This window comes from Gallinula chloropus (assembly GCF_964237585.1).
Source record: "Gallinula chloropus genome assembly, chromosome: 17".
NCBI lineage: Eukaryota > Metazoa > Chordata > Aves > Gruiformes > Rallidae > Gallinula > Gallinula chloropus.
Genome location: NC_140102.1, coordinates 15157225 through 15228137, shown reverse-complemented (window position 1 = coordinate 15228137; position 70913 = coordinate 15157225). Strand labels below are relative to the sequence as shown.

At 50.6% G+C, this 70913-nt stretch overlaps 1 protein-coding gene across 1 annotated transcript; it reads left to right on the top strand.

Moving 5' to 3' along the window:
* Positions 1-14220: 14220 nt before the first annotated feature.
* On the top strand, positions 14221-60262 carry RTN4R (reticulon 4 receptor; the record flags this gene model as incomplete). Its single annotated transcript, XM_084272245.1, is given in 3 exon segments — positions 14221-14292; positions 14294-14408; positions 58833-60262. Coding segments are annotated over 3 exon segments (1617 nt in total).
* Between the last annotated feature and the right edge of the window lie 10651 nt (positions 60263-70913).

The following is a 70913-nucleotide window of genomic DNA, read 5'->3' as shown; positions in this document are numbered from 1 at the left end:
AACACCACCTCCTGATGAGCCATCTGCCAGCCTTGCAGGTAGGTGTGGTGGGTCAGCCCCAAGCGGTGGCTGAGCACCACATGCTGCTCGCTCACACCTGGAGGAGAAGCAGGCAGAACCTCCATGGGTTGGGATAAGGGCAGTTTACTGACAAAATCACTGTTGAAGGGGACCAATGACAGCCAGCAGCACATCACCCGGTGATAACACAGAGTACTGTAGGACACAAGGACCAACCTGACACCCAGCTTCACTCAGGCTGCCCTGGAGGCACGCAGGAGTACCCCTCCCCATCCAGCCCCTTTTATGGTGGTGAGGAAAACAACCCTGGCTAACCCAGCTCATCTGTGCTGACTGCTTGGGGAGGTTAACTCTGGCCTGGCCAGAACCAGGACAGTAGGGCAGTGTGTGCTGAGGGATGAGGGACTGTGCTTTGACAGGTGGGACCATGTTCCTGCCCATTCCTCTGCCCAAGCTTTGCCGTGCAGACTGTGGTGGACCTACAGCCCAGTGCTGCCAGTGCAGCCCACCTGCTGGTCCAGTGCTAACTGCAGCCTGAGACGTCTCTGTGGGGACATCCAGAACATTGAGGAGCATTGTCTGTGGGACAGACACGTGTGAGGACACTGTGCTTCAGGTCCTCTGCTCAACCTGGTCTCCTCCAGACAGTGTGAGGCTCCTTATGATTTCTGTCCCACTCTCCTCTGCACGGACAGCAGTTCGTGTGGTGTGGCAGTCAGTGAGTTCATGCCCATGAAGGTGGTTTGAAGGCACAGTCTGTGTGCTGCAGTCAGCAGCTGAAGGCTTGAGATTGCCCTTGGCACCATGAAGTTCTGCTCCCCAAAGCCCCACCGTGTCTCTGTCTCCTGCTCATTTTGTGACCCTCATCAGGCTTGAGCAAAGACAGGGGTAAGTCTTTTTCCTGGAGGTAATTCTGCCTGTCTCCTGGTCAAAGCCTGCAATGTCCTTGCTGTGGTAGGAGCTGCTCGGTGGCCTGATCCTGCCAGGCTCAGTAGTAAGGGGAAGGAGGCTTCAGGACCTATGTGAGAGTCAGGGGTACTGCACAGAAGGATTAGGGTACCAGCACCCAGGTATGAAAGGCTGTGGGGTGTGTAGGTGCCACGACAGGGAGGGAGGTTCTGAGAGGCACCTGGGGGGCAGAGCTGAGGGCCTGGTCCCATCAGCCCAGGAGTGCATCCAAAAGCACCTCCCTGGGAAGGGGTGTGCAGAGCCTGGTGTACCCACATGTCAGGCAGGTGTCCACCTGCAGAGGAGCAGCTGGCTTACAGGGGAGCCCCTTTGGGAGGCAGAGGGGAGGGAAGCAGCCCCCCCCAGGCAGAGATGCTGTGGCATCGGGCTGGAGAGGTGCCTGGCTAAGGTGATCCTGGGGATCCAGAAAGTGTTTTTCTGTCTGTTTTCTCTCATGTGCAAATGCAGACTCCAGCTGAGCAGTTGCTGGCTGTGTGCCAGAGGAGTTTAGAGTTCCACTGGTTTAAAATATTTATTAATGTGAAGATGTAGTTAGCACTTAAGCTGAGGCAATACAGTAGAAGTCTTTTTGTTGGAATGGAAGTTAGTGATGCTGAAAAGCCATTAAGCTGTAAATATAAACTATATTAAGTGCTCAGTAGCAACCTTAAATATCCCTTTGTTGGTTGCTTTGCTTCTGCAAGGCTGAGTGTCTGTGGAGGGGATTACTCACTGCCAGAGCTCCACAGCGTGCCCTGCTCTGCCCAACAGCTTAAAGAGGAGCGCCAATGGCTTTGCAGGGGAGATTTCTTGAGCAGCATGGCTCAGTGCTTGCCATTCAGTGTCTGATTATTCCTCAGGACGCTCACAGGGCCGGCAACAAGGCAGGATGGCAGAGCAGCTCTGCTCCCCCTGCAATCCTCTGGTCACCTGCAAGGGCTGGGCTCACAAACCGCAGGCTGGTGCCTCATGGCTCTCAGGTCTGGTGGATCCCAGGCTGTATTCCCACCTTGAGCTGGAGGCACCAGCACTAGGACAGGGTGAAATCCAGGCAGAAGGGAGGAGGTGCCATGCTGCCTGGGTGAGGTGCTGCCTTCCACTCACAGCCTTCCACATCCAGCCCCTGCTAAGGAGCTCCTTCCCATCGAAACGGGCTCTGTGCCCAGTACAGGATCAGCCCTGATCCCCTTGTCCTTGCAGATCAGTCAGAAGAGATGGGCTTTTCTCACAAAGTGCTGCCAGAGCTCAAAGTGGGTCTCTTGTAATCACTCTGCCTCAGCCTCCCTCCCTCTCCCCTCTCATGCTTCTTGCTCATGGGGAGATCAAGAGGGGGAGGAATGGGGTGCTGCTGACTGTCCTCAGTGGTCTGTGGGTTGTGAAGGTGCTCCCTAAGCACCAGCTCAGCACAGCGCAAAGCAGAGCAGTTTAAGTCCTTCTGGTGCTACACCACAAACCCTCCTAGCTTGGCTGGTGCCAGTCCAGCTCTGCTGCCCAGAGTTTAACAAACCTTCTAATTTCTGCCTGAGCAAGGGCTGGGATCTTCCTTGGACCTCAGTGTCTTGACATGCTGAATCCCAGTAGCTCATTTTGGGTCAAAAGGTCTGTCTGGGCAGCCTGCCCTGGACCCTCACAGCCCTCCACCAACACTGGCAGGCACAGGTAGCCTGGACTTGTAGTGTGGCCAGTAGGTCTGGGGAAGTGATTGTGCCCCTGTGCTGGGCACTGGTGAGGCTGCAGCTCGAGTGCAGGGTCCAGTTCTGGGCTCCTCACCATCAGAAGGACATTGGGGTCCTGGAGCGAGTCCAGAGAAGGGCAACCAGGCTGGGGAAGGGGCTGGAGGGCAAATCCTCTGAGGAGCAGCTGAGGGAGCTGGGGGTGTTGAGCCTGGAGAAGAGGAGGCTGAGGGGAGACCTTCTCCCCACCTCCCCTGCCCTGCCAGGAGGGTGCAGAGAGGTGGGTGGTCTCTTCAGCCTGGGGACAGGAGATGGGACAAGGGGCAATGGGCTCAAGCTGCCCCAGGGCAGGGTCAGAGCAGATGGGAGGGGAAAGTTCTTCCCTGGCAGAGTTGTGGGGCTGTGGCACAGGCTGCCCAGGGAGGGGCTGAGTCCCCACCCCTGGGTGTCTTTAAAAAAGGGGAGATGAGGTGCTCAGGGATCTGGTTCAGCTTAGGATGGGAATGGTTGGACTTGATGAACTTAAAGGTCTTTTCCAACCTTGTGATTCTGTGACCCTGCTGCATCTTCTGCTTGGCCATGTCCTTCTGTGCCCCCAGCCCAACAGTGACACTTGGTTTAGTAAACCTCCTTTACCCAAGAGAGCTCATATTTTGATCTTTAAAACCAACCTGAATAAAGATTGCAAAAATAAGAACCCCCTCACTCTGGCTGCTGAGAGCATGGAGCTCTATGGGTTTCTTAGGCAATTAAATTTTATATAATAGAGTAACTAGATTGTAGAAATTTAAAGAGCAGCTGGGATATGCAGGCACATTCTAAAATTTCTAATCTCATATTTCAGCCCTAGACCATTAATCTGTCATATCTTCTGCTTCTATTTCTTTTCTCTCTGCACTGCTTCAGAGCTGGGATGTGGCTGGTAAATGCAGCTCTTCCATGTCTGCTGCTGGTCCCTGTTCTGTCTGGGGCTCTAGCCCTATGCTGTGGGTATGAGAAGCTTCTCATCTCCAGTTCCTGTGCTCATGCCTGAGGAACCACGTTTTGGGGGGGGTTTTTTAGGAGAATGGAGCATAGCTTCTCAACGTGGGTTGTCACTTTGCCTCTGCCTTGCTGGGAAGCAGTTCTGCTTCAGAGCTGGGACAGCTGCTTGGGGATGGGAGCACCATCAGCTGAGACAGCACAGATTTCCTGGGGAGAGGGGAAGCAGCTTCATGACCCCATCACACATGGAGCTGGTGCACTGGTGGGGTGGGGGGGGGGCATGGGCTGATGGGCAATAGGAGGGGTAAGCAGGTGAGCTGAAGAACCCACATTACAGAAAGCTCTGGAAAAACCTGTTTGCTCACATCCTGCCATCTCTGCTGCCCTGCTGCTGGGTGGCTGCCTGTCACTGCTGAGCTTGCAGCCCTGGCTCCAAGCTGAATACCCTCCCATGCCTTTCAGGGTGGCCACTTCTCCTGACAGCTGCTGGGACATGGCAGCAACTGCTCAGTGCATGGCCTGCATCCCCTGCTTTGCACTGATCCCTGCATAGGAGCTGTCACCTGCCAGCAGCATCTAATCTGGGATGATGCTGCAGAGCCCCATCACCCCCAGGCTCCTGCCCAGCCAGCACAGCCCTGACTTCTTTATTCTTCCCATCCCCAGCAGCTCTTGCCTGCCAGCCCTGGCTGCTGGCTTGTCCCCAGGGCTTGCTGGAGCATCTAATCCCCTTTCAATGAGTAGCTAATTCTGGTGTGTTGGCCCCTTCCCTGCTCCTCTCATCCCTGTGCTTACCCCTAAGCTGCTTTCCCAGGTCAGGTGGACAGCAGCGATATTTCAGCTCTGCTCTTTCTGAGCCCAGGGATGCTCTGTGCAGAGCATCATCACAGAGCCTGTGAGTATAAGCTGATGCCAGGAACCAGAACTGATGCTTGGTCTTGATTATTTGAAGCCTGAGAAGAAGCCAGTGGGATCTGACCCTCAAGCTGGGGAGAATCAAGAGGAACATCTGGATGTTTTCTGCTTTCCCCAGTGTGGTGGTAGTGGCTGTGGCAGTCTCACCTTCATGGGAGCCCTTTCCTGCCCTGAGTTACTAATCCCTTGTTGTCAGGCTGTCATAAACACTGCAGCTGTATGAACCCTGCTGCTCTGAGGGCTCACCAAGCTGCATGACTAGTGAGGAGACAGCTTTGGCAGGCTGATACCCTGGACAGCTTGCATTTGTGCTGCTGCAGGTTTTCTCCCCACCTTTTGGGTCAGGGAGTTAAAGGGGAGGGTGTTGGTTTTTTTTTCCCTTTACCCATCACAAGAGCATCCCTTCAGCTCTCCAAACAGAGCCTTGTGATCTCACGTGGGGTTGCCAGATCTCTTGGAACCAGTGGCTGCTGTGGGTTTGTGCATCACTTGCAGGAAATACCTGGGCTCTCTGTGCAGCAGCAGCCTTTAATTCTAACAAAGCAAAGGGCTGAAGTGGTGGTTTTAACAGTGGAGCCTGTTTGCCAGAAGATGGTGAAACAAACATGAATTTCAGGTCATATTTATTGCTAAACTTCAGCCCTGGTTTCTCCTGTGCCTGGGATAGCTTGGAGAGCAATCTCACCCAGATTTGGGTCTAGGACTCTGGCTGCTTGTAAAATGCTGATGGTATTTAAACAAGGAGCCCCTGTTGATGACTAAGGCACTTGGAACCCTGCTCAGCTTCATCCAAAATAGGTTATGGGTTGAAATGATCACGGGGAACTTTCCCGTGGCTGGGAAGAGCCTTGTGGGGTAGCTCTGGGTTCAGGGATCTTCACAACGCTTTGTCTCCTTTTTATTTTGGTTGGTTTGTTTCTCTGCTGTGGAAGGAGAAAGGTGTCAGCTGCAGCCCTGTCCCTGAGGTTCTTCTAGGAGCTCAGGGGACACCCCTGGGGAACAGCAGGTCCAGGAAGCCGTGTCACACACCCAGAGACCACTGAGGGCTCGGGGTCTTTCCAGCCCTCTGCAATGCAGCTTCCTTCATCCTCAGCTGAACCTGCATCCACCTCTGGGAGCTCATTTGAAATCCAGCTAGAGGGAAAAGGGCAAAGAAAATTGACCTGTTTTTGTTTGCCTGCTGCACAATCCAGGCTCCTTGGCTGCTTTAAGATCCTGGCCTAGATTAGTAAAGCATAGATTATTTTCACCTAGAATTGTTTGGGAATAAAGACAGGTCCGGGGTGTTAATTTGCTCTTTGTTGTTGCTGAAAGAACCTGGAAGCCCTGTTGCTCTGTGAGGAAGGCAGGTGGGTTTGTGTTGTTTTGTTTTAGAAACAAAGTAGGAGGGATCTACTTTACAGAGCAAAATGAGCAAGAATGGAAGAAAAGATGTGAATGCTATCTCTGGAGAGCTTTAAAAGTCTGAGCACCTCGGAGATGCTTTAGAAATGCAGAGTTGACCCTGCTCACTTTGTTTAAAAAAAATAAACAATAAATAAAATCCCCTTCCCCTCCTGCCCAGTCTGTGGCATTCTCTGTGAGGACTTCTGACAGACTCTGAAATGCACTGGCTGCTGAATAAATTATAAACACACTTCCTCTGGTAGAGAGCTTGTTTCAGGCTGCACATCCAAAAGCAAATGAAATACTCTTTGGTGTAATTTCAAATGGGGCTCTTTGCTCCATTTTGAAGATTGTGTATTCAAATTATTTATCTTTTTCTCAGGCTACTCAGGATGGGGCTGTTTCTGGCTGAGAGCTGGGATTTGGAGCGGGCTGGAGGGATGTGCAGGTGTGAGATGGTGTGTGCTGCTCCATCCCTGCTACCAGTGCAGAGCAGGGGAGTGCTCCCTCCTGGCCCAGGCTGCCTGTGTTTGGAGAGGGCTCAGAAGGCAAATGTTTAAATCACACTGCTTTTTAAAGCAAGGAGAGCCCAGGTCCCAGGTTTGGGCTGTGGGAGGGCTGCCCTGTGCTCCCCTTGCAAGGCAGAGATGGGGCACAGAGGTGCTGCTGGTCTCCTCGGAGCAGGGATTTTGCCAGAGGGAGCCAGACCTGTTAAACAAGTCAGCTGCTCTGTTTTGAGAGCTGCCTGGAAATGGCTCAGCAAAGAATTTGGGTAGGTCTTGCCAGAGTGGTCCATAAGAACCTCACTGGGCTGACATGCCTTTAGCAGCCCAGCACCGCCTTGGTGGCACTGTCACCTGGATAGGACACGTGGAAACAGGGGTGACACTATCCCTGTTGCTGGCTCAGGGTCTCAGGCCTCCCAGGGCTGTAGGGAGAGGTGATGCTCTAGTTCTGTGGGTTTGCTGGTACCAAGTGTCTGTGCTGTGACATCAGCTGAGCTGCAGCACCAGCACGCCTGAGCTGCACGTGGAGCCGCCTGAGAGCCCAGGAGTGTGAAATACATGGAGAAAAGTGGGCCCAGGGTTGCTCAAACCGCTCTAATTCTCCACAGGTGACAGGAGAGGCAATAGCCAAACGTTTATACATTAAGTTACGTAAGGATATAATAGCACTTTATGTTGCAGAGCAATCCAAGCTGCACTTCATCACCCCTTCTGCTGGCTCCCTGCCTGCAAACTGGACGCATGGTGTGTCAGTGCCAGCCTGTGTCTGTCCCCACTGTGAGTTATCAGCTTGATTTCAGAAGCAGCTCTAAGTATATATGAACCTTAAAGGGGAACAGAATCCACCCCCACCCTCACCCCCCCCCCGACCCTCCCCGCCCCGTGCTTTCTCCAGGAGTGACGTCCAGTCAGAAATATTACAGATTGATCAGTATTTTATCTGGGAAGGAGGCTGGCTCCTTAACATCATTAAGTGGTGACCTTTAAAACTCATATTCTCCTGCCAGGCAGATGGGGCACTGGATGGAGCAGAGACGGATGGCGGCGGTGGGGAATGAAATCAATTGTTTGAGGAGATCAGTGCCTGTGTGTTTTCGGTGCCGTGGAGCTCCTTGGGACACTGTTCACTGTCTCTTTCTGCACATTCCTTTTTTTTTTTACAGCAGAATAAATCCTGTTTGGTGCCCAAGATGAATTTTCAGAGTCATATGTCATGTTTTACAAGGGGCTGACAGCACAAATTGGGGAGAATAATGGTACCCAGCCCTAACTCACCTCAATGGCTTTATTAGATTTCTCATCCAGAAGCAGATAAGCAGGCTGGGTTGTTGGGGTTGTTTTCTGTTGGGAAGCTGCTCTGCCCAGTTTCAGGTTTAAATTTTGGTGTGTGCTGATGCTCTGCCTGGATTTGGCTGTGAGACATTCTGGGTGGCAGCACCAGAGCCAGGGCTGAGGCTGCTCACTGGGGGCATTCAGTGATCTAGACCCAGTTTCTAGATCTGGGTCCTGTCCTCTTTACCCTTGGTGCTGCCTGCCCACAGCTTGGGAAGGAGAAGGTGTCAGTCCCATGAGGACCTGGGCACCCCTGCCTAGAGCCCTCTGAGTGTATGGCAACCGATGGCAGCGTGGTGGGGGGAGTCTCCCCTTTCATGCCTTGAATGTGGTTTTGTGTGTGTTAAGATCATGCCAGAAAGCTGGACCATGGCTGGCAAGTGTTGTCCCATGTCAATGTCTTCATGCTTTTTTGCCATCATCTTCCCAGTCCTGCATCCTCCACAGCTCCAGGGTCATGACAGGTCCAGCTGCCATGCCTGGCAGTGCAGTCTTTCCAGACACAAGATGTTTACTACCTGAGCACTTGCAGGTGTTCTGAGACTCCAGCTGTTAGCAGATAGATGGGTTCTTACTTCTGCCTAAGGTGGCTTTGCCACAGCCTCAGAGCCCTCTCACAGCCAAGATCTGCAACTCTGCCAGGGTGGCAGCTTCAGACCCATTGCAGCACAGCCCCCCAGGGGTGTCTCTTCCCCTCTGCTCCCCCCAGTGCAACCTCCTGGGGTGGGGGAAATCAGTCTTCTGTTCTGTGTGCCTGCAGGGCTCTGTTTGCTGCGTTCCAACAGAGCCAGGCTCATGCAGGCTAAACTGGGCTCTGTAAAGTGGGTCCAGCCCTCACACTGCTGGCCACAACTTCACATAGTGCCTGGCAGAGAGGAGCTGCATGGCAAGGAGGAGTGGCAGATCCTAGGGACAAGAGAGGCTCAGAGACCAGGTTTGGTCTCCCCTCTGAGGACAGAAATCAGGGGTTTGCCCAAGGCCTGATCAAATACAGCAGTTGGCATGGCTTCTCCATGTCCCTGCTCTGGGACACGTTTGCTTCTTGTCCCAGGGACACAGTCCCCCAGGAAAGTGAGGACAGAGTACCCATGTGAGGATCTGCCTGACTTTGGGATGTCTTTGCAGAGCTCAGACAGCCCTTAAAGCAGAAGGTTACCCTAATTTATAGTCCCTGGATTTATGGGAGGTATATATCAAGGGAGAGTGTAACAGCTTTCATGTGGCCCATCAGCAAAAGGGGGACTGTCCTGAAGAGGCTGGGAGCAGGGACAGCAGTGGGATCAGTCCCCAGTGCAGCTGCTTTAACTCTTTCACTTCAGGAAGAGGCAGTCCTGCAGCTGCCTTTCAGTGGTGTTGCAGCCTGCTCCAAGCACTGCTTGCAAGCAGACATCCAGTCTGTGCTGGGAAGAAGACAGAGGTGGTATCCAAAGCCCCTTGGCTTCTGGCAGCATATGGGGAACTCAAGAAGAGATCTCCCAAAGCTCATCCAATGTGGCATGTGGGGCCAGACATCTCACTGATTCCCACCAGACTCCCTGCCCTGCCTGGGGGCTTTTCCTGCAGATGCCCTTTCTCAGTGCTCATGGCCTCCACCATGGACATGTTTTCCCTTCCTGTCCCTCCCTGCTTACATGCTTGGAGCTGGTAGTGCTGTTGCTGGCTCTCTCTGCCACTTGCCCCAGCACTGGGGACCTGCCCCAAGGGGTCCCTTCAGTCAGCATCATTTCCTGGTGCTCCTACCTGTGAGAATGGCTTCACTGTCCCTTGGTTTATCTGACCTCAGCAGAAAGCTGAAAGGGCAGGGAAGCTCCTGTTTTGCTTCCCACAGCTCTTCCAAGCAGCCAGCGAGCCCTTAGGAGGGTGGGGATAGAGCTGTGAGGTCCCAGCTCTGCAGCACAAGCCCACTCCTCCTCTCTGTCCCCAATGTCCCCACCCAGACCTACCCCAGGCTGTGAAGGTGCCTTAGGCAGGAGAGGGCTGAGCTGCTGGTGGGTGGAATTGCCCTGGCTCTGCTTTACCTATCGGGAATGCAGGGTGAGGGGTGTCAGCCCCATCTTGCACACGCTGGGGTTCATGGCTGGAAGTTTATCTGGGAGCTGGGGATCCCAGCAGCCTCTGGCTGCAGCAGCAGCAGCATCCCAAGAGGAGCTGCTGGGCAAGCCCTGAGCAGCACAGGGATGAGAAAGGCTCCTCTGTTTTCAGCACCTGGCAGTGCTGGCGCTGGGAGGGCTGTGTGGATGGAGTTGGGCTGCAGCAGGCTGCATTCCCTGCAGAGGGACCAGCAGGGTCCCTTCCTGACTCCTTTTCTGGGCTGCAGGCAGAGCCCCAGCAGCTGCTGTGGCACTGGCAGGTGTGGGGAAGGGGAGAGGAGAGCATGAGTGGGTGTAAGCAGGGTGCCAGACGTTGGGTGCTGCATCCATCAGCACCACCAGCTCCATCCAGGATAGAGAGCACATCCCAAAAAGCATAAGTGGCTGGAGCATCTCAGCAACCTGAGCCTCCACTCTCACTCTGCAGGCTCTGGAAATCAAGAGGGATTGCTTGGGCATTCTTCATGGGCAGGCTGAGCCCGTTGCAGTTCAGCTGACCCCACCAGCTGGGGTTGCATTTCCAGACCTGCTTTGCTGAGGGCGTAGGAGGGGCGGTGGCTGCAAGGCTGCTATTCCTGGGGCCCTCCTGTCCTCCCTCCTCCTCTGCAGTCCTTGTGTGGAAATGGCTGTTGCCCACTCTAGAAGCTGTCGTTGCTGCTAGAAGATGTTCTGCCTCTTTAGCAGTTCAAGAGCTTCAGCAGTTATAGAAAGGCCTCTTTAAAAATTCATGCTGTTCTGTATCACGTTAAATATTTATCCTGAAGGAACAATGCGTCCCCCCCCCCTCCCCCATTCTGCTATGATACCTACTTTGCATATGAGCTGATTAATAATTAAGCATCTACATTTTATTTTGACTAACAGAAGATGTGCTCTAGCCAATTGGATGCTGCTGTGTTCTGCTGAGCTGTGAATTCACCTTCCCTCTCCAGACTGAGCTTTCTTCTCAGCGCTCTCCTGCACTGGGAATCCAGGCTGTCCATGGCCAGTCCTGGACACGTCTCTAATGCTGCAGGGCCCATGCTCACCTGGCCCTTGAGAAGACCATAGGATGTCCCCTTCCATTTACACCCAGCAGGAAGCTCCTGCCCCTTTCAGCCCCAGGTGTTTTTTCTCCCTGCCTTGTCTATTTGCTGTCTTCAGGTGAAGACAATTCACTTGTTCTGATGGAGAGGTGTCCCCTAGGCTGGGGCAGGAACAAGTTGGTGCTGATCTGGCTGGCCCATGGCAGCAGTGAATGCCTGGGTGACAACTTCTGCCACTGCTGAAGCAGGAAACAGGGAAAGAAAACATGTGTCCTGGGCCAAAGGCAACTGTGTCCCAGCTGGTTCCAGGCACAGAGCTGCTCTGTGGCAAACACTGGGCATGAGGTCTCAGAGGACAGTTTGCTCCAACACACCTCTGAGCTCCTGTGGGTCCCTCTGGGGAAGCCACTGCTGAAACTGAGACACAGAACCCCCAGTCTGGATGGGGAGACTTGTGTCCTTGAACTGGACAAGCAACTGGACCTCAGCAAACCTGTGCAGATGCTGAGTAGGCATCTCCTGACAGGTATGGGACCCTTCTCCTGTAAGGCCAGCTCCAGTAGGCAAGGGATAACTGCAGAAGACCTCTGGGCAGCCTGGGACCCATCCTGCTGCAGGGTAGTTGCTGCTGTCACTGCTAAGCTCAGGAACAGAGGCTGAGGAGAGAGCTGACGTGAGGGCAAACTGAACCCTAGGATTATAAGGAATAAAACCTGCTAAGGAAACTGGATTACTATTCAGGAGAGATGCTGAAAAAACCCCAGCATTTATATTCTGTGGGAGATTTCAGTGTTATCCCCCTCTTCTCCCCACACCAGGTTTCCTAAGGAAGAAGAAAAGTAATTTTTTAAGTTGTCCCATGGAAATACCCTCCTGTCTGCTCTGCAAACATGGGAGCATCATCCTGTCTGTACTCCCCAAGCAGAGGGATATTTATTCCTTTGCACCGAGAACAATGAAGTTTCCAGGATCCATTTTGGAATGGGTCTTGGAATGCTGAGGAAACAAGGAAATTAAAGCAAATTGTGGTGAGGGTGTTTGGGGAGCCCTGTCAAAATAGCTGTGATTCCTCATTGGGGCCCCTTTCAGGAGGGCTGCCTTTTTCTCAATGCTCCATTAAAAGCCTCTCATCTGGCTCTACCCTTTAGACTGGAATCACAGAATGAAGATGCTGTGCAAGACTGAGATTTACTGAAGCAGCTGGTGCAGATTCCCATGAAATCTTTGTCTCAGACTGACTTTCAACAGCCTGGGTTGTAAGTGCTGTCATAAAGAGCAAAGCTTGCCCTGGAGGGGGGTTGTAAACAGAGGGTGCCAGTGGGTAATAGCAGAGCAGAGAGTGGGGTGCTGAGGCTGTGCGTGGGGTGCAGGGGACACACACAGCAATTGGTGTTTCTTATTTAACAGCTTCATTAGTGAGCTGGAGGCAGGGCCAGGCAGCCTGGTGATGAAAGGCACAGATGGTGCTGAAGCAGGAGGTGTTGAGAGGCGCCCAGAGCGGCGTGCGTGCGATGCAGGGTGCCTGGGGGGGGGGGGGGGTGGGTGGGTGGGCTGGAAGAGGGGGAGGCACAGTGGGGTGACACTCAGCTCATGAGCAAACAGCCCCAGGACAAGGTGGCCAAATGGCAAAACTGGCAGCGAAGCAGCAGTGAAGGCCAAGGCAGGAGTGTGCTCAGGGGGCTGGGTGGTGGGTGGTGCCATGTGATGTGCCTGCTGAGTTTCAGGAGGGGAAGGGACCGTCAATGTAACATTCCTACCTTGAGGGGACCTGCTTTGATGGTGCCAGGTAGAGCATACAGGGCTGTAAGATCATCTTTGGGGATGCAGAGCTGGGAGATCTAATGAGAGTTGCAAGGTTAAGTGCAGCCTGGGCCTGCTGCTCTGTGGGCACTGGCTCCAACATCCCTCTCCTTGGCCCATGGAGGGTTTGTTTCCTGTGGGGCTTTGTCACAAGAGAGATGGTGCACAGGGCCACTGGTGAGGTACCCCAGGCACAGCGTGGGAGAACAGGACACACCTGCACAGGCAGGTCCAGAGCCTTGCCTGCTTCTGTGCATCAGCAAGAGCTTGGCAGCAGGGACGTGAGATGTGCACTGTGGGCTGGTACAGGTCTTTGGCACTGCTACACCTGCAAGACTGGGTGTGGGAATGCAGCTGGCATTTTGGACAGTCTGACTTTGAAGGGAGCAGTGGATGGGAGAGCTGCTGCTTCCCTCCACTCTTTGTAGTCGTGGCTGATCACTGTGACTCATTCCTGATTTGAATTCTCTGGCTGTAACATGGAGCCACTGGATCCTGCTTTGCTATCCTCTGCTAGGGTGAAGAGCCTTGGAGGACCCTGTACTCTTCTTCCTGAAAGTGCTTAGGTGCTGTTATCAGGTCACCTCGTTCAGCTTCTCTTCAGAGGACAGGCAGCTCATGTGTCTTCAATCTCACACCACTTTTTCTGGATGCTGGTCTTGTTTTAGGGCCTTTGCAACTGCTCCTCCTCTTCAGCAGGGGGTGTTCCCCCTGGCTTCCCTCTCTGAACTCACTTGGAATGGGTTTGCACTGGAGCAGTGCTGTAATCCTGCCTTCCTTGCTGGTGTTCAGTCCCAGCACCTGTGACTTGAGCTGGGACACTTGCTGGGTGCTGCATTTTTGATGAGCAGTTACTGGTTTTGGACATCCCCTGGCAGATCTGCAGACCTGGGGAGCAGGAAGAGTTGGATCTGGTGCATCTGGACACAGACAATTAAGTTTTGTTTTACTTTATTCGTCTCTGTGGGTGGCCTTGTGCCAGCAGGTCTCCCCTCCTCTCCTCTGCTTGGACAGCAGTGGCCTCTGTCCCTCCTTCCTCTGCATCTACCTGCTGCTCAATGCCAGTGCATGGTGCATGGGAGGAGAAGCTTTTGACCTTGTTTCCTCCCAGCCTGGAAGGAGGTGATGACTGCAGCCTCCACTCTATCACCAGAGATTTCAAGGTGTAGCTAATGCCTGGGCACAGGTGTTAAATGGATGTGGTTAAAAGGGTCAAAATAGAGGTGGACTGGCTTTGCTCCTACATGTCCTTTCCCTCCAAAGGGAGGGAAATACCTTTCTCCAGAAGGGGAAAGAAATACAGGCTCAGCTGGAGAAAGAAGACATGCCAGGGCTTTAGACCCCCCCAAGAGAGCTGAAGGCTGTGGCCATACCAGGGAATTACTCTACAGCCCAAGCCAGTAAGTCAACGACCCCTCACACTGGCACTGCACATCCTGGACAGGTCTGCTGGGCTGCATCTGGTCTCAGCAGCCCAGCATCATCCCTGCTTGTTTCTCCTGCTGGCAGCTGAGGCCAGGATCAGGAGGATAACATATCAATGCCAAGGTTCAGTGGCACCAAGCCTTGGACTAGAACTGACTTGGGAACTGTCCCCAACGTGCAGGGACCAAGGGGGTGCCCCAGTGCCTGCTCAGCCACCAGCTGCCCCCTGCCAAGGTAGTCCTCACCCCTCTGTTACTCTCTCAGAGCCCTTTGCTCTGATGTGTGGCTTGCAGGATGAGATCAGTGGGTTGGCAGGTCCCTCTGATTTGTATCAGCCTTGGGAGCTCTCTGGTAGGTGCAGGAGAAATTCCCAGTAGCCTTCTGGATGTGGTTATCCTGGGATGTTGAGCTAGAACCATCAGCACCCTTCAGGGCAGCAACAGTTTTAATTGCTGGTTTTAAGTAGAAGGTGCCTAAATTCCAGGGAGATGGTGTGTGTGCACAAGAGGCATACGTGATGGGGGGTGAAGGCAGATGTAGTTGTGCACAGAAGTTTCTCCCTCTTCTTTCCCTGCCCTGCAAATCTGCCTAGAGGAAATCCCTCCAGTCCTGCAGACTCTTCCTCTGCTCACACTGAGCTCCATTTTGCACCCTTTCACTGCAAAAATCAAAGTGGAAAATGAGCATTTTTGGAGCATTCAGGGTGAGGTGGGGATCATATAAGCAGGATGGTGTTGCACAGGGTGGGGGGGCCTTGATAATAGAGGTCAGCACCTCTTCTTTGGCTCAGAGCCCTTTCCAGAGATGGCAGACACCCTTCAGTGGGTAGATAGATGGCTTTCCCATGGGATCCCAGGAAAGGCAGGACCCCTGCCTGTGACATGATCCTTCCTCTGCTGCCCGTGGCCTTGCTGGCCCCTGTTTGCAGAGGCACAACAGTGTGAAAGTGATGGCTTTGCTGGTGTTGGAACAGAGACACAACTTAGGTGCTTGGGCAACAGTGTTAGATTTTAGACAGAACAGGCTCAGATCCTGAGGAATCTCCATTGCAGGAGGGACAGCACCTACACACCCATGGCCAGCCCACGGGTCCTGCTGTCCTGTGCTGAGCTGCTTGGTGTCTGTCTCCTTCCCAAGGCATGTGGTGCCCTGAGCTTCACTTGCCCTGTGGTCCATGACTCTACATGATGGCCTTATGCTGAGCTCTCCCCATTGTCCCCCATCATCAAGGACAGTGGGAGTGGGTGGAGGCACCAGCAATGTCATGGCAGAGAAAGCAGGAACGAGCCTGAGCTCAGCTGGAGGGACCTCAGGTAGGTGCATCTTCCTCAGCCAGGAGCTTGTTCCTACTCCAGCTGACACACCAGGAGTTATGTTTGGGTCTACATGATACTTTTTGTTCTTCTTCTTTCCAGTGCTTGGCCAGACTTTCTGCAGGAGTTTCCCCCTCCACAGTGTCTGCAACACCCATTTCAGGCATTTCCATGGGTTTCAGGCAAAGCCAAGCCAGGGCTCTGCTAGCAGCAAAGCTCTGCTAGGCAACACACAGGAAGGCTAATAAATCCTTGCTCTCCTAGTCTCTGTGCCAAGCTTGTCACCTGGGAAAGTCCCTTCTTTAAATAGCAGGCTGAGTGTTTTTAGGTTGCAGAGTGGTTTTGTAAAGAATTGCATCAAGGACTCTTAGTGCTCAACCTTTCCCATCTTGCTGCAGTGACAGAGCATCAGGCTCAGGCTGTGAAGTGGCTGGAAATGCCACCGACCCCACACAGCCTCGTGTCCTCAGCAGAGTCTGGAGATAAAGCTGCCCCCCCAAGGCACCTGTCCTGCCACCCATCCACGTGTTGCTTGTTATGGGGCTGCTGGAGACCTGGGCCAGCCTTTGCACAGAGGGTGTTAGACCACAGTCACCCCACTGCCTGAGCTGTGCTTGTGCTGCTCCTGCCCTGGGAAGACCTGGTGTGATGGTGCTAGCAGGGGCACGCTGCAGTTTTAGGTCTGGAGTCTGTAAGTTCTCCTGGCTGAAGTCAGCTGAGCCACCAGAAATGTAGACAGCATGAGGTGGAGGAGGCAGAAAACATCCTATGTCTGTGCAGGAGCAGACCTGAGGGACTCCAAACTGGAGGTGAAGGTCATTCCAGTCCAGTGCTGGACATTGGATGGGGTAGGCTTCCTTCCCAGCAGGCTGGAGGGAGGGGCTTGCACAGACCTGAGGGTCCACGCCCACCCTGGCTACACCAACTCCAGCTTGGATGCCCACGAGTTGGCTGCCTGGTGGACTGGCCCATGCAGGAGATGGCACTGAATGAAGGGGGCTCTTCAGTTTGGTGGTCAAAGGTTAGACAAGGGTTGGAGTCAGGAGCTACAGCTAAAGCTCATACAGTTTAACAGGACCAGGAGCTAGCTACTGTGACAAGGGCTATGGAGGGTCTGCTGTCACTGCAGGTTCAGTGGACAGATTTTGGTCAGATGTGAGCTTGAAGCAGGCTCAAACCCAGGCAGTCTCCTAATGTCTGCACTGCAGGAGGCCAGAGAACAGGGTTATCTCCTGGAGCTTGCCAGCCAGTGACTGGGGACTAGGAAGGGATGCTGCCTTAGGGGCAGGTCCCTTCACAACCCATCTTCTGCAAGGCCAGACCCTCCCATGGCACACACAGTTGCTGGAGGTCACCAACCAAGTTTGTGGGCTCCATCCTTTACCCTGCAGAGGATTGCAGTGAACTGCACATTAGGAGGAGGAAGATGCCAGGTGAAGGCACATCCCTGGCCCTGGTCACGACTTCTGACCTGCTGGAGGATCTGGTGGTCTGAGTGAGCACAGGTCTGCTTCCAATCCAGCTTTGCTGAGGGCTGACGACGTGTGTGTGAAGTGGCGATGGCTGAGCTGTGGCCAGGGGCTGTTCTGTGCAGAGAAATCAGGGTAAGCACAAAGTAATTGGGGGAAAGAAGAAGAAGAAGAAGAAGAAAAAAGATGTTTTTAAAATTTAAATTAGTTTTATTTCTTTTCATGTTGCGGGTCTGCATTTTATTTTCGTCTTACAGGCTTATGCTGCTGAAGTGGTTGTTGTGTGCTTGTTTCTTTAATTAGTTTCTTTGCAGTTTCCCAGCTTTTCCATAGAGACATTTTCCTCTGAAGAAGTTTATTTCTTAAAGTTAGTCCTTAAAAGGCTTGTCCATACTGCAGAGCAGTGCCAGAGCCCAAGGAAGAACTTTGCAATAGGAATGATGCAGATGTGTTTGCTGAGCAATCACAGAATCATTGAATCACAGACTGGTCTGGGATGGAAGGGACCCCAAGGATCACAGAGCTCCAACCCCCTGCCACAGGCAGGGACACCAACCTCCAGGCCTGGAGCTACACAAGGTTGCCCAGGGCCCCATCCAACCTGGCCTTGGAACACCCCCAGGGATGGGGCATCCACCCCCTCTCTGGGCAGCCTGTTCCAGCCCCTCACCACTCTCTCTGGAAAGAACTTCCCACTAATATCTAATTTAAACCTTCTTTCCTTCAGCTTCACTCCATCCCCCTTGTCCTGCCCCTGTCTGCCCTTTAACAAGCTGATTGCCCGCCTGTTTCTCTGCTCCCTTCAGGGACTGGGAGGCTGCAATGAGGTCCCCCCACAGCCTTCTCTTCTCCAGGCTGAACCAGCCCAGCTCCCTCAGCCTCTCTCCATAGGGGAGCTGCTCCAGCCCACTGAGCATCTCCGTGGCTCCTCTGACCCCTCTCCAACAGTCCCACATCTTCCTTGTGTGGGGCCCCAGCTCTGGACACAGGACTCCAGCTGGGGCCTCCCCAGGGCAGAGCAGAGAGGGACAATCCCCTCCCTGTCCCTGCTGCCACCCCTCTGCTGATGGAGCCCAGGATCCCATCGCCCTTCCCAGCTGCAGGAGCCACTGCTGGCTCATGGGAAGTCTCTCATCCCCCATGACACTCAGGTCCTTCTCAGCAGGGCTGCTCCCCAGGAGCTCTTCTCCCAGGCTGTATCCATGTCTGGGATTCTTCCAGCCCAAGTGCAACACCTGACACTTGGCAGTGTTGAACCTCACCAGGTTCACCCAGACCCACCTTTCCAGCCTGTCAAGTTCCTTCTGGATGGCTCCTTTCCTTCTGGTATGTCACCCACACCACTCAGCTTGGTGTCATGCTCCACTCTGTGACACACCGAGGCGGGTTCCAGCCAGAGAGCCAAGGGGCTTTGATTTTGCCATATCCCATCTTCAGGGTTCGAAGGTTGAATTTCTTGGGACTTTAGCTCCTTAAGCAGTTAAATGCTTTAGAAAAATCCTTCCTAATTCCCTGTGGCTGGGAGCATGAGGCTAATTTTATACTGCTTGGTTTGGAAATGTCAACTTGTGTGTACAAGAATTTTACAGCAACTTTGTTCGTGCACTGAAAACTGAGATCCCTTTTTAATGTTAACAAGGAATCAATTTGTTTTGAATGTGTAAAGATTTTATGCCACTAAGAGCGAAGATTTTTTAATATATATATAAAATAAGCCCATGGTATTGTCCGTGTTTTGAATAATCCATATCTTTCTTGTTGCCCTGCCTTGGAAAAGATGCTGTAGTAAAGGAAAAGCCTGTGAGAAGGGCAGCCAGGATGATCAGAGGTACAAAATAGGGTTTGGATGGAGAAGGACCCATGTAGAGGTTTTCACACTTTTGGAGACCTTTTACATGAAGGTCTCCAAACCAATGAGTGGGGCAGGGCAGATGAGCAGAGAGTAATTAGACTCTATTTTTAACATTGGTAGCACTTGGTAAAATGGTGAGGCTGCAGTCTCAGGGCACATCTGTCTCACTTCTGGAAATCTTTGCCCCAGGATGCTGTGGGAGTCAAAAGAGAAAGTGAGTTTAAAGAGAGGAAAGGCAGGTTGTCTTTCTGGGGTCCATTGGTGGCCATAAAGTGGATGGTTCTTGTGCAACCCCGATTTCGGAAGTCTCCAAATGATAGTCAGTCTGTATCACACTCCTGCCCTGTTTCTCCCACCCTTACTGAGGTGGAGACTGCCAGCTGTGTCAGAGGCAGGATGAAAGCTCTGATGATCTTTGTTCTGGTTCAATGTGCCAGTTCCTGCATTAAAAAAGAATTCAAAAAAAAAGGTTCACAGCAGCAGCTAAGACCCAGATTCAGAGCTGCTTCAGCAGCGCAGAAACAGGGATTTAACTTTTAGAAGCTTGAGATTTCTCTCTCTATCTCATCTTTTTTTTTTTTTTAACAGTTTTCTAAAATTACAATAAAGCACCCTGTGAATGTTTTTGGGGTTGGTTTTTCTTCTGGTTGATTTATATTCTCTGCGTGCATGCGCTCACCGGCGTGTCTGTGTCTGTATGAAAATCCACAGTGTGGTGGTGTTAACTGCTTGGTTTTCAAAGACAGACCATGCAGCTGCGTGGTAAAACGTGTGTAAACCACACAGCAAACATTAAGCAGCGTAAAACATTGCAGATGTTCTAAAACAGTATGAATTATTTTTAAATAAAAGCTCCCAAACAATAGTTGTATTTGTTTTCCTGGTTTGTATCTCTCTGATGCATTGGATGGAAGCTTTGCGGTGAGGGTGATGGGAATGGTAACTTCCCTTCCTCAAGCCATTTCTGAGTTGAAGGGGCTGGATGTCTCCTCCCAAGGATATTTCTCTTTGCAGCCAGGACATCTGATGCTATGGGTTCACATATGCCCCTGTCAGGGTGGTGTCAGCCTCCTGTTGTATGTGCTGGGGTGGGAGTCACTCTGGATGGACCACCAGCTGCCTTGAGCAAGGTGCGTGTGCCTGGCCCAGAGATCACACCTACTTCTTGACAGGGTTCAAAGAATGAAAGTTAGCTGGTGTGGTGGTTTGACCCTGTGTGGAGGCCAGACACCCACCAAAGTCACTCTGTTACTCCTCTTTTCAGCTGGACAGGGGAGAAAACATATATTGAGAGGCTGAGGAGTGGAGATGAGGACAGGGAGAGATCATTCTGCAGTCAGTGTCACGGGCAGAACAGACTCAGCACAGAATAAAGGACAGAAAACTCTCTAATTGATGCCCCTGCCCTGCACCCCCAGTGACACCAGAGTCGGGGGATGAGAAGTGGGACCAGATCTCAAAGCAGCTCCCCCCACCCCTCCCTTCTCAGCAGACTGCACTTTAGTCAGGGTTTCGCTCCCTTCTTCCCCCCACTGTGGCACAGGGAGGGGCAGGGACTGGGGCAATGGGGGGTTGGGTCAGTTCCTCACCAGATGTTTTCCTCACCCCCTTCCCCTGCTGCACCCTGGGGTCCCACCCACAGCAGACAGTCCTCCAGGAGCTTCTCCAGCGGGAGTCCTTTCCCACGGGGCTTCAGCTCTTCCCCAGCTGCCCCAGCGTGGGGCACTGCTCTGGGTGCAGTCAGCAACCACAGAGGGTCTCTCAGTCCCTCAGGCCCAGACTGCTCCAGCCTGGTCCCCCACGGGGTCACCAGCCCCCCCAGCAAACCTGCTCCGGTCTGGGTCTCTCTCTCTCTCCTCTCTGTGTCTCTGTCTCTCCCCACGGGCTGCAGGTGGGGCCTGGGCCTTTCCCATGGGCTGTGGGGGGACACCCGCTCCACCATGGGTTTCTCCAGGGGCTGCAGGGGCATCTTTCTCTCTGGCACCTGGGCTGCCTCCTGCCCCCCTTCCCCGACCTTGGTGTCTGCACAGCTCCTCACATCTTCTCACTCCTTCTCTGGGGGCACAAAGCAGCTGCTTGTGGTTTTTCTCTCCTCACTGTGACTCCCAGAGGTGCTGTGCCCATCGCTGATGGGCTCGGCCTTGGTCAGCAGCGACTCCGGCCTTGAGCCGGCTGGTGTTTGCTCTGTGGGGCTGCAGAGAGCTGCTGGCTGCTTCCTGCAGCAGCCACCCCTGCAGCCCCTGCTCCTCCACCACATCCTAGCCATGCAAAACTACAACAGCTGCTCTGATTTCACCAAAGGGCTCCTCCTAACGACAGCCTTCATGAGCCTGCTGCAAAAAGTTTACTGAACCAGGGATCTCAAGCGCAGGATCCAAAGATGTTCTGAGGACTCTGGACTCATTTCCATCCACATCACAGACATTATCTCAAGGATCATTTTATTCTACTGCTGTCAGAGCTTCCTTACATTAGGGTCTTGCTGCTAGACCTCGAGCATCCACAGGCCTGCAAATGAAATGCTCTTAAGCTGATTTGAGAAGAAATCTCTTTGATGAACAAAAAGGGACCCTCAAGTGCTGATTTCCAACATGTTTACCTCTTCTTGCAGGAGGTAATTGAACTGCCATCATAAGAACCTATTCTCACAGTGTGCAGATTACACACTATAGGAGGTCCTCGGTGTCCTCACCGTTTGAGATTGGTTTTCCCTCTCCTCACCAGCACATCTTGCAACAGGAACCTTTTCACTACTTCACAAAGAATTGGCAATAAGAGTGTTTCAGAAATCATTGTTTATCTAATATTTATGACAAGCCAGGAATTCAAATTAAGGTGCAAAAGACTAGCACACAATTTCTAAATTACCTTCCTGGACCCCCTACTTTTCCTGGTTTCCTCGTGCACTTGTTGCACAGCTCTGGTGTTGCTGTGCAGCTCCATATGTCAGCATTCACCCTGAATTCACTGCACTCCCCAGGAAGGTGTTTCCCCCCTCAATTTGACTTGCCACAGTTTAAGCAGGAAGGTGGCATGCTGACCTCTCCCAGGTGTCTGATCCAGGTCAGCAAATAGCTTGGCATCTCCAACACCTTAGAGTGCCTCAGGATTCAGAGGTCTACAACGGCCAGCAAAATCTGTGTAAGTAATCATGGAGCCACAGACTGGTTTGGATTGGAAGGGACCTCAAAGCCCATCTAGTTCCAACCCCCTGCCATGGGCAGAGACACCCTCCACGAGCCCAGAGTGCCCCAAGCCCCATCCAACCCAGCCTTGAACCCTGCCAGGGATCCAGGGGCAGCCCCAGCTTCTCTGGGCACCCTGTGCCAGGGCCTCCCCCCTCCCCAGGAAGGATTTCTGCCTCCCAGCCCCTCTCCAGCTGTCCTCCTGCAGCTGAAGGCTGTTCCCCTGGGCCTGGCCCTCCCTGCCCTTGTCACCAGCCCCTCTCCAGCTTTCCTGGAGCCCCTCAGAGGACTTGAAGGGGCTCTGAGGTTCCCCCAGAGTTTTAATCTCAGGGAGTTCTTGGTCTAGACCTTCTTAACTCACAGGCCCAGCATGGATGTTGTGCCTTCCTCTCATCCCTTTGATCTCTTGTAAGGAGCAACCACCTTGCTAGGAGACTTGCAGGGTTCTCTTTCTGTTTTCTTTGTCCCCAAACACACCAGGTTGGGAATGACTAATTCCTTCAGGACTTCCTCAAGGATCACTTCTCAATAGAGATAGCATACTATGATGCCAGTGTTTACACCCCCCAAACCAGCTCTCACATTGTGGTGCTCTGGGTAGAGAGGTGTGTTAAAAGATTCTCACCTCCTCTGTCGTTGCAATGTCCTACATGTGCCAGTCCCTTGCAGAGGTCCAGCCTGTCATTCTCCAAAGCAGGGAGTAAAAGAGCAGCCGTTGGGTTTAGCACAAAGGGAAAACAAGTAAAAGCTGTGTTTGTAGTGCCAAAACTTTGCTGCTGCCTTCTAGGTTTCCTTCCTCTGGCAGCTGGAATGGCACACAAACCTGATCCAAGATTTAATTTAACCTGTAGCTTGTCCTGCAGTCCTTCCCTGGAAGACAGTGGTACCCTTACCACAAGCCATCTGCCACCCTGGTGTGCACCTCAGCATGGACCAAGCTCCAGTTCTCTGGCTGTGGTGGATTGATGTCCTGGCAGGAGCCATGTCTTGGCTATTTTCTTACTGCTGGAACATGCATTTGTTGCATGAGGTGGTATGGAGAAGGAGCAGCTGTAACATATCCCTGTCCCCAGTCCCAGCCTTGGGAGAGAACCAACTTTTCCTGGTGCTTCTGTGGATGATGGGTGCACAGTCCCTCCAAAGATTGGAACGTGGGTGGAGGTGTTCAGAGAGCTCTGAACACCTCCCTCTGCCCTTACTCAAGCTGGGATAACATATTTGCACTCCCCCATGCTTGCACTTAAATAATTTACAGCAGATTACCAACACATTTATACGTGTTGTGTCACCTCCCAAACGCCGCTTGCTTTCTGCCTTGGGAGCATTACAAAGCATCCACGTCAGCGTGTGGGCTGGGGTTGCCACCCTGCACTGCTTGTCAGGGACTCAGGTTTATCCCTTCTTGTTGCCCTTGAACAAACCCCTTGGGATGCCTGAAGGCTCACCTGCCAGGCAGCTTTACCTGTCCCACCTCAGAGCGTGTCCCTCTCTTGCCACGTTAGCTCTGGGCTTGCAAGGATGCAGAACCCAGGGGTGGTGGGGCAGCCCCTGGCTGCAGGGAGGTGGAGCTCCCTGGAAAGCAGCAGAAGGCAAGGGCATGCATTCCCATCTTTGCTGGTGTCCAGTTCTGGGCTCCTTGTGTCCAGTTCTGGGCTCCTTGGTTTAAAAAGGACCGGGGTCTCCTGGAGAGAGTCCAAAGAAGGGCCACGAAGATGATTAGGGGCCTGGAACATCTCCCCTGTGAGGAAAGGCTGAGTAAGTTGGGACTGTTCAGCCTTGAGAAGAGAAGACTAAGGGGGGACCTAATTAAAGTTTATAATTATCTGAAGCAGGGGATGCAGGGGGAATCAGCCAGCCCCTTTTCACTGGTCTGTGGGGACAGGACAAGGGGCAATGGCTGCAAGTTGGAGCACAGGGAGTTCCACACCAACATGGGGAAGAACTTTTCCCCAGTGAGGGTGAGGGAGCCCTGGGACAGGCTGCCCAGGGGGTGTGGAGTCTCCTTCTCTGGAGAGATTCCAGCCCCGTCTGGATGCCTATCTGAGTGATATGTCCTAGGGAGCTGCTTTGGCAGGGGGGTTGGACCCGATGATCTCTTGAGGTCCCTTCCAACCCCTACAATTCTATGATTCTATGATTCTATGACCTCACAGTGGAGAATTCTTCCTGTATGCGTGCTGCAAAAGTCATCCTCCTGGCACTGAACCTTGTCCTTGGATGTGAACAGCTCAGCACAACACACAGGCATCACAGCACCCGGCTTGCCATGTTGACACAGGCTCCTGGGAGTACAGCATCAGTACTAGGTGGATATTAATACTAACAGGAGGAGACAGAACCATTGTTTACCCTGCTTTTGTTAATCAGTTTGTTTCCATCCGCGATCCCAAAATGAAATTAAAAGACTCTGTTTACATTGCTGAATTATCATCTGCTCCAGCAGGTAAAGCACTTTGGCAGAGAATTAATGGAGCCCAGGACAGATTTGTGTCAAAAATATGTGCATATTTTCCCACCAAAGGATTTGTTTGAAATGAGCTAGAATCTCATGCCTTTGTGTTTAAATAAAACATCATCCACCAACCACCCCCACACGCTGCCAGGATGCTGTGGCCCTGAAACGAGTTCACCTTTAAAACAGCTGAGTTGAAGGCTTTTCCCATGCTAGGTGATTTTCCAAGACCAAAGATGGCCTTGGAGGGTAGCTTAAGGATTCAGAATATGCTTGAAGGGAAAAAAAGCCAACCTTGATGCCAAAGAAAGATGGGAGTGTGTGCACAGGGCTTCAGTTTGTCCTCAAGAGCTTGTGCTAAATTGTGCTGAGGGGGGAAGAAGGGGGGGGGGGGGGAAATTGGGAGGGGGGTGGGGTGGAGCAGAGCATGGGTATTTCTGTCTCAACAGCAAGAGCCAAATTATCTTCCCCGGTGCCGCAGTGCAACCCAGCACTGAATGGGGCCCTTGCACCTGCCTCAGAAGGCTGAAAAATCCAATTCTGATCATTTTTGCTCCAGCAGCACTAAATTTATAACCCAGCACAAGGAAGACAAGATCTAAAAACCAATTTAGCAAAAAATATCCTTTGCAACTAAAAATTAATGCTTCGAATGGCCTAAATGAAGCTTGAAAATAGCTTTTTTTCTGCTCCAACCGATGATTCACGTGCCTATTTGCAAACAATTCAAATGCAGTAAATTGAGAGGAAATATAAATCAGGTTCCTAAGTGAAGCTGCATAAATCCAATAAATGATTGATGAGAGAATCCTGGTTTAAGACGCTGCTGTCTGTCTCCACTGCTGAGGCAGAAAATAATGGGGCCTTTCCCTCTTTAGGCTGGGTGGAATGAGGCGAGTTTGCACTGACCTCTGATCCCCACTCAAGGTCAGCAGGAGATTTTTCTTTCCACCTGGCCAAGCTGCCCAAAAAAGGGAGGTGCAGAGTAAGGCTGTGCTCACCCAAAGACCTGGGGAAGATCATTATTGTCTTTTCCCCAAGCAGGAGGAGGGGAGTGGACTCGCCAGCAGTGCTGCCAGAGCCAGAGCTACCCTGCAAAGGCTTTGGTGTTCCTAAAGAAATGTGCCTACCAGCACAGACCTGCTCCTGCAATGCATCAAAGCCTGGCCTAAGCCAGGCAGGAGCTGTGCATCTCTGCCTGGTTTCAGAGCAAAGGAGCTGCTGTGTCTGACCAGTGCTGGCTCTGCAATAGGACCAGGGTCTTGTGGCAGGTCTGGCAGGTGAGAAGCTCTTGGCCTCCCTGTTATCTCTGCTGCTGTGTGTGTGCAGGGATGTGTGTCTCAATTCTGACCTTGGGGCACACCTACAATGGCAAGGGCAACTGGAAGAGTGGCTGGAGTTGGCTTGTTCCCAGAGCTGATGACTGTGGAAAACGAATGGGACTGCAGAGACCTGAAAACATACCCAGAAATCCACTCAAGAACAAACCAAATCCATCCAGGGCTCCTGCATGCTGCCAGCTATCCTGGGGCTGCCAGTCCTGTGTAGGGTCCAAACATTGTGCAGGGGGTGACTTATGGAAGCTGTCTGCCATGAAGAGGCCTGTGGCCAGAACACATTTCTTGTGTGATTCTTCATTTGTTGCTGCCCACATGAGCTCAAAGGACCATGCTGGGACTGTGGGGAGGTGTGTGCTCTGTTCCTGCCATGGAGCCACCCGTGCAACTGCCCAGAGCCCACGCCTCTGAGAAACCAGCTTCTGACTTGCTGACTGATGTGAGCACCAAGCCTGCAGTGCCTGGTGGGGCTTTTAACACACCAGCACCTCACTCAACAAATCCCTGAGGGAAACAGTCCAGGAAACTGAGGGGTCCTGGGTGTCCTGTCCACCTGCCAGCATCCTGCCTCCAGCACAGAGCCAGAATATCCTGAGTCCCCTTGAGGGTCTGGTTGCTCCTGCTTTTTGCTCCTGCTTGGACTGAAAGACCAGTATGTGTCACATGCTGCTGATGCAGCCCTGAGGGCTGGCGGTCCTGAGCAGCTTTTTCCATCCATGGAGTGATGGGTGTGTTGGGAAAGGGGCAAACCCCACATGAGTTCTTCTGCAGCCCTCCATGGAGTGTGATACTCGTAGGGTGCCACCTTTCCTGCCTCGTCTTGGGATGGAGAACCCAAGAAACAGCAGTGGACTACGTGGTGCTGGGCTGTGCCCCAGATTCCTGCTTTGAGCTGTGACAGTTTGGCTTGTAGCAGAGGAGAACAGAACAGACCTTGCATTTCATTCAGCTGTTGCCCTCAACCTGCCCGACCATCAGGCTGCCAAAAATGGGGGGGGGGGGGCAGGATGGCTTTGCTGCAGGACAGCTGGCAACATGATGCTGTGGCTGCCAAGGTAGTAGGAAGAACCTGAGCAACCCAGGGTTGCATGGGTCCTTGCTTTGAGTTGAGATTGGGAGGTTCAAACACCTTTTTCTGCCCCTGACAGGTGAAGACAGCCGCCACCAGCTCCTGCTTCCAGGCAGCCTGGCATAAATCAGCATCAGTGGAACGAGGTGGCTTGTCTCTGCTCCAGGTTGTCCCTGTTTGGATTTGGCTCTGACACAGTTTTCATGAAAAATTTATTTTGTGAGAAAATGGATTTTCAATCAAACCAGGCATTTCTGCATAAAATATTGTTTGCATTGACATTTCCCCATTTTCTTTTTCAATGATACAGTTCCTTCCCATTCTTCTACCACCCTTTTCCAAAGAGACAGGCAGAAAAATAATTCAGAAGCAGTGTTAATTTTTCAGTGAAAGTGTCTGGGTTTTGGGTAACAGAGGACTGAATATTTTTAGAGAAAATCAACTATTTTTCATCAAAACAGGAGAAGAAAGTCTTCAGGAATGAAACCAACAACTGTTAATGTAGCGGGGAAAATGATAACTGTGTGGGGAGTGGTTTGCAGAGAAGTTGGAATCTCTAACTGATCAGCCTGCAGCAGAGGAGAAGGATTCTGAGTCCCACTCAGAATCTACAGCCCATCCAGAGGCACAGGGGGAGTGGGGACCAGAGCATCCATGGGCTCAGGCATCTCGCTAATGGCCAGAAGCCCAAGATGACCGTTCTCCCTGATGGGATTCCCTGTGACCATCCTCCTGCTCTCAGCAGCCTGTGCCTGCTCCTGCTTTCCATCCTAAGGAGGCTGGATCAGGCACAGAATCATCTCCTCTGGTGACAAACAGCATGTTGTGAGCGGTGTCTGGGGTCCCAGGGGATGCCTGCTCTGTAACAAGGCTGATTTCCACGCACTCCACGTGGGCTAGCTGCTGGTGAGGAGCTTGCCAGCCCCCAGTGCCCTAGATTCGGCTTCCTCCTGCCCTATTTCTGCCTGGCCTGTTGCCAAGCTGAGGAAGGCTCAGCTTTCCAAAAAGCTGTGTGACAAAAGTCTCTTACAAAGGCAAAGGCTTTGCTCCATCGAGCCATGATGGATAGCCCCTGTATCCACCCAGGCGTGAACGTCCTTCAGCAGGTGACTGTGGATCTTCTGCCCTTTAGGTGTTCTGGTGCAGGGCTCAGGGACAGCATGAGGGAGCTTGGGAACAGTGCAGGGAAGCTTTGGGGGGGGAGCTTGGGGGAGCATGGGGACAGTACCTGGGCTGTAAGGCAGTAACAGGAGATTAAGCAGCAGTTTCATGCAGAAAGAAGTGTCCCACGTTGCCACCCATGTGCTTTCAGGGGGCAGAGACTGACATCTCCCCACACAGCCCTTTGCCTTTATCACAACCTGGCTAATCAGTAGGAAAGGTCTTCAAGGGCTTCCCCTCTGTCCTTGCTGATGTTAGGAGATGTTAGCCTGTAATCTGTTATCCCACAACAGCCCTGAGGTGGCTGTTCATTCCCACGCTCTGGGCTGGCTTATCCTGGAAGCAAAAGGGTGCTGCTGAGGCCATGGCCACGCCAAGCAGTTGCAGCACTCAGGGCACCCCGTTAGACCTGCTGCAGGGGGTTCCTGCTGGCTGCCCTTTGAAGGAGCAGATCTAGCTCTGGAGAGGCCCCAGTGAGATTCACCCTGCCAGCTGTGGCTGGCAGCTGGCTCGGCACGCAGCTTTGGGAAATTCTTACCATTTTCCAGCTCTTGCTCTTTTGCAGGACTAGCAGAATTTCTCAGTCTAGAGACATTTGTCAATTTGCATAATTAAAGCACTGCAAACTCATCCAGATTCACAGATCCCTGCTGCTGGCTCCCCTGAGACTCACCGCTTCTCTCCCATGAATTATTTATTGGCAGCACAGTTTCAAACGGGCCCCTTTGTCTGCGGCATTTGCTCCAGATTTCGCCTCTCCGAGGAAGAGACGATGCTGTGGTCCTCTGAGGCAGAGCACGGGGAAAGGAGCAGCTCCACAGACCTCCCTTGCACTCTGCCCATCAGGTGAGACCAAGGAAACTCCCTTGAAGTTATGGGGTTGCCTGTTGAGAGCCAGCTGCAGGAAAGCAGGAAGCATCCGTGCCTCTGAAGCTGCCTGGACAGGGCAGACACAGCCCACATGGGGCTGCAGTCTCTGCACCCAGGTGCATTGTCAGCAGGGGCTTGGGGTGCCCAGCACCTCTGTCCCTTCACACTTGCCCAAGTATCCCTGTGTGGGATGTTACAGCTTTTTTGTGGGAAGATCTGCAATACCTCTCCATCCCTGAGAGCTGGAGGGATGTTAAGGGACAGTCCATAAGCAATTAACCTGCCTAGGAAACCCTGAGCTCTCCTGCTTTACCCCCAGTGAGAGGGCACATTTCTGGCTTACTTGCCAGAAACCACATCTCCCTGGTTCAGGCACACAAAGAATAACAGCTAACACAAGACAGAAAGCCAGAGAGACAGATGAAGGCAGGAGCAAGTGGTAAGTACATAGAGACCTTGCTCATATTTGCAGGCTCTCCCTGCCTGAGTTGAGTGTGTGCTTGTAAATCCCACATCAGAGGAATACAAATATTTGTGCAGCAGAAGCACTTCCAATGAAGTCCTGCAGCTCTCCTTCTCAATTCCTTTTAGACTTTTGGAGGACTGTTTGCTTCTCAGTGCCCTGCAGGCAGCACAGCTCTGGCAGGCAAACCCCTGAGCACCCAAACACTGCGGCTCATTCCCCGTCCCGTGGCTGCGATGGGTCCCTGCCCCCAGCATCCACAGAGCCGGGGGCTCACCACAGCCCAGCAAAGATGGGCAGAGATGCAGCTGCTTTCCCTGTGCCTCTCAGCAGTGTCTTCAGAGCAGAGTGGAGCCAAAGCAAGAATGAAATGGAAATGTAGCTGTCCCAGTGCTGAGTACATCACAGTCAGTCCAGGTGTCAGCTGCTGTGTACAGCTTTGCTGAGCTGTGGTGCGAAGTGGTCTGAGGATGGGACAGGTGAGCATGGGGTGCTGTGGGGGTGAGGAGTGGTCCAGACCAGCCAGAGCTGCGCTTTCCAGTCTGATACACCAGACCAATGCTTCACCCTGGACCTGGACCCAGTGAGGGAGTTCACAGTTAGGAATTCAGTCCTAAAAAGTTGCGATCTGCCAGAATTACGGATGCCTGTGCAGTTCTCATCCTGTCCCCACCCATGAATATGTATGTACAACAGCATGGCTTTCCAGAACATAAGCACTTGCTGTTCAACGTCCTGAAGCTGTGCCAGCCCTGAGCCTGCCATGGGAGGGAAAGGTAGCGGTGAGGCTGAACTGGGAGCACTGGGGTTGGCATCGGTCGGGACATTCGTGATGCTCTGCTATCCTGGGCCCACTGAGTAGGGCTTGGGGGGCTCCCAGTGATGCTGGTGTTGGGCTTCACTGGATATACAGCTGAGGGCTTGGTATTGGGAGGCTGGAGTGTTTATTCCAGCGAGCCCTGTGCTCATCAAAAGGTGTGATCGCGCCTGCAGCGCGAGGCCTGCGTGTGTAATTTTCAGCTCCTCTCCCCTTCCTTACATCAGACGAGGTGAGAAATGGTACAATGCAGTTGGGGACTATTGTGAAAAACCTCTGCAAAGGATTTTCACAGTGTGATGGAAGCTAGAATATTCATCTGGGCTTCTTAGGGTTGGGTTTTTTTTTTGGTTGTGTTTTTTTTTTGTGTGTATGTGTTTGGTTGTTTTTTTTTTTTCCTGGAGACTGCTGTTGCTGATGTATTATTTATACAGCAGGAAATTAGACTCTGAGGACTCAAGTATTCTTCAAATAAGCTTCCTAATTCTGTCAATTAAGAATGCACAGGCTGCTGGGTCCCTGGCTTGGGAAGAGCCGCAGAGGAGTGAAAGCTGCCCCTGGTCATTGCTCTGATGTGCTGCATCAACAGCACACTACAGACTTTTCAGCTCCAGGAAAAAGATCTTGATCCCCAAATCAAATGCAATAGATGCCAGGAGTGTCACACATAACAGCTCTTGCTGATTTCCACGGGACAAATAACTTCCCTGTGCTCTGGCAGGGGAATACCAAAGCCCTGAACGTGTGGTCTCTCATTGTTATGTTCTGCAATGAAATCTGGTGCTTTTCATTGCTGTTAACAATAGCTGCCAAAGCTGGGAGACCTGTCATGAGTTAGGGGTCATTTACTCTCTAATTAATGTAGTAGTTCTTCATGTGCTCCTGGTGCAATTCTAAAGCAAATGAGTTGACATGTAATTAATACATAAAAGAGCATCTTCCCTCCTTTACGGCCTTTTCTTAACTAAGGGGTATTTGTAAATGGGTTTGGAAGTCTCCTCCTGTGCCAGGGCCCGAGGATCTTGGGCACAGGGCTGCAGGACAGGACATTCTCACCTCACACATGAAGGGAGCATCGCAGGGCAGAGGAAAGGAGGAAGCAGGGCATCCCTGAAACGTGTGGGGCTGCATCACAAGTTGCCAGCATCAAGCTGGGAAACATAGTGTTCTCTTCTACCTGCAGAATGCTCAGCTCTGTGACTGAAGATGGTCATTTTGTAGCCAAGTAAAAGCAACAGGAGTGGGGAAGGAAGGCTGTTGGGGCAATGCTTGCCAGCACATTTACAAATGCTGTGGTGCATTTTCTGCACAAGGATGTCAGGCCCAGGAAGAGGTAAATGCTTGTTCTCCCCTTCCTGTTGCTCTAAGAAAGGTGAGACCTCTCAGAGATCAACCCCTTTGTCCCCCCTCCTGTCTCTTGTGCGCTGGACAGTGTCTCTTCTCTCATCCCAGAAGTGCTCTGTGCTCTCTGGCTGAGCACAGGAGGTTTATGTCTGCAGCAGGGCTTTTCTTTTTTTCTTTGCAAGGAATTTAATGTCCACTGCAAATGCAGATCTCTCCATCTGGAGGAGGAACAAATGCCTGCACTGTCTGCTCCGCAGAGGCGCGATAACTCATGCTGGAGGACAGGGACACGTCACTCTGCGCAGCGCTTGCGCACGTCCTGCCGAAGGGCTCCGAGGACGGGACTGCCACCATAGGCAAACACCCTCACTGCTCTGGGTCAGGGCTGGGCTGCTGATCCCTCATCTCCTGGGGTGCTCTTAAGCACGCCAGGGACCAGTCCAGGAAAGGATGGATTCCTCTGTGCCCTTGGGAGCACGGCTCTGGTGCAAGCAAAGATGGCCCCACCACCCTCTAGCTCTTCCAGACCCCAAAGCCTTGCAGATGCCACCACAGTGACTGACTTGCACATAGCCTGTGTGAAGTGAGCTGTGGGATCACAGATTGGGAGAGAAATGATTTCCCTTACCTTCTCTAACCCTTTATGGCCTTGGAAATATCTCTCTCTCTCACTAAACAGATTTTCCCTTCCAGCCCTCTGTAACACCATCCCTTTGTTGCAAACCCGATCTTCTGGGAGCTTGGGTTTAATTTTTGAAGTTGTTTATAGTCTTGATGGCTGTGGAAAAAAGATGAAGTAGCTCACCCATTTGGATTCACACAGCAGAACCACAAATCAACGTTTCTACAACGCTGATTAGCTGTAAGAAATGTCGTATGCTGTTCTAGTGCTTGTGTATCAGTCGTGGTTTAACCCCAGTCAGCAGCAGAGCCCCACGCAACCGCTCATTCACTCCCCATGGCAGGATGGGGGAGAGATCCAGGAAGGTGGAGGTGAGAGAACTCGTGGTGAGATGCAGACACCCACTAGGTAAAGCAAAAGTCACACACAAGTGCAGCAAACCAAGGGACCCAGCCCCATCCCCATGGCGGGTGGTGTCCATCCCACGACAGCAGGGCTCTGTCACCTGGACAAGGACTGGGGAAGACAAACACCGTCACTCTCAATGTCCCCCTTCCTCCTTCTTCCCCAGCTTTGTATGCTGAGCATGGTGTCATACAGTCTGGGACATCCCTTGGGTCAGTTGGGGTCAGCTGTCCCAGACATGTCCCCCCACCTCCTTGTGCACCCCCAGCCCCTCACTGATGGGGAGTTGAGGAACAGAACATCCCTCACGCTGAGTCAGCGCTGCTCAGCAGGAACAAAAACATCCCTGTATTATCTACACTGTTTCAGCACCAGTCCAGACCACAGTCCCATACCAGTTACTGTGGAGAAACTTCACTCTATCCCAATCAAAACCAGTACAGTATTGCATGAACTTGTGCATGGGGAGCTGGATGTGGAACATGTCCTCTCCACCATGGAGCCATGGAGCCAGAGGCTACATGGGCATGTCCCTGTGCAAGGAGCTTTGCATGCAAAGCAGGGATGCTGAAGGGTGACTGTGTCTCCTGTGCTGCTTTGAAGGTTGCTGTAGGATGGCAGAGCTTTGGTGGGCCAGTCTCAGCTTCCCTGTGAGCACGAAGCATGACCACCATCAGGCAGGGTGGTGCACAGTGGGGCTGAGAGTAACTCTGATGATGACCATTCTCAATCCATGGGCTCTCATCTTTTTTGTCTTGGCAATGCCCAACCCCTCCCTGTGTGCTTTCCAAAATCTGGGTCTTAATCCTATCTGTCCCTACCCACTCTGTTTTCCTGCCCACCAGGATGCAGCACTCCGGGTCACCTCCATCTCATGTTCCCTGGCTGCCCATCTCTCTCACCCTCCCATGCCAGCTGTTGAGGTGTTAGTGCCTCCAAGTCAATCCTTCCCTTGTGCTGGTTTCTGTCTCTGGTTCTCAGCAATGCATGTGGGCCAAGAAGGTCAGGTCCTCCCTCTGCGTGCAGCATGGCCCATCGCTGAATCGAGGATGCTGTGGGGAACCAGCAAATGGATAAAGAGGGAGAAAGGCTGAGCTCTGAATCGCAAAGGCTTCAACTCATGTGTCATGTTAGAGAAAAGCTGCCAGCAGGCACTCACTAGCAGGCTATTTCTGCTTTGAAGGAGCTCATGAAATATAAACCACGCGTGGCGTTAGACTTCTCCCTGTCCTTCATGCTTATGTGGGAATAAATGCTTTTCTTTCCAGTGCCAGTGAATGCAGGGCTGAGCCTCTCCATCTGAAAACACTGGCTTTGCTATGGAAACCAGGCCTGTTATGACAGCTCTCCAGTCCTCATCCAGGGAGGAATCAGAGGCAAGGCTCCTAGGTTGGAAACAATGAACACAAGAGAGGCACTGATCCTCTTCTGCACTTTGCTGGGTGTGGAGCAACTCCCTGCTTGGCTGGCCTTGCTCTCGATTTGGGAGAGCAGCGATGGAGAGGGGACTTAATGCAGGGAGGGAAGAACAGCAGAAAGCTCCCCATTCTGCTCACTTCTAAACTGAACCTTTTTTTTCCCTTGATACTCCTATTCTTCTTCTTTTTCAGTCCTTCCAGATGAGAATGTATAGAAATATAAACCACAGTGTTAAAGAGAGGCAGCACGCTTACAATGCAAGGATACACATGGTTAAAAGTTGGATTATTCCTGCTTTTCTACTTCTTGTCAGGAGACAGAGCCTTGCAGGGGCCTGCCAGGTGTCTCCCAGGATGGCTGTGCTCCACAGTGGGCTGTGGTGGGAATGAAGGGCAGGACAGTCCTGGAGGGCACTTGCTTCTCCTGCATTCCAGACACCATCTCCGTCAGGCATGATCCTCAGCAGAGATGCCAATGGTCAGGAAGAGAGGAAGCTGTCAAGGCTTTGTTTGCCTATACACATTTCTGAGCCCTGGCATGGCCCCCAAGGCTGTCCATGGCTGAGCAGCCATCTGCAGAACCAGGAGATCATCTCCAGAGCCCTTCCTGGGGGGTCTCTGCCCCTCACAGTCTCCTCCTGGCAGTAACCCTCCATCCAGCCCCCAGCGTTGCTGCTGCAGGCAGGAGAGCCTCTGCTGCTTCTGCAGCTTACACCAGGTCTATAAATCACTGTGCCCCCTCCTGCATGTCTACCCTCCCCAGGAGTACTTAAATCAACTCTAAATGAGCTCTTTTAAGGAAATGTAGCCAATCAGTGGTGAATTATTGCAAGGCACAAGGGCTTTCTTAAAAGCAACGAGCACTTACTGGTCATCTGGACTCCAGAAGGCACAGCCCTTTAAATCAAAACCCACTGGTCAGACTAAGCTGTGCCTCTACCATGCTTCCTTGAGCAGTCTGCACTGGCAGATCACCAGCATCTTTCTCCCTCCCCACTATCCTTTCAAACTATCCTCTTCAATACAGTCCCTGTGCTTTCTGCTCCCTTTCTTCCCACTTCCTTTTGCTAACTGCTTTGCAGTCTGACAACAGTGTGCAACCAGGGTGGTTTTCAGCCCTTCTTGAGCTCTTTCCACACTACACTGCTTAGATCCACAGGGAGGCTGACTAAAAATAAGAAGGTGATGGAAAATGGTACCCTGTTGCTCAAGAAAGGGGTGTCACTCTCTTCAGGGGGGTGCTGTGATTTGTGAGGCTGTCACTGAGCCTTCCCTCATCCACTCTGTTTGCAAACAGCAGCTACAAACCTTGGCTTTGAATAGGGAAGGAAGTTCTTGGAGAACACACAGTTTGAGACATTTCTTTCACCTCCTTCTTTCTTAGGTTTGGGGAGATAGAGGAGTTAGCATCTTCATCTTCTGTGCCAGGAAAAAAAAATAAGCTCTAGAAGGAAAGCTATGATGAACTCCTGAATCCAGAAGCTACAATAAAATAGCTAAATATCTTAAGAGCAGTGATAAAATCCTGAAAGTTAACAAAATCTGCAGCTTGTGAGTGTCCACTCATCTCCCTGCCTTTGATGTCCATGCTGAAGGGGCTCTGGTGGGGCCCTTGCCCCCCCCTTGCCTTTCCTAAGGCGTACAAGTGAGGGGTGCAGTGGGATAGGAGCAGCCTACAGTTGACATGAAGATGAGACATTCATCATCAGCCTGACCCACTAATCCCTGTGCTGTGTGGTGGCAGTGAGTGACAGCTCTATAATCTCACTAGGGGAAGTCATCATGTGGGTCACATTCTATCAAGGAAACCACAGGTCATGTTTTGAGTTCCTCCTTTGAATTCAGCTCGTTTAAAAGCCCTTCCAAGTTCCCCCTTGTTTCATCTCATGTTTGTGTCAAGTGAGTTATAATAAAAGGGCATTCCTCCCTCCAAATGTTCTACCTGCAGGTGAGAGCTGTTTCTGAGTGAGGCCAGGGTGGTTTTGGGTGCAGAAGGTGGAACAAGGCCTGGAGATCAGCACAGGGGAGAGGTTGCAGCAGCAGCTGTAGGGCACAGTTGTGTGGCAGCTGTTTGGAAAGCGATGTCTTAGGAGAAGAGGATGGCAAACCCTTGATGACCTCCCTCTCTCAGGGGCCTGACATCTTTTCACTGGAGCATTTCTTAATTATTTCCCAACACAAAGCCTGACATATTTGGTGGCTAACCTCAAAGACCCTTCCCTGGCCCTGCTCACCCTACTAACACCATCTCCCCCACCTGCAGTGTGCTGAGCCATATGACCCCACAGTGTAATAAGGTAGAGCAGCTAAACTCACTGTTTAGGGGATGTGACATCCACGTGCTGCATTCTTGGAGTCTCTTAGGTACTCAGTGAACATGAAAAGTCCTGAAGCTAGTGAATCAGCCTTGGGTGAGGGAGGGTATGCTTCTCCTTCAGAAGCTGCTGGCTCAGGGCTTGGACCAGTGCACTCTTTGCTGAGTAAAAATCTGGCTGGATGTCTGAGCCCAAAGAGTTGTTGTGCACCATCCAATTGGTGGGCAGTCACAAGCAGTGTTACCCAGGGCTCAGTGTTGGGTCCAGTCTTGTTCAGTATCATTATCAATGATCTGGATGAGGGTGTTGAGTGCTCCCTCAGTAAGTTGAGTGCTCCTCTCCACCAAATTGTGTGGGAGCATTGATCTGCTCAAGGGTAGGAAGGCTCTGCCAAGTGACCTGGGCAGTCTGGATCGATGGGCCAAGGTCAATTGTATGAGGTTTAACAAGGCCAAATGCTGGGTTCTGTGCTTGAGTCACAAGCACCCCCTGGCAGTGCCACAGGCTTGGGGCAGAGTGGCTGGAGAGCTGCCCAGCAGAGATGGACCTGGGGGTGTTGATTGACAGGTGACTGAACATGAGCCAGTGGTGTGCCCAGGTGTTTGAGAACACCAACAGCATCCTGGCCTGTATCAGCCATGGTGTGGCCAGCAGGACTAAGAAAGTGATCCTGGACCTGTACTCTGCACTGGTGAGGCCACCTCTTGAGTGCTGTGTTCAGTTTTGGGCTCCTCACTGCAAGAAGGACATGGAGATGCTGGAGAGGGTCCAGAGAAGGGCAAGGGAGTGGTGAAGGGTCTGGAGAACAAGTATGATGAGGAGCAGCTGAAGGAACTGAGACTGTTTGGTCTGGAGAAGAGGAAGCTGAGAGGAAATCTTGTCGCTCTCTACAGCTACCTGAGAGGAGGTTGTAGTGAGGTGGGGGATGGTCTGTTCTGCCAAATTACTAGCAATAGGTTGAGAGCAATCAGTCTCAAGTTGTGTCGTGGGAGATTTATGCAGGATGTTAGTAAAAATTTGTTCCCTAAAAGAGTGCTCAGGCATTGGCACAGGCTGTCCATGAAGGTGGGGGACTCACCATCCCTGGAGGTGTTCAAGAAACCTGTAGATGTGGCACTCCAGGACATGGTTTACTTGACATGGTGGTGTTGGGTTCGCAGTTGGACTTGATGATCTTTGATGTCTTATCCTACCTTAAAGAGTCCATGATTCCTATGGCACGGTGACATGTGGAACTGCAGCACCCAGGCAGCTGTTGGATGTTTGAGGCATTGTTGTGCAGGATGCTCCTCTCCCCTACAGCTCTGTCTGCAAGCACAGGACATCACAGATGAGCTTCATCACCTCCATCAATCCCACTGGCACCCAACTGAAGCCGTGTGGCTGCAATACCTCCAAAAATCAGGCCAGCAAGGAGCAAACTCCAAATAATTCATGGCAGCTTGAGGGTGAAGCTTGTCTGTACTTCTACCATCAGGGCTGAAAGAGATATTAAGGAGCCAAGACTGACTCAGAAAGCCCCAGCTGCCCAGCTTCCCAGCTTCCAATGGCCACCCCAAGTGACTTGCTGTGTTGGGGGAAAATGGTGCCATGAATTTTCTGTTTCTGAGCCCAGGTGCAGCCAGGAGCACAAGGATCCCGAACGAGCGAGCAGAGGACATGATGAGCTTATTCCCTGAGCACACAGAAGTGTGGGGGGGGAGCCCTTCTCCCTCATCCTTCCTCAGTGGAGCATTTCTGATTTCCAATTCCCAGATGTGTCATGTCAAAGACAAAGCAGTGCTCTGAGTGGGGACTGAAATAGACCTTCTCCCTTCCGCTCTCAGTCCTGGTCTTGGGTTCATCTCCTGCCTCATTCTTTGCAAGCTTTTGTTGTATTTGTCACAGCAGACCCATGCTCAATGCATTTCATTTTTCAGTCCTTCCTGTGAAGGTCACTGATGCAGCCCTTCAGCATGCTTATCAGTTCCTCTTGAATCCACTTGGATGTGGCTATGATGAGTTCAAATGCCTGAGGTTGGCCTCCTTCCTCTGCAGTCTCCCCCCAGCCATTGAGATGCTACTTAGAGATGCACAAGTGTAGCTTTAAGCTCCTGAATTTCCCAGAGAGGTACAGGTTGATGTGTTCAAGTTACACAAAGCACCAGGTCTTACAAAAGAGGCTCTCCTTGTGTTGTGGTTTCCCTACACCATCAGTATGAATCAATGCCACTGGTGTCTTTTGCTAGAAACTGATCATCTGTAGCCTGCACGTGGGATCTGGCAGCTCTGCTCCCAAGAAATGTGGGACCAGCCTTGGGTAGGTACTGAGGAATGGCACTTCTCTTGGGCAGATGCATGGGGCCACCACTTTGCTGTGGGAGCCCAACAGACCTAGACAGTCTGTGTGAAAAGCATCATCTTCTGGCACTGTAATGGAAGCTTCAGCTGATTGTCCTAAGAGGCATGTTCTTGGTTGTTAAAAGATCACAATTTGTAGACAGTGGCTTTGCTTTCCACCCTTTTAAATAGCCTTTCCATTTTCCTAGGGTTTCTCTCATGCCCTGCCCACTAATTCACTCTTGTTAATGGTGTCTAAAAACATATAGTGCTTTTTATATGCAAGAATATCTCAAATTACTTCCTCATTTTCACTTAGGTAGGCAGTACATCAACAGCTGCTTTTGCTTGGGAACTGTTGTGTTTGGCCATCCCATTTAACTCAGTTCTTCCAGGGTCCAGACTGGTGTACCAGTGCTGTGAATGTGACCAGGATGGCACTGGACCTGCTTGTTTCCAGTCAGCCTGGATTTCTGGAGCTGATGTAAGCTCCTCTTGTAGTCTAAAGTTGTTTTCTCTTTGTAATGCTGGAGTCACTGGAGAGGCCATACTCTAAAATGTCAAACTATTTGTACTTCCTTTTGGGGATGATGGGTCAGTGACTTCATCTGAAGTTCAGCTGAGACCATTTCTCTTAAAGGTTGGTCCTTCACGGTCTCATGTCAGAGCATTCATTAGTTCAAATTTCACACAAATATGATTTGAAATGTTCTTTAATGATCTGAGATGAAGCTGTGATTCCTTTCCTCAACTTGGCATGTTATTTCAGATAGTTCACAGAGACAGGGTGACTGGTGGCAAATTTACATTGGTCCAGCTCACCTATTATTACAAGAAGGGTGGGTGAAGCAAATGCAGAAGAGACAGAGGTGATGATGTGCCCCTTCAGAGGATATATCACTCATGTGGAAGGCTGGGTGGGAGTTTCCTCTCCATCCAAGCCAATTCAGCTTGTTCTTTCTCAGTATCTTCCATCTCCACCATCACAGAACCAAACTGAACTCTTTTGGTGTGTCCTTATTATCCTGAGGGTTTCTTCTCTCAGATTGGATCATTTATTACTAGCTCATAACTTAAAAATGCTGATTTCATACCTCTTATATTTTATTTGTCTCCTCTGCTGAATTGCTTGTGGATGTGGTCTGATCAGTGGATACACAGCCTGTATTCAAACAAATGGTCTGTAGCTGACAACCATTTATTTATATATATGATTTTTGTTTAAATCAGTCCCCTACATCACTCTTTTATTAATTTCTGTGTATCTCAGATGCACCAATGCTCACAAGGATCTTAGCAGAAACCTTATGAGTCCCTTGGTGCAAGTGCATTTTCATTTTCTGAGTTAGATTTTCTTCTCACTCACTTGTAAATGTCTTTCAGCCATGAGCTTCCCCCACATTGTGATTATCAGGAATGGCTCAGCCATGGGCTTCCCCCACATTGTGATTATCAGGAATGGCTGAACTTGCCTCAAGGCGTGAGGGCTCCCCTGGTTCTGGAAGCTGTGGGTCTGCTCCTCTTGAGATGAAGAAATTATTTTGCCAGCATTAGAGAACTTGCTTTGGTTTTGTGTGTTAATGCCACTGTCAAGCCTTAACTTTTTTTCCCCCCAACCATCTTGCCTTGTCTCTGTTCTTCAGTATCTGTTTTAAGTAGTCAGACTTCCACATTTGCCTTGAATATCTTCTCCCTCTCTTTTGAAGTTACTCCCTTTAGAAAAGGTATTAAGTACACTTAGTCTCCCTCTTTCTCAAAGAGTTTTGTCTCACATTTCCTGCCCCTCTGGAGAGAGATTTCTTGTGTGTCACGGGACCTGACTTTCACTGCTGTTATTTCACAGACCACTCTGACTGCAGCTGTTTAAACTGGCAGGTTTTGGTGAAGTTCTGTTTTAAGTGAAGCAGAGCTAGAGTGGGGACACAGAGACTTCTATTATCATCCGTCATGGCCTGGGAGTATTTGTACCTCTAAAAGGTGATACTGTGATGTCACTTTTTCTCCACATATTCCCTCCTGAAAATTTTCTTCTTGTGGAGCACCCAATGTCCTTCCCTTCCCTTGTGCAAGGATGACAAAAAGGAGTCACAGTAACATTGACCTGTGGTGCTGTGCTGGTCTGAATGGTGGTTTTACATCCAGGTGCTGTGTTCCACTCTAATGCAAAAATTGAACTGAGACTATTTTTTCCAGAACTTTCTGTTTTTACGTTTTTTCCGAGTTCTTTTCAAACAACCTGTCTTGGGGTTCACATGGTGTGGTGGTTTAGCCCTGGGTGGAGACCAGATTCCACCAAAGTCACTCTATCACTCCCCTTTTCAGCTGGACAGGGGAGAAAATACCTATTGAGAGGCTGAGGAGTGGAGAGAAGGACAGGGAGAGATCATTCTGCAGTCAGTGTCACGGGCAGAACAGACTCAACACAGGATAAAGGACAGAAAACTCTCTAATTGATGCCCCTGCCCTGCACCCCCAGTGACACCAGAGTCGGGGGATGAAAAGTGGGACCAGATCTCAAAGCAGCTCCCCCCACCCCTCTGTGTCTCTGTCTCTCTCCACGGGCTGCAGGTGGGGCCTGGGCCTTTCCCATGGGCTGTGGGGGGACACCCGCTCCACCATGGGTTTCTCCAGGGGCTGCAGGGGCATCTTTCTCTCTGGCACCTGGGGTGCCTCCTCCCCCCTTCCCTGGCCTTGGTGCCTACACAGCTCCTCACATCTTCTCACTCCTTCTCTGGGGGCACAAAGCAGCTGCTTGTGGTTTTTCTCTCCTCACTGTGACTCCCAGAGGTGCTGTGCCCATCGCTGATGGGCTCGGTCTTGGTCAGCAGCGACTCCGGCCTTGAGCCGGCTGGTGTTTGCTCTGTGGGGCCTGCAGAGAGCTGCTGGCTGCTTCCTGCAGCAGCCACCCCTGCAGCCCTCCCTCCTCCACCAGATCCCAGCCACACAAAACTACAACAGCTGGCACGTGTCTGGTTTACTGCCTCTCTATAGCTCTGCATTCACGTGGGTACCAACCTGACTCCATTGGGTAGCCTGTCACTGTCATTTCTGGGGTTCAAATTTGAAACAGGGAGGACAGACAGCATGTTTTCCTTTGCCACCTTTCCATATCTCCTTGTTGATGAACCTTGCTATTGTGCCTGTTAGGGCAGTTCCTCCTCCTTCAGGTCAGTCAATTTACAGCACTACACAGCTTCCTCCTGTATTTTTCCCAGGATCCTGCAGCCCTTAGGACACACAATTAAGACATTTCAACCTGTACACAGATCTGGTCCTCCAAGTTCACCTGTGGATAATGTTCTTTCTCTCACCACTTGCAAAAGTTTCTTGGTGTTTTGGCTAAACAAAGAACATCAGAACCTAAGAGCTGTTGTAACGGCGATCAATAATAACAATTGTATTCTTTCTGATAGTCTCTAGGAGCCCCAGGCAAGAACTAACATTTGGCAATGCAAGCAGAGAGCAAAAATTCAATCCCAAGTAAACCACCTTCCCTTCACTCATTATCAGCCATCATCTTGCAGCTCTCTGGCAGCTCCTCAGATACGGCTCTTTTATCTATAGTCTCTCCCCTTCACACTGATTAGTTGGAAGGCTGATCATTTTCTCCAGAAGTAGCTGCATTTTTCTAGCCTGTATCAATCTGCCATATTTTTTTTCCACAACCCTCCCTGTCATTCATCTATCCCCACTAATGCTGAAACCTTCTCCAGCTCAGTAGGGGCAAATTTAATTAACCTGCTATTTTTTCCCATTCTCATCTGGATCATTAATGAAAGTGCCTAATGAGTCTGGGTCTAATAGTGGTCCCAATGGCCTATCACATCACACATCCTCTTCTTGACATACCAACCAGTTAACGTTAGGCCTCAACCAGGGTCTCTCAGCCAGCAGTAGTTACCCTTGAAATGCAGCACAAATTGCTGTTTCCTGTAACATGGGTTGATGCTGTGGTGTGTGTTGTCCATCTGTTTCCTTGCCTGGACAACTGGAAATGAAGGTGCAAATCTCTGCCTCAAGTTAGGCCTTGGGGTGCTATGACAACCGAGCCCACTTTGGGCTTGTAGGTGAAACCAGTGGGCACCCCTGTAATGGGAGCCAGTGGAAACCTCTCCATCCTCAGCTGTCCAAGCAAACCACCACTGAGGCCCACCAACACCTTCAGAGAATCATAGAATTGTAGGGGTTGGAAGGGACCTCAAGAGATCATCGGGTCCATCCCCCCTGCCAAAGCAGCTCCCTAGGACATATCACTCAGGCGTCCAGGCGGGTCTTGAATATCTCCAGAGAAGGAGACTCCACCACCTCCCTGGGCAGCCTATTCCAGTGCTCTGTCACCCTCACTGTGAAAAAGTTCTTCCCCATGTTGGTGTGGAACTCCCTGTGCTCCAACTTGCAGCCATTGCCCCTTGTCCTATCCCCACAGACCAGTGAAAAGGGGCTGGCTGATTCCCCCTGCTTCCCCTGCTTAAGATAATTATAAACTTTAATTAGGTCCCCCCTTAGTCTTCTCTTCTCAAGGCTGAAGAGTCCCAGCTTACTCAGCCTATCCTCGTAGGGGTGATGTTCCAGGCCCCTAATCATCTTCGTGACCTTGAGATGGAAGCATGCACCCTCACGCTGGTAGGCTGCCAGAAAATGTGTGTGCCATCATCTGAGTTTGAGAGCTGTTGTTGCATTTTCAGTGCTGATAGTTTGCCACTGCAGGAGCTACCCCTGTCCTAGCAACAGGTTGCCATTGCTGTTTCACCCACCTTGCTGCTCTCCAGCCAGCAGAGATGGGGGGTTCTGTGCAGTGGGAACCAGCCAGAGTCAAGGGAAGATGAACAGGAGGACTTTGAACTTGTTTGATTTCAATTCAGGCAGCGATTTTGAACAGACCCAGCCATCACACACCCCTCCCTCATCGTGGGAAACCCCAGAAGGACCTTCCAAATCTAGGATTAGCCAGTTCCTTCATAATAGCCTCTGGGCACCAGCAACTAACACAAGGGCTAAGAGGCATGCGTCACCTTCAGCAGGATTTAAACTCGTCAGAGGTGAGGAGAAAGAAATAGCTGCTGGATTTTAATATGAGCAAATGTCAAAGCATACTTTTGGGAATCTAAAGAGAGGTAAGGTGACCTCTAGACTTCTGGGAAAAGAGCTGGAATATTTTGATAATAAAGGGGATTTAGGGATGCAGAAATCATTATCTTAAGGATGTGGAACACTTAGTAGCTTCAGCAAAGGGTGCTATCATCTGGGAATAATAAAGATCCAGAAGGTATTTTATCAATGCAAGCCCTATGTGAAGCCACCAGCTGTACCCAGCAGTGCACACGGCTGCAGACACAGGGAGCGTGGAGGTCTCTGAGGACACAGACCTTCCCAGCAGCCAGACTCTGCTGAAGTACAAATGGTGAGTGAAGGAAAGTGCAAGGCTTTGCTTAGGGCAGAGGAAGACTTAGGTGTGAGAAAGGAAGGGTGTGCTGTGCTGGTGACTAGGAGAGGGATGCAGGCAGGAGATGCTGCACATACACACATCAACAGAGACCAGGATCAAAGTGACACCAAGTTAGGCAGAGGTTGCCTTTGGAAACAGCACAGGCTTGCCCCTTGAAGCACTGGGAAGACACCCTTCCTTGAGGTGATATTTTATCAGTCAGTGCAGAATTTGTCCACACTTCCCTCTCTTGTCAGCCTGACTTGCTTTGTGTGCTGTCCCAGGTGGTCACTGTCTCAGGCTGCTGCTGCTTCTTGCACCATGCTGCTGCACCGTGCTGGTTTGGCCAAGCTGTCCAACATGGGAAGCTGTTTTGGACTGCTTTCTCAGTTAAACATTCAGGTGAAGAGGTTGTCACCCCAAATAGCATCTCAGAAGGAAAACAGCAAGGCTGGTGAGGCAGAAATGGCAAGATCTAAACCCAAGTGGAAGTAGCTTTTTGTGAGGATTGAGTAATGCAGGAGCCTTTCTGACTGTAATCATGGTGGGATTGTCCAGCTACATATCTGAAAAAAATTCCCCAGGAGGGGAGGGCAGAAGTAGAGGCTCCAGAAGGAAAGGGCAATCTGAAAGTCCTGGCTTTATTCTGAATCATTCATGGTTTCCCTGGGCGAGATCCCTGTCCTGATTCCCCACTCAAGTCTGGGGATTTGCTGGGCTGAGGTGGTTTTCTGGGCAGTATTTTATGGAGATGTGGGTTTGGGAGGTGAGAGCACTGAAGAGGATTGTCTGCCATCTGTTTTGGCACTTGGCTCTTAACTGCAGGGGTATCCTACAGGTCTGAGCTTCCTGGGTGCATTTTTGTGATTCTGATGTAGTTTCTATTCACAATTTGACCATTTTCTTCTTTTTTTTTTTTTTTCTTTCCCACTTCAGCTAATTCCTTTCATGACATGATTCATATTTTCCCCAAATCAACAGTGGCTCCTTGGTCTTCCTCACAGTGCTGAGGGAGGGGAATTAAACAAATAATGATGGCAAATGAAATGGGATGGAAGTTCACTTAGCATCATGAAATATTAATAGCCACTTAGCATTAGGGGAAATTAGTCCTGCTGCACTAAACCCACTCTGCATGGAGTGACTGAACTGTGGGGTGTGAAAGCTGTGTCCCCCTAGAGATTTGTGGGTCCTGGCCATAGGATGAAAATTGCCTTCCATAAGCTTCATGGTTTGGTTCTTTTAATTAAAGTAACATGCTTCAAGGGTGGATGCAAAATGTGTTGCTGCAACATCTCTTTCTCAGACAAGGCCAGCACTGGGACAGCAGCACTGCAGTATGGAGGAGTTGCTTTGACAGGTGGTGGTAGAGTGACATGAATACTCCAGGTCTCATAGAGTCAGGAAATCTTTTACTTTCTTGGAAATGCCCCTGAGTCCTTAAGCCACTTGCTAGTGGAGGATGTGGAACAGCATCTCATATACCATGTACCAGTATAGGTTTGGGGATGGACTTGTTGGAGAGCAACACAGGGGAGAGGGATCTGGGGGTCCTGGGAGACAGCAGGATGACCATGACCAGCACGTGGATGACCCTCGTGGCCAAGAAGGCCGATGGCATCCTGGGGTGTGTGAGAAGGGCTGTGGGGAGCATGTTGAGAGAGGTTCTCCTCCTCCTCTGCTCTGCCCTGGTGAGGCTGACTCTGGAATACTGTGTCCAGTGCTGGGACCCTCTGTTCAAGAGGGACAGGGAGCTACTTGAAAGAGTCCAGCTCAGGGCTACAAAGGGAGTGGAACATCTTCCATAAGAGGAGAGGCTGAGGGAGCTGGGCCTCTTTAGCCTGGAGAACAGGAGACTGAGGGTGACTTCATCAATGTCTATTGAGGGGAGTGTCTGAAGGATGGAGACAGGCTCTTCTCAGTGATGTCCAATGACAGGACAGGGGCAATGGGTGCAAGATGGAGCATAGAAGGTTTCATGTGAACATAAAGAAAAACATTTTCACTGTGAGGGTGGCAGAGCCCTGGGACAGGCTGCTCAAGGGGTTGTGGAGTCTTCTCTGGGGACATTCAAATCCACCTGGACGTGTTCCTGTGTGACCTAGTCGAGGTGATCCTGCTCTGGTGGGGGGGAGGGGGGAGGTTGGACTAGATGATCTTTTGAGGTCCCTTCCAGCCCTGACCATTCCATGATTCTGTGAGTCTGTGTTCTTGGGGGGGAGACACCCAGCTGACGTGAGACACCATCCACCAGGAGTGGTTTATGGAGAGTGACGGTAACCCAGCTGTGGATGGATGTGCGAGCCTCTTCCTCAGAAGTCTGCATGGAAGTGCTGTCAAAATCATCTGACAAGGTCCCAGTTTAATTCCTTACCAATATCAGGAAGCCAAGGTGGGCCCAGCGACAAGGAAGGCCAGTGCCCACCCCTGGTTTAAAACCCAGGAGGTAAGGAGAGGCTGGTGGGTTCAGCTTCAGTGCTGTGGTGGAGAGGAAGCATTAAGGCAGCTAATGATCAAAAGCATAGAAATGCCATTAATTTCAACTGTTAGATTTCCTAGGAATTATTATTAAATGCTGTGGAGTTCTCAATTTTTTTTTCTGATATTGTTTTTAAAGGTATTTGCTGTCAGTATTATTTATTAATCATATTGCCACAGTGCCCACAGACCCCAGGCATGGCCTGATGTCCTGGTGTATTAGATGCAGAAAGAAAGAATAAAACTCCAGTCTCCACTCATGTGTCTGGATTTTCATAATAAGTTTAGACTTATGTCAGGCATTTGATTTGCCTGGTCCAAAACATCCTCTGTATTGAATCAACGGACAGTTATTAAATGGATTAAGAAACGGGCAGCTAAAAGCTCTCAAAATGCGATTGTTGTTGGAGGATCACTGCCAAACAAGCTGCTTGCAGGGGAGCTTTGCAGGATTCAGCTTTCACTCTGGTGTTCCTCACTATTTTCATGAATGATCCGGAAAATATCTATAAATTAGTTGCCCGTAAAGTTTGCAGCTGACTCGAATTTTTCCATGATAAATAATGATGAAGGCAAGTCTCTAATGCAGAGCAATTGCAATTGCTTGGTAAGACTGGCAACAGTGAAACAACATGAATTTTAATACAGCTAAATGCTGGGTCATCCATCTCCAAGCACAGAATGTAGGCCACTCTGTCAGGCTGGGAGACTGCCCGCTGCAGGGCAGCAACTCTAAAATTGATTTAAGGGCCATATTGGGTAACAGGTGATTATGAACATTTAATGCCCTGTAGTGGTGAAATGGATGAACGTGATTTTTGGATGAAGAGGGGAAAGGCGAAGTCTGGATGGGGAGTTTTTATCCACCTTGATTGAAAAAGCAGGAAGGTGCTGCAAGCTGCTGTCACCGTGATGAGACCCAAAGGATGGGAGCTGAAGTGAGGGATTTCAGTGGGGAAATCTGGTGCAAATCCTTGGTGGCGTGCTGTGGGATGCCTGAACTCGGTGTGGATACCCATTGTATAAGGTGTGGGTAACTCAGCCAGGCAGGAATCCCTTCCCCATCACTCCCTTCCCGATTTCCATGCAGACACAAAGGGGTATCATTAGCATCCTGTTGTATTCTTGTTTTAGCTTGGCTGCACAGAGTCTGCACGTCCCAGAGAAATATGTTTATAGAGTTGTGGGTGTCGTGTTTCTTATCTGTTGAGAGTGGATGAGAGAGCTGCAGAAGGGCAGGCAAGCATGTCTAATGCTGGAACTGCGACGGAGACAAAGCCCACACCCGATAAAGGCAGCGGCAGCTGAATCTGCACACTTATTAAAAATCAGTCCCAGCTTTTATCTGGGAATGAAAGAATGAGCCAAGTGAATGTAGCAGGGATGCGTGCCAGGGAGCTGGGAGGGTTGCCAGGGGAAAGGAGGCAGAGCGGGGAGCATGGCTGGGCTGGGCTTCTGTCCCACCCCATGGATGGAGGGGCCAGGTGTCCAGGGAGATGTAGGGAAATGTCCTGCATCTGCCTCACACAGCTCACTCCAGGCAGCTACAGACCTTGCGTTGCATTGAATGGCTCTGCTACACCTCTGTTCAAGGTGACAGCTGGTGGGATGGAGTGGATACCTCTGACCATCCAGGCTCAGGAGGGAGACCATTGAGTTGTGAGCAGGATAGGGAAATAGGATCTTCAGTGTCTGCTCTCATGTTTTCCTTTCTAGCTGTTCTTTGAGTAAGTGGTTGCATCTAAAGTTGAAATGCTCTCCCTTGCCCCTGTCCTGCTTGTGTTGGTTGGGGCTTTAGGTCCCAGGCTGCTTCTTTCGCTGCAAGGGTTGTCTGCACCCATGCAGGCAATTCAACTGTGTCCATGGGCAATTTTTGGAGCTACTTTTCCTTCCAGGTTCTTTCCTAGACTTCATTCCTCCACTCCATATTCTCTGCAGACGCTGGGTCTGTAAGTAAAAGCTGAGCTAAGTGTCGTTTCAGAGGAAAGCTGAGAAAAATGCTGCCTAGTGCAATGGGCCACCTCCACTGCTGAAGATGTGGGGGTGGGATTTGCAGCTGCCAGGTGGGGTGCAGCCCCAGATGGTTGGGGGAGAGCAGGTGTAAATGCCATCTGGAGCTTTACCTCTACTTTCTCTGAGTCATTCACACACTGTGCTTTCACCAGTGCCAGGTTTGGATATGCAGGAAACTCTGCCTCTTAGTAATAATGTTTTGAAGCATTCCTGAGATACTTTGGGCTCCACAGGAGATCTAAATCATCTCAGGAACCAGAATTTACTTCCTTTGGACACCTGTTTTTCCCTGATTTTTTACAAATACGGCACAGATAATACTAACTTCTGTAGGAGCTACTTGTGATTCACACTATCTATTTTCTTCCTTCATTCTTCACAGCATGAGGACTGAATGGTGGCAGGATCATAGATGGTCCTGTTCATGCAGCATGCTGGATGCATTCCATCTGGATGAGGCAGATCGTGACCAGTAGTGGTAGCCTCAGCCACTGTGCTGCTGGGGACCCATCACAGTTTCTTTTGGTCTGCTTTCTCAGGCAGCCTGGGATTTACTGCACTTTACTCATGTGAAACTTTACAGAAGAGATAGCTGTGATAATGCCATGGCTGTTGGTCACCTTGGAAAAGGTCCTGAGGTGACAACTGTTATAGATTGTGAGGAAGGAGCCCCCTTCATCTCACTGCACTCGGTCTGGCTGAGCTCAGCTTTGCAGTAAGTGCACTATTGCAGGTCAGGATTAGGATCACAAGTTATCAGAGTGGTCATCTGAGATGAACTGGATTTGGATAGCTTGACTTGTACCATCCTTTGTCTGTCCACCCTTGCTCTGCTCACCTTCTGCAGCAAACCCACAGCCTTTGTGTCCATCCTCTTCCTTTTCCCTGCCTCATACTCGTTTATCCTGGGGATACCACAGACACTGGTCCCAGACCTGGTGCTTCCCCTTCAAGCAGTGGGCATTTCCTGCCCAGACCTCTTGCCTGTCTGCCACGTTGGATACTTGCCTTGGGGTCCTGCCTTTGTCAAAGACATCAGACATCCACATGAGGTTTTGGCCTCTCCTCCAACCGTTGCTGGCACTGCATCATGCCAAACTGGGAACCCCTACAAAACCCCTGTGCTCCACGGAGTGCAGAGGCTGATGGTGAGACGGTCTGGAGGAAGCTGTGGTGCAGGGACCTTTGTGGTGTCACACTGAAGAAGGCTGGGAGCAAGGCAACCCTAAGACTTTGCCTTGTGTGTTTAGGAGAGATGAACCCAGCTGGGGTTATTCCAGCATTAAGAAATCCTGCCTGATCACACCCTGAAAGCGGACACGCTTCTGCACCCAGTGGGGAAACCAGCTCCCCTCTGGGGAAGGAAAAGGGGCACTGGGAGAGTTTGGGTGGGCTGGCAGCATCTGGGTCCCATACTGTCTGCATGGAAAGGGCTGTGATTGAACAGGGCTTGGGACTGGATGGTATAAACCCACCTAAGAGACTTCCTCCACAGGAACTCTCCCAGTTTTCACTTTAAGGTCACATGCTTTTCCTTTTAAAAGGTCATAAGCTTTTCCCTTCCAGATATGCAATAGATAGCTGGGGACAGACAGATGGAAAACACACATATTTATTACATCTTACATGAGAACAGCTGAAAATTCTGCCTCTGCTGATAGAATTGGCAGAGACTTAGTCCCAACAGGTGAGGTGGCAGAGCAGAGCTGGCAAGAGCCATGGCTGAAGCACGTCCTAGGATGTCCTCAGCATCTTCCTATGCCTATCCACAGGAAATGGTGGTGACTCAGTCAGCTTTTTATTGTCCAAGAGAATAACCTCATATCAAAGATGCAAGCAAAGTTTATGCCTCTTTTTATGTAAACAATTTTAAGGACCATCTTCTGCATGTGTTGATAGGTAGGGCTTTCCAAGGTTTTATTTCTATGAACTACTCCTGCAGCTTGGCCACTGGCTCAGGAAGATGTCACTGCTTACAACTAGCTTACTTTTTAAGATCTGGGCACTATGGTAATATTTCTGCTTGAAGGAAAGTGGATATTTGGGCACATGATTTGTTGCAGCAAGGGGTTTCACGGTGAGATTCGTAACCACAGACTAGATGGCAGATGCAATTCAACATTTATAAATATGAAGTAATGTACGTTGGCAAACAGCCCAGACCCTTACCTAAACAAACACAAGGATGGGCTCTAAATGAGCTACTGCAAAGTGATCTTGGGGACTTTGTGGAGGGCTTGCTGAAAAGCTCAGCTTGATGCTGAACCATGGCAGAACAGGACATCAAAACCTCTGCCAAAGTCCATGCACCCCAAGTATCTTCCTCCCACTCTTGCAGTGAGGAGGGCCTGGAAAAGATGCAGAGATGTACAGCAAAAATGTCTGGAGCACCAATCATCCAGGAACCTAGGGCTTGGAGAGGACCTGAGAGTGGAAAGGTTTCACACTGTGTTCAGGAGACAGGGAGGTTCTGCCTCAGGTGGGCCCTGGGCCACTGTTTGCCCAGGGCTTGGAGAATACCAGGGCGATGCTCACACCATTTGGTATTGCCTTTCCATCTGCATCTGCTCCTGACTTCAGGGTCAGACCAGCCCAAGTGGACCACTGTCTGACTCTGAAGTTCTTCTCACATAATTGTGTCGAGGGAATTTTTCATTCCCTGGACTTGCAGGACTTCACTACACTGTAATAACTGATATTAGTGTTTTTACTATACAGGGACCTAATGACTCCTGTATTTAAATTCCTTGATATTTTCCCCTATGAAGATGTCTTGTGACCTTTTCTTTGAGACTCTTTCACACCTCTGTGGCTTACAGCAAGCCTTTGAAATTCATCAGGAGGAAAACCCTCTGGCTAGAGAAAGGACTATTTTTTTTTATTCTCCTCATCAAATTCAGATTAAAATTGGCTGAAATATAAACTGTTAACTATCACCTTTGCCTTTCCCTGGTGTTACTGAAGGAAAATGCTGGCAAACCACCAAAAGTGTAATAACCTTGCCCAAATGTTGTCAGGCTAAACCAAGGCTGATGCCAAAATGCTGGGAGCTCTGGAGAGCCCCTGGCAGGGATGGGGAACACTGTTGGATGGCTGGGAGCTGCTTTGGCACATTACCCTGAATGGATGGAGCTGCCCTGGTTGAGGTTTTGTACTACACTCAGCTCACGTAACGAGTCGTGTAGCTCAGCCCTAAGCAGTGCTGAAAAATCAGCATTCAAACCCCTCTGGAGATTCCTGAGGATGGATTCTAAGAACTGCACATGATATAACTTGCTTTTGCCTTCTCCCCTTAAAAACATCCCTGCAATATTAAGTCCAAAAATCACATAAAGGGAGTATGATTTAGGTGGAAAAGATGAACACCTAGAAGTTGGGAAATGGCACATCTATTGCCTCCACCCCCTGCCTGGGTGCATTACAGAAATGACCTTTCATTTCTGACCTCACATGGTATTTCTTTTCTGTTGGAATTCTGTCTTGTTCAGAGTAGCAGATGGATATACCAAAGGGCAGGACTGAAGCTGTGGTGCTGAAGGGAAGAAAAGCACCACCATCCCAAAGATCAGCGGAGCTGGATGCAGTCCCAGAGCATGTGGGATCAGAGCCTGTGCCTGTAGAAGGTTGGGGGTGGGGTTCAGCTGACCAAACATTGCTGCCATTTATATCACATCTGGCTCCCACTGCTGGAAGTGCACAGGTCTGCTACAGGAGCTGTGTCCATCTGCCAGCACACATGTTGCTATCTCAGACCCCCAGGGGTATCTGAAAGGAAATTGGATGCCTGTTTTCAGGCAGCTGGGATTTAGCACCAGAACAAGGTGGAAATTGTAGCTGGAGTGTTGTGTGAAGTGCTGGGTTCCCCAGTTCAAGAAGAACAGGGGGCCACTGGAGAGGGTACAGAAAAAGGCTACAGAGATGATGAGGGGATTAGAACTCTTTAGGGGATTAGGGACTTTTTAGCTTAGAGAAGGCTGAGGGGGGATCATATCAATGCTGATAAATCCTTGAGGGGTGGGGACAGGAGGATGGGTCAGTCTGTGTTCAGGGGTGCCCAGGGACAGGACAAAAGATGATGGACACAAACTGGAATAGAGGAAGTTCCACCCAACCAGGAGGAGGAACTTCTTTCCTGGGAAGGTGGCAGAGCCCTGGGACAGGCTGCCCAGAGAGTCTGTGGACTCTCCTTCTCTGGAGACATTCAGACCCCATGGTCCTGGATGCTGTCTTGTGCAGCCCTCTCAAGGTGATCCTGCTCTGGCAGGTGTTGGACTGGATGATCTTTAGAGGTCCTTTCACACCCCAACCATTCTGTGATTCTGTGTTTTGGTGTGAGCTGGGACTCTGAGCTCCAGTGACAGCCCTTGGAGATGGAGCTGACCCCATCAGCTGAGCCTGGGGACCAATTCAGCCACCCAGAGCAGACATGGATCTGCAGTCAGCTCACTCACTCCTGTCATTGCAGTGGCTGCTCACCAAAAGGGCTGGGCCTGGCACCCCAGCATCCCCACAGAGCTGCAGATATGCCACAGGACCTGCAGCAGCCCCAGATGTCTGCTGCATGGCTGGCTGAAGATGCTTGCACCACAGTGGGCACCTCTCTGCTGAGACCTGTGCTGTTCATACCTGATCTGGGTCCTCAGTTCCCAGAGCTGTAGCACTGGTTGCTTCTCCCAGGTGCTTGTGTGGTGATAGAGCATCTCTCCTCTCCTCTCCTTCTCACCCTAAAGCCACTCCAGCTGTAGCATCATGAACCATCCTTCCTCTCTGCAGCGGAGGGAGGGAGAAGGCAGGAGGAGAGGAGGACTCCAGCCTGAGATGAGACTTAATCCAAAACAATTCTCCTTCCTCTCTCAATTTACCTTTGACTTGAAATGCATAGAAGTGCTGCCCACTCCCTTTTGGCACACACACTCACAGACACACCTTTGGCCACAGGACGAAGCAGGAGGCACTGGATCCGCTTCCTAGAGTGTCATTCAAAGCCATGCGCTGGATTTCCATCAACATCCCTTCAGATCAGGGAATACAGCAGCTATAGTGTCTCCCTATAAACAAAGGCAAAATGCTGTGTGCATCAGCAAAAGGCTTTGTATTGTAAAGTACTCCCTTTATGTCCAACCAGGAGAGAATTCAAATGATTATTGACCCGCCACTGTAGGAAAGCTGCATTATAATATCTCCAAATCAATAGAGACAAGTGCAGAGCAGCAAAGAAAGGCCAGGGCTCTGCAAACTGCAGAAAATTGCATTCTGCTTTGGCCTCTTAAAAAGTTTGCAAAGCATCTATTAGAGGCCCCGGGAGCCCTTTCTTTCTAATTGCCATGTTTGACAATGCAATCGCACCGGGGACCAGCGGAAAGACAGATAATGGACCCACTTTAATTGCTTCCCAGTTCCATGAGTCATAACACTTCTGAGATGGCAAAGGGGAAGTGCAGCAGTTTGACTGAAGGAGGTTTCTGGCTTTTAAGAAAGCTCGGGAGGAACAAATGCTAAACTCAAAGCCAGAGTCTTGGAGGGACTGAAGGTTCCAGGTACTGGGTTTTCTCTCATCTTTTGCTTTTGACTGGAACTATCCAGCTAAGTTTTAATCATGTTCTGGAAGGGATAGGAATGGCTTCTCATCTAAGAGAAGAGGGAATGGATGTCATGCCAAGACCCTTTTCCTCAAGGTCAGGCATTAAGGTGGAGTCCTGCAGGCAGCAGAGGTTCAGGTGTCAGTCAGCAGCAGTAGTGGGACCATGCTGCATATGCAGAATGGATTTATCAGGTGGCTCAAGGGAAGGATGCTGTAGTTCCCCAGTGGGGAACGTGTTCTGGGACCTTCTGGGACCACTGTGACACCAGTATCTCCTGAACTTCTGGCCTAAAGGCAGGGTGTGTATTTCCTGGAAAAAGAAGGACCCTGTGGCCTGAACCCAGCACTCCTGGAAAACAAATGATGACGTTTGCCTGTGCCAGCCAAACTGCAGAGTGGCTGGGCAATTTCTGCCCAGGTCCTTTGGATTCTTGCCCTCAACAAGAGCTTTGACCTTTCTTCTCAAGGTAGCACCCACTAAGACCCCTCAGCATCATGGGGATGAAGGGTCTGCACCTTGGAAGTTGCAGAAGTCCACAACACTCACGTTATTCCTGGCCATTTGAAGCTGTATCTCTCTGCTTTTTGCCTGGCTGTCCTCTGAAGGTCTTCACCCTTCCCCTCTGTCAAGGGAAACAAACTGTGTACAGAACAGTGTAGAGGTTCTAGGCACTGCCAGGGCCTGTCCCAGCCTCTCTTGGGGTGGACTGGTTTGCTTGGGTGCTGCCTTTGCCTCAGCTGGCCAAGACCTGGGATGTGGTGGTTGTGAAGGAGAGGAGGATGTTGGAAAGGACATAATCAAAACGGGGTGGGAACAAGGGGAGGTGGAGAGGTGATCAGAATAAAGTGGATCACCTGGTTTTGTGCCAGGGTGCCGGGCTGATGGGTGATGGGGCATCGACTTCCCACTTCCCAGTACACAGATCAGATGTTCCCAGATCAGTGCTCCAGCTCCTTCCTCTCTGTTAGGGCCCCAGCTCCATGTGAGGGCAAGGTGATGCTCCACACCGTGCTGTGGTGCTCGGCTCGATGTTCCACACCATGTTGCAGTGCTCAGCTGAGCATAAAGGGTCTTGGGTCTGTGCTTTACATCATGACATTGGGCCCTAAACCTGGTGCCTGTTCCCACCCTGCCCCAGGCCTGGGTGCAGAAGGCAGTGACGCCATCATGCAAGGCTGGAGGAAGAGATTACCTAAAAACACAGGAGTTCTGCAGGAAGGAACAAGCTCTGTTGTGCTTCAAACCATCCTAAAATTGAGTGGCTGTGTTCATGTGGCTTGATGCAACCTCCTTTTCCCAGGCCCCTACCTTGTGCTCCCATGTCCTGGAGTGGTTTCTTGTCAGCTGGTCAGAAAAAACAAGGTAGTATTTGCCTATTATTGGACTGTTGAAACTATTCTGGTGCAAGATCTGGATGGCTCATGGCACTTGGTGACCACTGTGGTCTGGGACACGCTGAGCACAAGACACAGTGGAACACCAGTGATAGAGAAGCCCATTGGAGTATGAGGGAAAAGCCAAGGCATGGTCAGCCCCTCCTGTCTCAGCCACAGCACACCCCTGTCTGGCTCAGGAAGAAGGGGGTCACCTTGACTTCCTGGGGCTGGCTGTGCACAGCACCCACTCCTGCACTGCGCTGGCCAGGGCCTCCTGACAGCTGCTGGGTGCTGAGCTTGGTGATGGATCAGTCAGGACGTGGCTGAGCTGCGTGGTGGGAAGCTAACTGGAAACAGGGTTTGGGGGATGATTGACAGTAACTGTCTCCGGTGGAAGGAGCTAATCCGAGCAGCTCATGAACACCAGGTCCCTAATTAAAGCACACAGGCTAGCCCTGCCTGTAATTAATTTCCCTACAGTGCTCGGCTGGCAGCCGGCTATCAGTGCCACTGACTCACCGCTCCCGGCAGCCTCAGAGACAGCAGCAGCAGAAGAAAAGCCACGGTTCAGAGTGGAGCAGGATTTGCCCCTTCCCTCCTGCTCCTCTGTGCTGGGGAGAAGCCACAGCGTGCCTCCAGCTCTGCACACACCCAGCAGCTGGGACAGGACCTTGTTGCCCAGCCCCAGCAGCTCTGGCTGGAGGAAAGGGCTGGTGGTGCGTGCTCGGGGCACAACCCATCAGGGCTGTCAGGATGGGGTGGCACAGGGCAGGGTGGGATTCATATGCATGGGTCGTTCTCTGCTGGCTGCTCTGTGTTCTCTCTTTCTCTCCCCACCCTGTACAACTATTTATGATGCACTTGCCTTTCCTGGCTGGAGCTGGAACAGGAGTGTTGTCATCGTGATTCCTCTCCCATAGGAATGGTGCTCTGCATGCGCTCTGCTGCGAGCCTGTCACGTATTTCTAAGGCGTGTGGGATGCATCTGGTTGCAGTTGGATTTTCCCTGAGCAGGCTGTACCCCTGTGTGGTGCTGCCAAGGCACGGAGGAGCAGTGGGGAAGAGCTGTGGAGCCAGCACCCATGTCTGCAGTCTGAGTGCTGCTTTGCTGAGCACAGTGGTGCTGGGTAGCGAGGTGAATCCAATTGCTCCGGTGCCATCCTGGGCCCCATCATCTGCATCTCAGAACTGAAGAAAGAGGCTCCAGAAAGTCCTATTTCTCTGGCCATGGGTTTTCATTATCAGCTGGAGAGGAATCTTGCTGGTCAGAGAGTTGCCAGCACGGTTTTAATTTCCCAGGAGGCTCCTGGTGGTGTGACATGTCTTCAGCAGGGGATTGCAGTTGTCTCATCTCACTTTGCTCCATACAATGGGACGTGATATGTCAAAACATGACAAGCCAGCCAGAATGTGTCATAATACTGCACTCAACACACTGCCTTCCAGGGATGCTTAGCAGCTAATAATATCAGGCTCAAATTACCTCTGCATGCTGAGCTGTTATTTTTCCTCCTATGTGAACTATAATATATAGGAGTCTCCTGCCTATATTGGACTGTTGGATCACCACGGATTTATTAGCTGCACATGATGAATTATTTTGACTACACTGAAACTCAGGCCTGAGATGCCAGCCTGTTATTGTAGAAAAGTGACTTTCCCACCTCGGCTTCTCTAACACATTTGTTATTGCTTCAGTGAACAGTTTGGTGAGGTTTCCATATGATTTAATCCTTTATTGTTGGGATTTGAAGTTGCTGCTTGGATGCAGAGATGATGTAATGTCATTAGCAATGCCATCACCCCTCATGCTTTTCTGTGAGACGCAGATGCTGTCTCCAGGATTTGTCCCCCAGTATGCTTCACTATGGCTGGATGGGACCGGGCTCCTTCCTGTCTCCCCAGATTATCCCATCCTGTATCACTGTCCTTTCCTGCCTGACTTTTTTGATCTCTGCTGTTTTACCTTAAGGTGTAATGAGGCATCAACATTCAGTCTTTCAAGGAAGACAAAAACCTCCTGCTACAGTAAAGAGGGAAAGCTGCTGTCTGTTCCCTGGGCTGGAGATCCCCAGTGATGGGGAGGAGCGTGTCTTTTTGCCAGAGGTGCTGTGATGAGCTGGGAAGGAGACACACGTGTCCCTGCGTGCACGTGGTGTCTCACAAAAGGAGCTTTCCACTGCTACAGCTCCTGCCCGTTCAGTTTAGCTCCCCTATGCAGTTTAGAGAAGTGATCTAATTACTTGCTGCTAATTGCTGGTAAAATGCTGCTGAGAGTTCCCCTCTTCCCTGTCTTCCCCACCATGGGTAGGAAACAGCAGGTCCCTGCTCAGCTGCAGGTTCATGGTGACCGTCCCTCACAGGTTCCAGACCATGCTGGCTGCACAACCTCTGCCCATCTCTGCCTGTCCTCCAAGTGCTTTCCCAGCGACCCTGGTGAACGAGTGATGCCCATGCAGCCCAGCTCCTGGGGAACCAGGTGGTCATCACCATGAAAAAATGTTCCTCTCAGGGGCTCTTGACCCTGGTGGGCTGCCTGCATGCTTGGGGTACATGGAATCAACTCTGCCTTACAAACTTGGAGGAATCCCTGAATCCAGCACTGCACGTGATTCCCTCACACAGCAGCACTGCCTTCTGTGGGAAAATGTGCTGGTTTCTCCTCTTCCTCAGTGGCTGCACATATTCTGAGGAAGCAACAATATGTGTCATAAAGGTTTGACCAAGAGAGGGAAAGGATGCTCTTGACCCTGAGATAGCTACAGGAAGGTCTGACCTGTAAATTATTCTGGGAATCCCTCACAGTGATTTCTTACAGAAAGACCAGATCAGTCTGGAATTGTCACAAAACCACATTTCCAGCTCAGGATTTGAGAGCAATCTGTGGATACCTGCTTGCTTTGGAGAGTTGTTGAGTGATTCTGAAAAGCAAGGAGCTGGTGGCACTGCTGGAATGGGACAGAGTTGCCTGGTACAATCCCATGGCTGCAGGCATCAGCCACAGCTGGGCAGATGTTTCCCCATAGGCTGGGAAACAGGGTCCCCCAGAAGACATCCCCTTTATTCAGATGTAAGCTCTTTGGAGCAAGGTTTATGTTAGATGTGCATCGAGGACCCACAATGCCAATCCATGAAGATGATGATGATGATGATGATGATGGTAACTCTTTTGCCACCGAAGTCAGAAGCCTCCCAAGTGTGAAAGGCTCAGGAGGTTCTCAGACTTTGCACGACAAGGCTTTATTGATTTTAGCTATTGTGTGTGTGTGGTAGAGCATTTTTAATTCTGCATTTTTAATTGTTTGGTTCCCCTGGCATATGTTGTTTGTGGTAAGTGGCAACACACTTAGAAGGGTGATTTTGAGGCTCATCTATTAGTTGCAAAGAAAAGCACTCTCTCATGACCCTGGCTAATCTGCATACTATTTTTGTTATCCTTTAGGAAGCAAACTGCTGATTTTGGTGCTTTGCTTGAACATCCAGTCAGAAGTGGAGTCTTGCCCTGGGGCTTGTGTATGCTACAGTGAACCGAAGATTACAATAAGTTGTCAGCAGCAAGGACTGACAGCAATCCCCACTGAGATCCCCATCCAGAGCCAGCGCATCTTCTTGCACAACAACAAGATAACCCTTGTGAGATCCACCAGCTTCACCTCTTGCCGCAACATGACGATTCTTTGGATCCACTCCAACAACATCAGCCTCATTGAGCCTGGAGCCTTCTATGGGCTCAACAAATTGGAGGAGTTAGATCTCAGTGACAACACAAACCTGAAATCTATCAACCCTGTCACTTTCCGGGGTCTCGTTCACCTCCACACCTTGCACCTAGATCGCTGTGGGCTCCTGGAGCTCTCCACAGGGCTTTTTCGAGGCTTGTTCTCCTTGCAATATCTCTACCTTCAGGACAATAATCTTCAGAACCTGCTGGATGACACCTTCATAGATCTTGCCAACCTCACCTACCTGTTTTTGCACGGTAACAAAATCAAGAGCTTGTCAGAGAACGTCTTTCGCGGGCTGATCAACCTCGACCGGCTGCTTCTTCACCAGAACAGGGTCAGCCTGGTCCACCGCCGGTCTTTTCATGACCTGGGGAAAGTGATGACCTTGTATCTGTTTAACAACAACCTGACCGTGCTCACAGGGGAAACCATGGCTCCCCTCGTGTCCCTCCAGTACCTGCGCTTGAATGGGAACCAGTGGATCTGTGACTGCCAGGCTCGGTCACTCTGGAATTGGTTTAAACAGTTCAAAGGATCATCTTCAGAGCTTGAGTGCCACCTTCCCCCCCGCTTGGCAGGGAGAGACCTCAAAAGGCTGCAGAGTGCCGACCTGGAGGGATGCGTTGACTCCTTCAACCAGATACGAACAAGTGTTTTTAGCACTAAGACCAGATCTGGTAAACTGCCAACTGGGCTTCCCCCCCTCAGCTCCCACGATGGCTCCCCGAAGTGCTGCCAGCCAGAAACAGATAAGTCTTTTATTTATGAAGCTAAAGGCAAGGCAGGTCCTTCTTCCCACAGCAGCCGCCCATCCTCCAACAACCCTCTCAAGGATAAGGAGAACATGTCCAAACCCAAGTACGTTGAGACGGACCCTTCCAAAAATGGCAGCAACAAGCAGATAAATGATTCCCCCTTTGGGACCTTCCCCAGCATTGTGGACCCTCCATTGACCAAGTTGAAACCAGAGTTTCTAGAGCCTATTGAACCTTCCACAGTACCAACCAAAAAGAGGCAGGGCTGCTCTAAAAAGAACAAGTCAAAGGCCCAGTGCCGCCTCACCCAGCCAGGAAACAGCTCCACGTTACAGCTCAGCCTAAGCCTTTTGATCCCCCCCTTGGTGTGGAGCTTACTGTTGTTCTGCTGAAATTAACTCTTTTCCTGGGTTGATGACACTTTAATACTAAGACTTTTGCTGACCTCCATAAATGTTGCAGACAAAAGCAAAACTACCATCCACCCTGAGAAAGCTTTGTTACACAAAACTTAACTGGATGCCTTTATAAAAACAAACAGAACAAACAAACAAACAAAAAAAAAAAACCACACACACAAAAAAAACAAAGACAAAAAACCCCAAGATGTACATAATTTATTTGTCCTGAATCCTGTGAATTATACCTTTGGTCTTTGGAACTGCACTTGCCCACAAAGCAGCTTTTGCTACAGCAGATGGTAAAGAAATATGGTTTATTTACAGAAAAAAAAAAAAAAATGTGTAAGAAACGCTCTGAAAAGAATGTCTAAAATCTGTTTGTAACTTGACATCACACTGAACAATATTGCAGGTTCCCATTTGCAGAGGTAATGAATTTGATGCTGTTTTAATCCTATGTTTATGAATCTTGCAGTTTTTCCGTATTCATTCCATCACGCCATGTTTACGGGCAGCATTTGTTAAAGAATGCTGCCTCTTCCTTCACAAGATTGCAGTATATATAGATATGCATTTTATTTTACTTGTGTACAAGTATACAAAAAAAAAAAAAGTATAAAATAAAGATTTCTTTTTTTTTTTTTCCTAATCAGTTGTCATCTGCAAGGGATGAAGCAGAGTAACCAGGCAGAGAGCTGAGAAATCAAAGGGTGTGGGGTAATCCGTGATCTGAAGGCAGGTTGAGCATCCAGCACAACAGTAATAAGTAAGACATGCTTGACACAGTTATGCAATCTTTAACTGGTGCCAGCAAAGGGCTTCCTTGCACGAAACATGGTCAGCTGATGCTCCTGGTTCCCTTAGAGCTGTCCCATGCATTTGCCCAATGTCATGTGTGATTCTGGATGCTCAGAGAGCAGGAGGTATTAGCCTGGCCCCTCAGAGCTGAGAGCTCCAGGTTGCAGGTAGAGGAATGTTAGTAAAAAATCCCAAGAGGTTGGGCAGAGCCCTTTTTCTTCTCATGTGCACAGATAACTAGACTCAGTTTTGTGATTAAGGAACTAGATGGTCATTCCAGAGTGGACCAGCACTGAGGTTTGGATTTATGAAGCAGGGCATATCTCCCCAAACATGCAGCCCCTGGTCCTGCAGGTCAGATTGGCTGTGCTGGAGAGCTGGCTGTGCCACCAGTGCTTCATGGAGTCACTGTATGACCTCAGGATGATATGAAAATAAACCCATGGATGTCTGCATGCCCACATACCACACAGTGGGCCATAAAGCACCTGCCCAGACCTAGCTGTGTGATCCTTGTACTGCAGACAGCCCCTCTGTGCACTCTGCATGTGTCCCAGGTTACGGCAGGGCTGTGCAGAGGGTTTGAAAAGAGGTTTCTTTTCCTTATCAAAGTACAGATTTTCTTCTGTGCTCCTCTCTTCAATAAGACTGGTGAGGTATTGAGGTCTATTCATGTAAGACCAAGCTGTCACATGCAGGTGACATGTAATGTGGGCCAGAGAAGAGCAAGAGCAGTGGCATGGGACATGCACTAGAGGTAGGCTGAGGGTCTCTAGGCTGCACTGGCCACCACTGGGATTCACAGAACTGGCACTGGTGCTCACCTTCACAGAACAACCACAGGGTTCTTGTGGAGCAGAGAGGGAGCATCAGAAAGCCAGGAGTGAAAGACATCAGCAAGACCATGGCTTGGAGCCAACCTTGCTCTAGGCTTGGTGGTTCATGAGGAGGATGCTTGGATGGCTTAGATCCTGGAGACACTGTGATGCTGCAAGTTTGGCAGCCAATGTGGCAGTTCCTGAGGCCCACCTGCAACAACATCATGGGGCATTGCTGGGGACTTTCTACCACTGCTGCAGCCACTTTCCACATCTGTGAATGATGGGGAGGGAAATGCCCAAAGTTGCCTTTGTGATCTGTCTCTTCCAAATCCATCACTTGGGCTGCCAAAAAGATGTGGCATAAACCTGTGTGAGATGAAAAGCTCACTCCTGTCAGGGAGGTGGGAAATGATTTGTCAATGACAGCTTGTCAATGACTGGGCAGCAGATGCAGTACAGCAGGGCCCTGGGATCCCAGCTCCATGACCAGTGTCAGCCTCTGCAGAGGAACGAGGCATGTCTCAGTGCAAATACATTGTCCTGCCCAAAGGATGAAGCAAGAAGTCAGTGCCTTGTGCTGGGATTCCCAAGTGCCTTGGTAAGCTAGACAGCCTTGATGATCCTGCATGTCCAGTTTGTGTGTGTGTACTCATCCCCCCCCCCCCCCACAGTGATCAGTTCACTACTAGCTGCTTTCTGGTTTATTTTCTGGGACTTGTCCCCTTTATGCCATTGCTGAAGGATTTTCTGTGGTCCTGTATGCCCAGAGCATGCCTTGTCCTCTCCTACTCATCCAAAAGCATTCAGGCTCTTGAGGGCTTCAAACCTACAGCTGAAGCACAGCAGCAGAGAGCAGCTCAGCCTGGCTTGGCCATGGGGTCATCCCCACTCCAAAGCCCATAGGAGAGGCAGAAGGAGACTTGCTGGATGCTACCACAGGAATGTGGGAATTGCTGGTTTGGTGACAGCCTCATGGCACACCATGTGTCTCTCTTGTGCAGGAGTTAGTAAGTCAAAGTGGTCAAAATGCTTGGACCAGCACCCACAGCCCTATGGGCATGATGAAACCAAACAAGACAGCAAAAAACATAATGAACCTGCCAAAAAAAAAAACCCAACAAAAACCACCATGAAAAGAAAGAAACAAACAAAAAAAAACCCCACAACCCCAAAAAGACAGCAGCTGCATGTTGTGGCATTTCCCTACAGCAACTAAAAGGACCCTTAACAGAGCTGAGATACGGGCTCATCTGTGCCAGCATGACAGGGAGTTGGGTTTTGATGATCCACGTGGTTAACACAAAGCAGACTAGTGCATTACTGTCACTTGCCCCAAATGGTCTGTGAGTCGCTTTTTTGCCAACACAGTGACACTCTTCCTGCTTTCTAGAGCTTGACTCTGCTGTGCTTTCAGTGGCTCCTAGGACTGTATATTGGCCACGAGCCCAGAAGCGTCCCATGTGCTAATTTCCTAGATTTCCTGCTGTCCAGATGCCAATTTCTGTGTTTACAGGCATTAGAAGGCCATTTGAATGACAAATTATTGAAGAAGGGGATACAGTGGGCAGCAGGAACACCTGTAGGAGGTTGGAAGAGGCAAAGGTGCTCTAGTGCTGATGAGGGTAGGGAAGATTTGAGGCCTTCAAATGAAGGCAGTTTCGCTTCTGCTTTGTGCTTTGCTGTGTTTGGCAGAAGTCTTCCAGATATTCCTAGGCTTATTATACACTTGGATGTCACTGAGTTAAGTGGGATTTACCCAGCAGGGCTCAGGACCTTGTTGACTGTTCCCCATCTCGTGATACTTTCTCTTCCTTCCTCACTGTGCAAGTCACAGTCAATTTTCTGCTCACATCCTTGAAGCCCGGAATGAAATGAAATAAAGTCAGCAGCAAGGAGCTAGAAGGGCTCTGGATGAATGAGAGACACAGTCCAGGTTGTCCTGGGAAGAATGGACTCCCCATCACAGAGCACAGAGCTGCACAACTCCACATGTAGTGTCCCCTACCTGTTGTCAACCTGCAGACCCTTGGTAATGCAGTGACTGCTATTGAAGGAGCAATAAAAACACAGGCCTTCCAGCAGTGGTAGAAAGACATTGTGTTCATGTTTGCTGCTCTGACAGCATTTTCCTCCCCCAATCCACACTTACCCTTTGCTGCCAGCTCCACGCATGTCCTTGCAACAAGCAGGAATGGTGCCAAGAGAAACACTTTCCTCAGGTTTTCAGGTCCAGCTGTAAGCACTGCCAGGCTCTGAGCTAGCCAAAGAGATGATTACACCCTTCCTTGTCATGGTAACATGTGAAGCATATTTATCCTCTGCCCTCTCCCTCCATCTTCCCATTCTCTGCAGAGGGCAGGGAGATGGGACTGGGCCTCTGTCTATGGACGGGCAAGTAGAGTCCAATGTTGTTCCATCCTGAGTGAGGTGCCTGACACAGCTCTGGTGGGTCTCACTCTGGAGCTCCCCATCTCTGTCTTACCATGTTGCCAAGTTGCAACACCTGACAGGGATGCATTTTATGTACCAGTAATTTCATCCAGCTGGTGTGGAAATCTTTATTTTTCTTTTTTAATGGATCACTGATCCTCTGGGATCAAAACTTTGTACAGGGATGCTGTAGCTTTGATGTCATTTCCATCAGCAAGACCTTCCTGATCAAAGCCAGGGAGGAAGAGAGGGGCAATGCAGTGTGAAAGAAGCCCCACTAATGGTCTGATTCATAAGAAATCCTACATGTTGGCTGGAAAGGACTTAGATGATCTGGCATATGTAGCTTAAGCAGCCCTAGTGCAAGCTGTGGTCTCCTGAGGATTCCTCACTCTCCTGGTCAGTGCCCCTCTGAGCCTTCAGAGGATGAAGAGTCTGGTCTGTTGACTGAAAGTCCCTCACAGGTCTAAACCTCGTTGCTATAACTGCTGCATCAGCCTTGCTGGAAACACGTCGTCAGATGACCAGGAGAGTCTGGGAGTAGGACAAGACCAGGCAAAGCTGACCATGGCCAGGCACTGGACCTTGATATCTTTGTTCCCTGCCTGCTGCAGATAGCAGGTTGCATTCCCAGGACCAGTCACTGTGCTGTGTGCTGGGGCCCTACAGGTGCAATGCCCTGAGGGAGACAAGCTCAAGCAGAAATGGTCTTTCTTGGCTTCGGATTTCACAGCGTACAGTTGCCTCAAATGTGTGATGGCTGCTTTCCTCTGCTCTTGCCCCTCTTTCACTGGATGTGAGAGGACATACAAGATGTCTTTGTCTCTCCTACCCTTCCCCTGAGACAGGGGACTCCCATTTCCCAGCTGGTCCTCCAGACAGCAGCTCTGTGACTCTCCAACTGCTAAACCCCCCTATTACTCAGGTCCCCAAACTGAAATCAGCCTAAATCCATGAAACTCATCTGCTTAGATGCATGCTGGCTTTGGAGACCATGTTTCCAAGCTTTTCTCACCTGACACCGAGTCAGGGAACCATCAGAGAAGCATCATATCTCACATGACTCAGGACAGGGCTGTGTCAAGGGCTGGAACTTGCTTCTGGCAGTGGTGCCCATGGTTACCTGTCTGTGAAGACACAGACCTGCTCATAACCTTGCTCTGGGCTTCAGGCAGATGGCATCTCTGTCCCGTCCTTCCCCAAGAGCTCAGAGAAGATCATGGGGCAAACTCCCAGCTCTGCAGGGCTGAGATCTCTGCTACTGAGCAAGAGATTGTGAGCAAACCTTGTGAGCAAGTGGTGTGTTTCTATTTTTTCTCTGCGCTGACATGGAGATTATCTGAGCTGCTGAGTTTTGGTATGAACAAACACGATGCATGAAAAGAATAAAGGCTGGAAGGTTTTCTAATCAGAAGCTGCATTTCTTGGTTAGTTCCCTATCATTAGACAGTGAGGGAGAAGAGCTATTGTTGTTCTTCCTCCTTCTCAAAATCAGAAAAGGCTAAAAATCCCAGAGTAACTTAGAGACAGAGGTGGGCAGGAGAACAGAGACAGGCAAGAAGCAGAAGTTTCTTAGGGATGATATTGGACCACGGTGTCATGATTGCTGATGGGAAGCTCTGGAGATAGCATGAACTCTGGGTGCAATCACGGTGAGGGCAAGGAATCCACAAAATTATGCAGAGACCTTCCCTATAAAGCCCAGCCAAAACATTTGAATCCAGTTAGGGCCAGAAACACTAATTAGAGACCCCTTGATTTGGGCCATAACTAGGGCACTGCATGGGGAAATGCTGAGGCAGGTGAGACTAAATGGGATTGCTTCCCAGGGCATCTATAAATAGGGATAACAGGGACTTGGCAGAGAGAGGCATGATGAAAATAAAGGTATATGCTGCCCACTCACTAGACGACAAGGCACTTCACATCTTGAAATGACCCACCTTCAGCACAGTTTGAGAGACTTGTTCTAGGTCAGCAGGTACCAAAAAGGCCCAGCTGTCATCAAGCATAAAAACAGTAACATCTTTTGGGATGAAATCATAGCTTTTGATAGGCTGCCGCCCTCCACATGGCACCAACACAGGCACGCTAGCTGGGATGAGTCATGGGCTGGGCTTCTTCGCAGCATTTCATTTGTGGGTGGCTCCATCTGCAGTGATTTACTTGTGTCAGGGTCCATCTGCAGTGGTGTGTTTGTGGGTCGGGTCTGTTGGCAGAGGTTTGCTCGTGGCTCAGCTCCTTTGTAGGTGGTGTGGTTGTGCCTGGCTCCTACTTGCATTTGCTGTCCCATGGCTGGTTTTGAGTATTGTCACTTGGATTTAAAGCAGGAAGGGAACAACTGCAAAAAAATCTGGTGTGAAGAGGAAGTGCTGGACTTTTCCATGGGCATGGGTAGCGAGTGTGTTACAGCAGCAAAGCTGCATCTAGTCACTGGTTGTGGTCAGTGGGGCTCAAACCAGCACTCCTGGAGCTCGCTGCATTTGTGTCTGTAGCTGCCTAAGCTCTAAGGTCCTGCTCTGCTTTCTGCACAAGCCTTTCTCAGGCATTTTGACACAGCACCTCTAGAGAAGGACCAGGAGCTTTATGGCATCAACAGCTGGCATGGCCCAGGAGCACAGCATCATCACTTATCCAGTCTGCTGCATCATCCCTCCCATCACCCCAACGGGCCAGGGACCCTTCCCTACTAGCATCTCTGTGTCTGGGAGGAGTGGCATGGCACTTTTCATTTACAGCATCTACCACAGATGGTCCCCAAATGCACATGGAGCTGCCCACACACCACACCCCCCACCCCAGACATCAGCCTCTGTGTCTCTGCCTCGCCCTGCTTGAGGATTTCTGTGTTTAGCCTCTGAGCCTCAGCATGAAGCAACAAAGACAGCTCAGCTGAGCTGCAGTTCCCAGCAGGGTCACAGTGGTAGACCTTGGTGAGTCACTTAACTTCTTTCCCAGTGCCCATTGGGGTGTGGAGGGACTGGTGGTAGGACACTGTGACAGGACTTCACACGCATCCAAGATGCTCCCTCAGTAGAAGGGCAGGATGCTTGACCGCTTCTTGTTTTCACTGGAGCAAAGCCCTGGAGTGGGCTCGCTGAGGACTCTTATTTAGTTGCACACTTGCTAAATAAGGGCAGAGCTGCTCTTTTCTTCCCCCTGGTATTTCCATTCAAACCGCAGCAGCAGCAGCAGCAGGAGCAGCCGCTCCCATAGAATATTTATAAGTTGTTTGCAGAAATGTCAAGAAGAGCCAGTGGTTGTATTAACACACTCTCAAAGCAGCAGCCTCAGAAAGTTATCTTCTGTGATTCTTAGTCAAAGTGCTTTATGTAACAGTTACAAACGCTTACAAATCCCAGTGACATTTCCTTGTTTCTTGACAAACAGTTGTTCAGTGTCCTGACACCGAGACAGGAATCAATCACTTCTGCTCATTCATTAGCTGTCTCCATCCTCCCCTCCGCCCTGCAGTGAAATTAAACCAGGTTACCTGGAAGGCTCAGTACCTTTCTGCATGACAATTAGAGGCTGAGCTCAAACAAGATGCAGGAAGGCTGGGTAACAGGCTCCTCACTGGTGATGTCAGACATGCATGTGAATTTCAAGTTGACTTCAAGACACTAGAACTGAATGTTCCCATTTGCCTTGGGCAGCAAAAGTTGAAATTTTAACGTGGTTCCCAAGCAAGACTATGAAGTTCTGTATTTTGCTAAATGCTTTCTTTTTGTTTTTCTTTGCAATGCTCCTCCTCTGCTGCCAGACTGGCCTTGCTGGGACTGTGGGGTTGAGGCTGGTGAATGTGTTGGGTTGGAAGGGACCTTTAAAGGCCATATAGTCCAACCCCCCTGCAGTAAGCAGGGACATCTTCACTAGAACAGGTTACTCAGAGCCTCATCAAGCCTGACCTTAAATATCTCCAGGGACGGGGCCTCCACCACCTCTCTGGACAACCTATTCCAGTGATCTACCACCCTCATAGTGAAGAACTTTTTCCTAATATCCAACCTAAATCTCCCCTTTTCTAGTTTAAAACCACCCCCCTCATCCTATTGCTACATGCCCTTGGGAACAGTTCTTCTCCAGCTTTCTTACAGGCACCTCTCAGGGACTGGAAGGTGCTATAAGGTTCCCTCAGAGCCTTCTCCTCTCCAGGCTGAACCAGCCCAACTCTGTCAGCCTGTCTTCACAGGAGAGCTGCTCCAGCCCTGGGATCAGTTTTGTGGCCTCCTCTGGACGTGCTCCAACAGGTCCATGTCCTTCTTGTGCTGAGGGCTCCAGAGCTGGACACAGCACTGCAGGTGAGGTCTCCCCAGAGCAGAGCAGAGGGGCAGAATCCCCTCTCTGAACCTGCTGGCCACAGTCTTCAGGATGCAGCCCAGGATGGGGTTGGCCTTCTGGGCTGCAGATGCACATTGGTGGCTCATGTCCAGTTTCTCATCCACAACTCCCCCCAAGTCCTTTTCCTCAGGGCTGCTTCCCAGCACATCATCTCCTGAGCTGTATGGATAATGGGGACTGTCTGACCCAGCTGCAGGACCCTGCACTTGGCTTTCTTGAACCTCATGAGGTTCCCCAGGGCCAGCTTCTCCAGCCTGTCCAGGTCCCTCTGGATGGCATCCTGTCCCTCCAGCACATTAACTTCACCTCTCAGCTTGGTGTCATCAGCAAACTTGCTGAGGGTGCACTCAATCCCACTGTCAGAATAATCAATAAAGATATTAAACAGCACTGGTCCCAGCACAGACCCCTGAGGAACTCTGCTTGTCACTATCTTCCATCTGGGCTTGGAGTCATTGACCACCACCCTCTGTATGTGACCATCCAGCCAATTCCTCATCCACTGAACAGTCCACCCATCAAATCCATATTTCTCCAGCTTAGAGAGAAGGATGTAGTGGGGGACTGTGTCAAAGGCCTTGCAGAAATCCAGATAGATGACATCCACAGCTCTTCCCTTGTCCACTGATGCAGTTGCTGCACTGTAGAAAGCCACTAGATTGGTCAGGCAGGACTTGGCCCTAGTAGAGCTCTGCTGACTGTCTCAAATCACCTCCCTGTCCTCCACGTGCCTCAGCATAGCTTCTAGGGGGACCTGTTCCATGATCCTCCCAGGCCCAGAGGGGAGGCTGACAGGTCGGTGGTTCCCAGGCTCCCCCTTCCTACCCTTCTTAAAAGTGGCTGCAGTGCTTCCTCTCTTCCAGTCCCCAGCCACTTCCCCTGACTGCCATGACATTCAAATGACTTGGCAACTACATCAGCCCATTCTTTCAGGACTCTGGGATGCATCTCATCAGGTCCCATGGCCTTGTGTATGTTCAGGTTCCTCAGGTGGTCACGAACCTTCTCTTCACTTACAGTGGGAGGGACTGTGTCTCCCCAGTCCCCATCTTGCAGGCCCTCTACTCAAGAGCAGTGAGGAGAGAGGTCATCAGTGAAGGCTGAGGCAAAAGAGTTGCTGAGAACCTCAGCCTTTACCTCACCTGCTGTCACCAGCTCACCACTGTTGCTCATCATGTGGATACACTTTCTTTAACCTTCCTTTTCTGGCTCCTGTACCTGTAGGAGCCCTTCTTGTTTTTCTTGGCATCCCTTGCCAAGTTGAGCTCCAACTGCCCCTTGGCCTTGTCCCTACACAACTGGGCAACATCCCTGTACTTTTCTCAGGATATCTCTCCATGCTTCCTCTGCCTGTGTAGTTCCATCTTGCCTTTCAGTTTGACCAGCAGGTCTTGACTCATCCATGCTGGTCTCCTGCCTTCCTTGCCTGACTTTTTACACTTGGGGATCAAGAGCTCTTGTGCTTTGTTGAAAGCATCCTTAAAGATCTGCCAGCTTATATGTACAAGGGTTGTCTCATCAAATTTTATACTTCCCAGGGGTTTTTTTTTTTTGGTTTGCTTGGAAAAAAAAAAAAAAGAGGATGGCCTCCAAACCATGTACTAAAGACTGGAAAGGAGGCATCTGGTGTGCCCAGGGGTTGTCATAGTGAAGATGAATGACACATAATAATGATGAATTCAGAAACTTTCACCTTCATTTCCCTGCTTTGAAGTGAGCCTCTAATATTATGTTAGCAGCTTATTGTGTGTGCTTCATTAAAAATACATCACAGGGTTTTTTTTGTGCTAGAAGGGACGCAAATTAGGTCATCTAGTCCAGCCTCCTGCTGTTCTGCCAGGACTCTGATCTTGCTAATGACTCCAGCCCAGCCCTGACAGGTGCTCGTCTGGCTGCCAATTGAAGCTCTCAGCTGACAGGGGGGAACCAGGCTCCATCCGAGATGATTTCACTTCATAAAAAAAACTTTCAGGCTTCTTGTTAAATGGGGCTTTATTTCATGTCCAGCACACCAGCTTGGGGCTGGTGCTTCAGCTGCAAGGAAAGCAGCTTTGTCTCCTCTGATGTGTTGCAGCTCCCCTCTGTGCTTTGAGCTGGGCAGATTCAACCACTGCTGCTGTGGCACAATGCAGGCATAGGCAGGAGTGACAGAGCAGCTGCTCACTGGTGGGAGGGCTTCTTGAATGCATCTCCATGGCTGAAAGCTCTTTGGTGGAGCAGTGGCTCCAGGACCCTGGCTACAGTGGTCTTTC